The sequence below is a fragment of the Lontra canadensis genome, unplaced genomic scaffold (assembly GCF_010015895.1).
Source record: "Lontra canadensis isolate GAN:19392208 unplaced genomic scaffold, GSC_riverotter_1.0 scaffold43, whole genome shotgun sequence".
Taxonomy (NCBI): Eukaryota; Metazoa; Chordata; class Mammalia; order Carnivora; family Mustelidae; genus Lontra; species Lontra canadensis.
Genome location: NW_022631037.1, coordinates 14520916 through 14592147, shown reverse-complemented (window position 1 = coordinate 14592147; position 71232 = coordinate 14520916). Strand labels below are relative to the sequence as shown.

At 40.1% G+C, this 71232-nt stretch overlaps 4 protein-coding genes and 1 long non-coding RNA gene across 6 annotated transcripts; 4 read left to right on the top strand and 1 right to left on the bottom strand.

The window, feature by feature from the left end:
* Nucleotides 1-6352: 6352 nt before the first annotated feature.
* Nucleotides 6353-14000, top strand: KRT28 (keratin 28). The gene is made up of 8 exons (XM_032871597.1): nucleotides 6353-6823; nucleotides 7280-7362; nucleotides 7860-8016; nucleotides 8981-9142; nucleotides 9227-9352; nucleotides 12290-12507; nucleotides 13522-13577; nucleotides 13858-14000. The coding sequence occupies exons 1-8, from the start codon at nucleotides 6374-6376 to the stop codon at nucleotides 13998-14000; spliced, it is 1395 nt and encodes a 464-aa protein (XP_032727488.1). The 5' UTR covers nucleotides 6353-6373.
* A 6797-nt stretch (nucleotides 14001-20797) lies between these two features.
* Nucleotides 20798-29414, bottom strand: LOC116875831. Its single transcript, XR_004384277.1, has 3 exons — nucleotides 29341-29414; nucleotides 27178-27242; nucleotides 20798-20950 (listed from the first exon to the last, which is right to left on the bottom strand). It is a non-coding gene; the product is annotated as an uncharacterized LOC116875831 (long non-coding RNA).
* LOC116875824 (keratin, type I cytoskeletal 27) lies at nucleotides 28275-33676 on the top strand. The gene is made up of 8 exons (XM_032871591.1): nucleotides 28275-29490; nucleotides 29957-30039; nucleotides 30406-30562; nucleotides 30811-30972; nucleotides 31065-31190; nucleotides 32577-32794; nucleotides 33208-33257; nucleotides 33373-33676. Exons 1-8 carry the CDS (start codon nucleotides 29077-29079, stop codon nucleotides 33513-33515), a joined length of 1353 nt encoding a protein of 450 aa, XP_032727482.1. The 5' UTR covers nucleotides 28275-29076; the 3' UTR covers nucleotides 33516-33676.
* Nucleotides 33677-42039: 8363 nt separating this feature from the next.
* KRT26 (keratin 26) lies at nucleotides 42040-47549 on the top strand. Its single transcript, XM_032871590.1, has 8 exons — nucleotides 42040-42468; nucleotides 43299-43381; nucleotides 43779-43935; nucleotides 44290-44451; nucleotides 44537-44662; nucleotides 45026-45243; nucleotides 46700-46767; nucleotides 47356-47549. Exons 1-8 carry the CDS (start codon nucleotides 42040-42042, stop codon nucleotides 47505-47507), a joined length of 1395 nt encoding a protein of 464 aa, XP_032727481.1. The 3' UTR covers nucleotides 47508-47549.
* Nucleotides 47550-52429: 4880 nt separating this feature from the next.
* Nucleotides 52430-59824, top strand: KRT25 (keratin 25). Of its 2 annotated transcripts, XM_032871593.1 has the most exons (9): nucleotides 52430-52858; nucleotides 53619-53701; nucleotides 54388-54544; nucleotides 56714-56875; nucleotides 56961-57086; nucleotides 57439-57656; nucleotides 58095-58102; nucleotides 58517-58567; nucleotides 59570-59824. In XM_032871593.1, the coding sequence occupies exons 1-9, from the start codon at nucleotides 52430-52432 to the stop codon at nucleotides 59677-59679; spliced, it is 1344 nt and encodes a 447-aa protein (XP_032727484.1). In that variant the 3' UTR covers nucleotides 59680-59824. The 2 variants fall into 2 exon arrangements, with proteins under 2 accessions (XP_032727484.1, XP_032727483.1); XM_032871592.1 differs by lacking the exon at nucleotides 58095-58102 and having other exon boundaries at nucleotides 58500-58567.
* The last annotated feature ends 11408 nt before the right edge of the window (nucleotides 59825-71232 follow it).

Below are 71232 nucleotides of genomic sequence, written 5' to 3'. Positions count from 1 at the left end.
AATATTACCATAGTTTAGAAACTGTCCACTGTAGTTGGCATGTCTTTTTATGTGGGTACCAGCCTCCCTTCTTGGGAGCCAGTCTCCTAAGCTTACCTGTTGAAGTCCCAACATGTCGCACTGTAAAACCCTAAAACAGATGTTGCTGGGTAAGGACTCTGAGCTGCCACTGTGTATATACTCACTGCCGTTGAGAAACACTACCTTTTAAAATACCTAACAAAGTTAGCCAAGTCCTAGGATTTAAAGTAGTATTAATAATCTGAGATGGCCTTTCTCCTTATTCTGAAAAAATAAGTGTTTCCATACTCAATGACACAAATATAAATATGTTACCATGAGATAGTTGTGTTTATTATTAAGCTTTGTCTCTTCCACCCATTTCTACCACCACCACCTGCCTAACCTCCCACCCCAAGCCAGGATCTCAGCTGGTCAGAGTTCTTCATCTGGTTGGCTGGTATACTAAACCTTCATTCCTGAAAGGTCTAAATCATGGTAGTCCTGTCATCTTACCTGTTCAGTCTTCCAATACCTTCTTAAACAGTTACTTATATTACATTTTCACTGATAAAGAACTATTTTTTTAATATTAAACTATTGCAGTAATCATTTCACTGAATAGGTAAGTCATTGTGCTACACACCTTAAACAGTATGATATATCAATTATATCTCAATAAAACTGAAAAACATTTTAAAATAGAACTTTCTGAACTGAACTCAAACTATAGTTTAATAAAGATAGTCTGTCTAAACAAGTTTGATTTTAACAAGGATGTTGGTATTTATAGTTTAAAAAATTACTGTTAACTATACAGATCACTCTTCTTACTACATGGATTTATCATGTAGCTATTTTAAAAATCCTGTACACATTCTTAGAAATTCTGAAGTTACAGAATCCTGCTATTTAAGCAGGACAGTGTCCGGTGAGACTAGCAGAGCAAATTTGGGCACTCACGTGGAATCCTACTAAACAGCAAAATCTTGTCTCTCCAGAAGGATTTGTGTCATGCTCCTTAAAGCTTTCCACCATGAGTCTGATGTCTGTGATGGCTCAATTTTGCTAGGATATGGTGAGGTAACTTAGTTATGGTCAGGTTTATAAGGGAAGTAGCTTGAGTAAGGTTAACTAAATAAGGTCCACCCAGTGGACCTACCTTCCAACCGGAGAGTGAAAATTAGGGAAAGAGGTCATCTGTAGCTTTAAGCATGCCGAAATTTCAAAGTCAACGGTTCCTGTTCTTCATATCCTGGCACTGGCATTTACAAATCATGTAATATTTGGACAAGTTACTTCAACCCTTCTGAGTCTCAGTTTTCTTATCTATACAATAGGGACAATAGCTCCTTCATTTGAGATTATCATGGGAATAAAATTAGTTAATGCCTATAAAACCCTTAAAAAATGCCCACTGTGGAGTAGACACTGAAGAAACAGTATGCTATTTTACACAGCCAAGAAAACCATCAACAAAATGAAAAGGTAACCTACCGAATGGAGATCTTTGCAAATGGCATATCCCATGGGGGTTAATGTCCAAAATACATAAAGAACTTACACAACTCAAAACACAAAACAAAAAATCCAACTAAAAGTGAGAAGACATGAATAGACAGTTCTCCAAGGAAGACATACAAATGGCCAACAGTCACATGAGAAGATGCTCAACATTATTAATTATCAAGGAAATACAAATCAAAACCATAGTGAGATACCACTTTCTACTCATCAGAATGGCTAGAATGAAGAGGAGGAGAAATAATCAGTGTTGGCAAGGGTGTAGTGAAAAAAGAACCCTTGTGTACTGTTTGTAGGAATGTACCTTAGTATAATCACTGTGGAAAATAGTATGGGGTTTCCTCAAAAAATAAAAAATAGGAAAACCATATGATCTGGTAATTCTACTGGAATATTACTCAGCCATAAAAAAGGATACACTATCTTGCCATTGCAACAATATTCAAGGACCTAGAGGGTATTATGCTAAGTGAAGTCAGACAGAAATACAAATACCATATGATTTAACTTATATGAGTAATCTAAGAAACAAAAAACAGAAACAGACCCATAAATACAGAGAACAAACTGATGGTTGCCATAGGGGAGGGCGGTAGGGGGATGTGTATACTGAGTGAAGGGGACTAGGAGGTACAGTCTTCCAGTTACAGAATGAGTAAATCACATGGATGAGCATAAGATACAGCACAGAGAGTATAGTCTATGTTATTGTAATGGCATTGCATGGTGATAGATAGTAGCTACACTTGGGAGCACAGCATAAGTATTGAGTTGTCAAATCGCTACATTGTATACTTGAAACTAATGTGATATTGTATATCAATTATATTTTCATTGAAAAACAAAAAATACATTTTGAAAAATATTTTCAAAAGATTATCAAAAAAACTGAAAAAGTCCTGAAATTTGGTAACTGCTATAAATTTTGAATTCTATTTCTTCAGTGTATTTGCTTTTATTCTTTATTTATATAAGAAAGGGTATATAAACAGCCTTCATAATGTGTGCTCCTGGTATGTATTAAATAAGTCCAAATAAATGAGGATTTTATAAAGCAAAACAAAAACAAAAAAAAATAGTATTCTGTTCATCCCCAGAGAAATATGTTTATTGGCTAAATAATCTAGCTTCTCCAAAGATGCACATGCACATCACAATAGGTTGTTAGAATAGTTGATCATTACCATGGTCTGCCGTGGGTTAGAGATCAAGGTCCAGTTGCCATCCTGAGGCTGCGAAACAAAACTCAGACAGTAGAAATAGTGGCGAGAGTGTGTCACAAAGGATTAGGATGAATGTAGTCCTGTGAACCTGAGGACCAATAAAACAGAGCAAGAGATGAAGGCAAGTAGGAAGGACCAGATGATTATCCCAAAGGTTTGAGAGAGTTGACCATCCCTAAAAGCTACACCTGTGGTCACCCTGATCACAAGGCAAATGACCCATGCTGCATCTTTGAGTGACAAAGAGAAACAAGTTATCACAACAAAAATAAATCCAGTCTGGAAACCAGGTATGAAGGACATTTTCTTTAAGGATACTTTTTGAACTAGGTGTCCCACAGAAAGTCATGCTAAAGGAGGAAGGACTCTTGAGTTGTCACATTGCTTTTCAGTGTCTCTAAATAAAAACAAACATCATCTCACACCCCCAGGCTAAATAAGGGACCTTCGCAGCCTAGTAACAGTCAGAAAGGAAATTATCCTGAATTAGTACAAATATTAGACATTACCTAGGGGAAGAATTTGAGTAGTGCTTTGAAAATAATCTTGTCCTTCAGGATTTTAGCGAAGAAAAAAAAAATCACATACTCAAGCTTCTAACTAATCTTTCCTACTCTGAATAAGTTACCTCAGAAGAAATGCTTGAAAAGCATGAATAAACAGGTTCACAGGCTAGCTGAGCCATGACAAAGCCATGACAATGACCTTTTTGGAAGAGGAACTCTTATTCAAGTTTTGATCTATAGAGCCTCTGGAAGGTTTTCTAAAGAAAGAAATTTGAAGGGAAGACTAGAAAACAAAATGGTACCAAAATGCATCTCAGTAGATAGAAAACAGTTGTAAAGATAAAAGCAAGTGGGGTATGGCTAATAAACACATAAAAAGATGCTCAACATCACTGATCATGAGGGCAATGCAAATCAAAAACTACCATGACATACCACCTCACACTGATTAGGAAAGCTACCATCAATAATAATAATAATAATAATAATAGAAAACAGCAAGTTTTGGAAAGGTTGTGGAGAAACTGGAATCTTTGTGCCCTCTTGGTGGAAATAAATGGTACAGATGCTGCAGAAACCAGTATGATGATTCCTCAGAAAATTAAAAACGAAAGTCCCATATGATCTAGCAGTTTCACTCCTGTGTCTAAAGCCAAAAGAACTGATACTAAGGTCTTAAAGTGCTATTTGTATGTGCCATGTTCACAGCAACTTTATCCACAGTAAATCTTGGAAGGCGTTTGTTTTCTTCCCCTCTGTATGTCCCACTACTAATACAGTGCCCTGTGCATAGTAGACGGTCACTAAATACTTCTTGAATGAACAAAAAAATGAATGAATGACACCTGATAGGCAGCATAACTGTAGCCCAAAGTTTCATTTTGCTATTAACTAGAAATTCAGAAAAGAATTTTGTAAGAAATATGTTAATGTTTTTCATTAAAAAGAGATTTTGGCACCATTGGAGTTACTATTCTATCTGACTTTAAGATAACTGTCTTTGACGAAAGGACCACCACACTGAATCCCAAGGCCCATTCTAGTGTGACTCACTCAGCTTCATGCTGTGCATCCCTGAAAAGTCCTTGTCCTCCATTTTCTCACCATTCAATCAGAAGAAGGAAATAGCTCTTCCTGATTCCCAGATTCTTTGTGAGATTCAAATGAGATAATGCACAAGAAATCCCTCTGGAAGCTGTAAAGCACCATATAAGCACAAGGAAATCTTGTCTTTATACTCCTCATGCTCTGGAACTTTGAGAAGGTCAATGTTGGGGTTGCTTCTTACCAGGGGTTTTTTTCATTCCCAGCTGAGGGCTTGTTAGGACCCAGGCTGAAGTGGCAATTCAGCCCAAGCCACACCCATTTGCAGGTGAGCGCTGCCCCCTGGTGGAAATAAAAGGACAGGGACAATTGTGGTAAACAGTGTGGGATCACCAGGGAGGATGCTGACGGGAGGGGGGGGGGGGCATATCATTTCAACTTAAGTTTAAAAAAAAAAAAGCTTGTTTCCCTTTTTTGTTCAAAAATGTTCTTTGGAATTTTTTTTTTACATATGCAGGATGCATACACACTCCACCAATAACTCAGATAATTAATATTTACAATGAATCAGGCACTGAAGAGATTTATAATTCTTCTTACATTTTAACATTCTAAATTGTTAACATTTCAATTTCAATAATTCAGTAACTTAAGAAAATAATTTCACAATTAAGATAACATGTTAAGACTATGAGGGCAATATATAAAATGGGTATTTGTATGGGCATGGATCATTTAGAGAAATTATTTGTATTTAAAATACACCCATGATGCCCGAATCTCTAGGCTATCTAGAACATATGCTGTTTCCACCTGGGATGTTCCTGGTGACTCTGGACAAATCTTAACATTTATGGGTCTCAGTGGCCTCATGACCGAGGGGCTGAATTAGGTAATGTCTAAGGCCCTTTGCTGCTCTAAAAAAAAATCCCACAACTTGGCCCAGAAAATGTATTTAAAGGCCAGGCCGATGACAGCCATAACGCCAGCTGCCCAGGCTTCAGAATGCTTACGGGAGCCCAGTTCCGGGAGACCCCTTACTGTCCTGGAAGCAAAACAATTTTATACCTGTCTTCTCCACAGAACCTAGAACCAGTCACACCCAACCAAAGCCCTCCTATCCCTCTTTTCCCCATCCTCTCCACCTTCTTCACCCCCATCTTCCTGGCCATTACCTCACGAGGAGCCTTCTCAGATCACTTCTGGCTCATCTCTCCCATTTCTCAGCGGGACCCCCTTCCCCTTCCACACACACACACCCAGTCATTCCAAACTCTTTGACACTGAAGGCTAAACATGACCCAGCTTCTGCCTGATCCTGACCATACATTTCTTAAAGACTGGACCCAGATCTTTTTCATCTTTGCATTTATTTACCATCATGCCTTCATTTTTGCATTTAGTTTTGAACACCAGACATAGTAGCCATACATGTTCAATAAAGGAATCAGTTAATACTTATGTTATTGTTCAAGTTAATACGTAGATGTCATAATCATGGTAAGACCAGAGAAGTTATCAGTATCGTATTTTTTAAATAACACAATTTTTTTTCTTTTGCTATGGTAGGATAAAATATGGGTTTCTTTAGTTACTATTTCTTTATATACCTCTCTGTTAATAAAGACCCTGCTGGAGCTAGCTGACGGTACCCTATTGCAATCTTACTTAACTTTTAAAACTTTATAACATCTGGTGCCAGATAATGATGGTATATTCCTACAGCTTAGATGAAAGTAAAGGATTACTCATCCAAAATTAGAAGTTAAAATAATGAACTTAATACAGAATGAACCCTGTTATATTTAAGATAACAAATATCCCGAAGCAACAGCCAGGGATTTTAAACATCAATTTACAAAAAAAAAAAAAAAAAAAAAAAAAAAAAAACTAATTATACATAATTTCATGCTAATCAGAATGATGCCATTTTTCTTCTGGCATGCATAACTCAAATAGAAACACCCCAATAATTGTGTATAAAAGCCCAAAGAAACCATCAGCTCATGATATCCTGTTCTTCTTTGAACTTCCAGCAATCTTGTTACAGACAAGGTGAACACTGCTCATTCTGTCATGTCTCTCCGATTTTCTAGTGGGTCCAGGCATATTCGCTTATGGTCTGGAACTGGATCTATGAGACCACCCAGTGGAGGCTCAGGCTTTGTGGGCAGCAATGCATGTGGCAGCTCTGTTGCTGGAAGTGGATTTTCCTGTGCCTTGGGAGGGGGCCTGGGCAGTGTTCCTGGGGGGCACCATGCTAGTGGTGTCCTTGGAAACGCCACTTGTTCTGGCTTTGCTGGAAGTGAAGGGGGACTTCTGTCTGGAAACGAGAAGGTGACCATGCAGAATCTTAATGACCGCTTGGCATCCTACCTGGATAATGTGCGAGCTCTGGAGGAGGCAAATGCTGAACTAGAGAGGAAAATCAAGGGTTGGTATGATAAATACGGACCAGGATCTTGCCGTGGACTTGATCATGACTATAGTAGATACCACCTAATCATCGAGGATCTTAAGAATAAGGTGAGAAATCACAAATCTGAAAATACTGAAAACACTGAAAGTATTTAAAACTAAGAACTACCTAGCAAAAGATATAGAACATAAACAACATAAACAGGAAATGCTTCATAACTGTTATCTGTCATTTATGTTCCTATTTATTTATTATTTTCACAAATCATTCTTCCTGTTAGTCAAAAATAAGTACTTTAATGCGTGAATTTCAAGCAGCTTGAATGTTACTAGTTTTGAAATATATACATTGATAAGAAAGTGTTGCATTCTAAAAGTTATGTGAGTAGGTGAGAAATAACCACATTTGTCATTTTTAAAAATGAAAATTTTAAATATTTCAGTTGTCACTTAAGGAAATAAGATTTTTTTATGCAAAAGTGAATCGTGTCACATGTTTCATTTCCTGAGATAAATTCTAAGAACGGGCTTATTTGTTGTGTCCTCCCTTTTGGTTTCTTCTAGATTATCTCTTCCACTACTGCTAACGCTAATGTAATTCTGCATATTGACAATGCCAGACTGGCTGCTGATGACTTCCGGCTAAAGTAAGTGATAGAAAACAATCACTCTCTAGAAAAACTTTCCTGTCAATTTTAATATGCTAAATAAAATTTCAATTTCACCCCGAGTAGAATAAACCATAAAAGATTAAAGGAAGTAACGCATGTTATAACAATGCCCTATGACACAAGGCATGTTCTTACTATACTCATAATTTATATATATATTACATTTTGGGGACAAAATATCACTTCATTTCTACGCCTGCCTGGAAGAATGCCAAGCACTAAGATAAAATTCTAAAATGGCATATTTTTATTTAATAGGGATCTGCTATCAGAATTTGTGTCACTAAATAACGGTCAATTTCCTTGCAGAGCACTGGGTAAAGGAGTGGAGGAAGGCGTTCCTTGTATGCTTTTATAACATTCGGAGTCCCAATTCATTTTCTAATGCACCGCTTAAAGCGACCGAGGTTTTACTTCTCTCCCCTCTTGAGGTTGTCTAACTTGGGCTGAAATTCACTTAATGCCCCGCCAAGGTACGAAAATGAGCTCGCCCTTCACCAAAACACGGAGGCGGACATCAACGGGCTGCGGCGAGTCTTGGACGAACTCACGCTCTGCAGAACCGACCAGGAGCTGCAGTACGAGTCCCTGAGCGAAGAGATGAGGTACCTCAAGAAGAACCATGAAGAGGTAGGAGAAGCTGAACCACTAATGAAATCGCGATTCTGGACATTTTTAATACTTGGGGGGGGGAGGTGTCATTAACTTACAGTAGTATTTCGTGCTCGTCATAATAATTTAAACAATGCCAAGGCATACAAAGAAAGAATTTTCTCTCTCCCGCTCTCTGCCCTTCTAACCTCATCCCCCAAGGTTATAAGTATTAACCATTTGATCGGCACCCTCCCATTTTTTTTAGCCTGATAGAACAATCTAATGTTTTAAAAATGGTGCATTGCGGGGCGCCAGGGTGGCTCAGTGGGTTAAAGCCTCTGCCTTCCGCTCAGGTCACGATCTCAGGGTCCTTGGATCGAGCCCTGCATCGGGCTCTCTGCTCAGTGGGGAGCCTTCTTCCTCCTCTCTCTCTGCCTGCCTCTCTGCCTACTTGTGATCTCACTCTCTCTGTCAAATAAATAAATAAAATCTTTAAAAAATAAATAAATAAAAATGGCGCATTGCTTTGGCATTGATACACCCACCCGTCCTTGTTTGCACTGTATTATTTCTGTCATTCGTAAAAGGCCATCCTGCCATCCACCTTCCCACAAAAGACCTGACTAGGAAAAGATGTCACTGTTTTCTCCACTTAATGAGACTGGCTTTACTTGAATGCGGAACGCTGTACAGTAATAAACCCCTTACTTGACAACGTTATACCACGCAGCTTCAAAGCCCTTAGAGGGGGGAAAAAATGACTATCTCCAAAATAGTCTCCTAAACAATGGATGAAAATGTTTGGGAAACACCCCGTGACCGGTTAGAAAAGCCTAAAAGGAGAGAATTATGGGGGAGGGAAAGGCCAGGAAACATGAAAAGAGAAAGAGGGGGAGGGAAGAGTCGCAGGGCAGAGGGCTGGAAAGGCAGGAGCGTGGAAGAGCAGTTGCGCGCCCTGACCATACACTGCCCCTCGAGTCCCGCTCACGTGTCCCTGCAGGAAATGAAGGCACTGCAGTGCGCGGCCGGCGGGAACGTGAACGTGGAGATGAACGCGGTGCCCGGGGTGGACCTCACGGTCCTGCTGAACAACATGCGGGCCGAGTACGAAGCCCTGGCGGAGCAGAACCGCAGGGACGCGGAGGCCTGGTTCCACGAGAAGGTGAGGCGCGCGCCCAGCCCCGCCTCCCCCGAGCCCGCCGGCTGGGGTGCAGGCCCGCTCACCCCTCCGCACCCCGCCTTGCAGAGCGCCACCCTGCAGCAGCAGATCTCCGACCACGCGGGCGCGGCCACCTCGGCCAGGAACGAGCTGACCGACATGAAGCGCAGCTTGCAGACCCTGGAGATCGAGCTGCAGTCCCTCCTGGCAATGGTAGGCGAGAGCGCGGGTCAGCCTGCATTTTGTGACTCTCCTTTTCCCTGTTAGAGCTTCACCTCCAAATACTTAGAGCAGAAGAGAGCAAGGCAGACAGACACTGAGATCCTGGGAAAGAGAGACGGACAGAGAGCGTGTCTTTTTTCCTGAGGTCACTGAGGATTTCCTTCCTGGCCTCCACTCAGTGTCCCTTGTCCCTTCTTCAGCCTGCAGAACAAGCAGCAGGGGTATTACCCCGCCTGAAAATTGTCAGGACACCGTCAGGCAGCCACACGAGGCAGACCTAGGGTCACCAGCATCTCCTAGGATTGATGAAGGCCAATTCATGCCACATGGTCCTTTCCATCAGACAGAGGAAAGGAGGGTACCTATCTGAATCCCTATGAGTTCCTGTCAGCCCCTTCCTCCCCACCCACCTCCCAGAGCTGGGCACCCAGCCAGCTTGGCACCTATTGCCAACTATTTCAGAGGTTACCATGGAGACAATCCAGGACTAAAAATGGCTTCCCTTCTGGGATATGAGCTAGCAGCACCCAAAAAGCTTGATTTTGAGAATTACCGCAAATACCAGTGGCCCAATGGTTCCCATCCCCATCAGGGGTTTCTTGCTCCCTGAGTACACGAAGTTGTGACCCAAAGAAAAGAGCCATTATGATACAAGTAGGTGCAGCAAGCAGAGAAGGTAAGGAAGACTCAGAACTACATGAATACCGTTTTGATTCAGTCCCCCTAAAAAGATACAGTGCTCTCTTACCATATAATGTTTAGATTAGAGATTGTTTTGACCACTGACTAACCCCCACCTTAACAAGGGTGCCCCTCTCGTCCTGACCCTCGTCACCACTGCTGGCTGGTAACCCAAGCCTTCCCCTGCCCCTCTGGGCTCCTGGAACCCTGCCTCTCTCCCTGCTTCCCTGCAACTAGAACCCCAAGGACCCTTGCCTGCTGCTGTTATTCCTGAGCACAGATCTGCCCTTGCGTTTCTGAGCTACGCGAAAGGAAATAAATTCTTGAGTTCCCAGATTAAAAGGGAAGCATATTCACATAGGAGATGATGTTAGAAAGTAGTTCATTCTGTGCAGCTGGGAGTACCATAGTTTGGATTCAGGAGATGAGCCACACAAAAAGCCCATGTTAGACAACATAACTGAATTCTAGAAAACTGGTGGCATAGAACCTAACTGCCATGCTTGAGATTCTTTTGTCATAGATGGATTCTAACCAGAATCTTCTCTGGTTTAGTACACAAATCGCGTGTAATATAAACTTTTCCTGTGCTTCTTGTAGTATGCAAACTTGCAAGTTCATCCTGTCCTCCTTCCTTATCTACAAGCTAACCTTACAGTGAAAGGCTGTAGAGATAGGAATGCCGTGCCCTCTGATTAAGAAGAGCATTTGCAGACTTAAAAAGGAATACCAGGGGCATCTGGGTGGCTCAGTCAGTTAAGCATCCAACTCTTGATTTCAGCTCAGGTCATGATTTCAGGGTTGAGACAGCCCCTCATCAGGCTCTGTGCTGGGCGGGGAGCCTGCTTGAGAGTCTCTCTCTCTCTCTCCCTCTCCCTTTACCCCTCAACCCCTTAAAAAAAAAAAAAGAATAAAATGAATACCATATGAGGATACATCATCAGGAAAATTAAAGTTTTGGACAGCAGAGCACACACCTCACTGATGTCTTTCCAGTTGGGGCCTCCTCCTCCCCGTTACCGTCCTGTTCACCTTCCACTCTTTTGCCCTGGAGAGCCCAGCACCACCCATGTAATGCCCAAACTGGCCTATTTATTAAGTCAGTGGTTCTTAGCCCCATCAAACACCATGTCCACCTGTTATGATGAATATTTTATAACTCCCTCTTTATCCTAGAATGAAGTCAATAGATGATGTATTTAGTAATACAAAAAATTTTAAAAACCATTATAATGCCATAAGTGCAATAAAAAGGAAAACTAAAACTAAAAAAATAAACATCATCAAAAAAATTTATTTTTAAATAAAAAAATACTTAATATGTAAACACTTGGGCCCAACGACCTCAGAACATGTAATGAGAGAGATCGAGGTTTACCCTTCCCTTGATAAATAAATTTTTATTTTAAATAAGGTAAGATCAGGAGTGGCTCCACACAAGAACAGGAAACTGAAAGAGTGTGAATGGGGGTGGACACTTGGATAATTACTAATATCAAGAGAAGTAATAACCACCCAGAGGTATTCATCTATAATAAGGGGAGAGGAAAATTACTTTAATTGAAGCAGACATCACATGATGAGACAGATGACAGGCTGTGCAAGGAGAAATGAGGAGGTATAATATTCATAAGAGTAGTATGGAAATAATGACCTGTACTGTGCTGTGAAACACATCTCTTGTGTTGAAAGCCCACCCCTGTTAAGGCATTCATTCTATCTCAAGTACTTCATAAAAGACCTTTGAATAACAGCACGCAAATCCAGGACAGAGCAGAAAAACAAACGGCAGCACGCAAGGCCTTGGAGCAGTGGTGGGGTAGGTCTCTGGAGACAGGAGCAGAATAAGATTGAAAAACAAAAACCAACCCAAAAATAAATACATAACTTCAATATATAAAATTTCCAATATGATTTCTTATTGCACTATCCCCCAAAGAGAGTTTTAAGACATGTAGGTTGATCATGATAGGAAATATTACCTAAATACCATGGAAGTCCGTTGGAAGACTCAAAAGTCTCATGGGAAAGGGTCATTTATGCCATATCAGGTCCTCCAACATGCCAGACCCCCTCCCAGGGAAATGCCTGCGACTTCCCCTTCCTCTGCACCTCCCATGTGGTTGTGATGAGCCCCAGAGATTTCCAAAACTCACCTAGGAAACAGGGCTGCTGTTTGCCGAGAAGCTCTGGCCTGCATAGTCCTCAAAGTGGCTTCATCCTTGCTGCGACATCCCCTGTCCTCAGAAACACTCCCTGGAGTGCTCCCTGACCGAGACGGAAGGCAACTACTGTGCGCAGCTCGCCCAGATCCAGGCTCAGATCGGGGCCCTGGAGGAGCAGCTGCATCAGGTCAGAACCGAGATGGAGGGCCAGAAGCTGGAGTATGAACAGCTCCTCGACCTCAAGGTCCACCTGGAAAAGGAGATTGAGACCTACTGCCGCCTGATTGATGGAGATGGGAAGTGAGTAACACCATTTGAAAATCCAGTATTTTACTGAATAGGTTGTTACCTAGTTTAAACCACAACCATGGACTGTCCCTCCATGTTCCATGCCTCCAAGCCTTTTGTTCTAAATTCCCACTCCAGAGACATGTGTCCACCTCTTCCCTCTGTGGTCAGCCCTGCCATATTTTCTACATCACAGCCCCTTCTTCATCTGCCTCGGATGACCCCAGTTGTCCCCCCAGAACACGCCATTCTGTATCCATGTTAATCATTGTAGGTTTCAAGATTACCCCCCACCAGGCTTTACCCATCTTTCACTCTGTACCTAATATAATTGCTGCTCTGAAATAAATGCACTCTATACAACCCCCCAGGATCTGTATGCTCCCCCAGAAGCATGAAACTCTTGATCTCAGGGTTGTGAGTTCGAAACCCACAGGGGTGTAGAGATTACTTAAATAAACAAAACACTTTAAAAAAAAAAAAAAAAGGAGGTGCCCCTGGGTGGCTCAGTCAGTTAAACATCCAACTCTTGATTTTGGCTCAGGTCCTGCTCTCAGGCTTGTGAGATTCACCCCTACATTTAGCTCCCCACTGGACAAGAAGCCTGCTTAAGATTCTCTCCTGCTCCCTCTGCCTCTCCCCCACCTCTCTCTGTCTCTAAAAAAGTATTATTTTCATTTAAAAAGTATATATTCATACATGTGTATATAGACTATATTATATATGTATATGAATATGTATATATATTCTCCTTAGGTTATAAATCCTTGGGTTTAAAAAAAAACAAATCAAATGAAAACAAAGTTATGTTATATTCTCTCTTTAGAAGACATTTAATTATTTTCTCCTCCTATACCCCCAAATTTTAATATTTTCCTTTACAGAAAACTAAGATCTGTTTTTGGCGTACAAAGTTTCCTTGAGTTCATGTCCATCTTTTGACTCAATGAATATTTCTTAAGTAGTAATCTGAAATATTAAAGAATAAACTGGTTTTTTGTTTTTGTTTTTGTTTTTGTTTTGCAGCTCATGCTCCAAATCAAAGGGCTTTGGATCAGGAGCCTCAGGGAATTCACCTAAAGGTAATAAAATCTAGTTCTGTTTCTACTGCAAGTACTTTCCCATTAATGACAATCATATACCGTGACAACGATAATGCTCTGTATTATTTTAAGTAATTTTAATTCAAATGCTTTGAACTTAAAGTATTATTTTAAGTGGATGAAATTATCCCAAACTATTATGATAAATCTGTACATGCTCTAACCAAAGTGTACATAATATATCACGACCAGCACTGGAATTCTTCCTCATGTAATCTTTTAGCTGGAATATGTGTATTCACAGGTGTTTTGTTTCTAGAATTATCCAAAACCACACTGGTAAAGACAGTGGTTGAAGAGATAGATCAACGTGGTAAAGTTCTTTCATCAAGAGTTCACTCCATTGAAGAAAAGACATCTAAAATGACCAATGGTAAAACAGAGCAAAAAGTTCCATTCTAGACAGCATTGAGAGAAGAACAATCTGGGAAAAAAGGATCCTGTACAACTGCATTATTCTAAATAACAAAGAGAAGAAAAACAAAACAAAACAAAAAAATAAACATTTCTACCCTTACCGATAAGTTACTTAGCAAAAATACCTGTTTTCTTAGTTAACTTTTATAGATTCTTGGGTGTTTGTTTTCAAATAAATAAAAAAGTGGATGTGTACTCATTTCCATTTACCTATAACTAATAAGCAATTATTTGAGGGTTTTTTTCTACATCTCATTCACGGGCATACATGCATGGAATCTATTTTTATTGCCTTTCACTCAAGTTTTAAATAATAGTCAGTAGCACATGGCATTTAAGTATTAATATTCACGAGGTAATTAACTAACTCACCATTTTGCACGGGCAAATAATCTGGGGAAAAAATCAGAAATTCTCCTATGATTAAAAAATCCCATCACTAGATGGCGCATTCCTGGTATTTTTTTTACCAATGAGTTTATCAAATTCTTCCAGAGATCTGGATACTTCCCAGGATACTGTTCCCCATACAATCAGGATTAACTCTGGAAAGATCCACAGCAATGAGCCTCATGTGAATGACTTTTTTTTCCTAGAGCAAACTTTCTGTTGAGCCCCAGACAGCAACTAGTTCAGGCTTAGCAGGCCATAATGTCTCTATTTCAACTAGTTGGCTAAGACATTTATCACAGAAAACAGCCCTAGACATAGGTAAATGAATGAGCATGACCATGTCCCAATAAAACTTTATTTATGGACACTGAAACTCAGACTGCAACTAAGTTTGATGTATTATGAACTATGATTCTGATTTTTCCCCAACCATTTATAAATGTGAAAAACATTCTTAGGTCATGAGCTGTGCAAAAACAGGTAACAGACCAGATTCAGCCCACCAACACCTGGTCTAGAATTTAAAATCTCATGAGGTTGATGATCACAGTTATTGTGTCTTTCTATGTTTCTGGATCAAAATGTAGGGTAAGGAGTCCTAACAAATGTTAAATTCCCTAAAAGGAGAGCAGCTCTCCTATTTCTGTAGTATGTGGCCTGATTCTGAGAAGCTCTAGAGAAGGTGGGACTTCTACCCAAAAATGCAACAGCCACACGGGAGTTAAAGAAGTGACAAAGGATGGGATGTTTACCAAATCTTGAGTCAAAAGGCATCAGATGAAGCAAATACTAAAAACTCATGGGAAAATAATCTCCCAAATATGCAGTGTACAGGGCAGCTGTGTAATTTGCTGGGCTAAGTGCAGGATGAAATGTGGAGTCCCTCGTTAAAAAATCAGAGGGATAAGGTGTCATTAAAGGCACTAAAATATAAAGTTTTTTCCTTTCTTCTGCAGTCATGAACTCTACTTGTCATGATTTTTAAATTTGCCATTTAATGTCATTCTAAAGTAAATTAAAATTAAAATGTACACTTATTGGCATAAATTTTGCCATTCTTTTTTATATTGGGAAATACCCATTTAAAATTCAAATATAAGGACATTTAACTTGTACACAGAATCACCAAAATAACACAAGCCATATTTTGTAGCGGATATATGTGAAGGGAACGAAAAATTCTTCCTCGACTCTTCAAGGTCTTCCACCTAGACTAAGAATTAATCTACATGTGTCAGATTAACAGGAGAAAAAAACAAAGTCTTATCACATGTGCACAGAGACCCAATAATGAATTTGAGACCCAAAGACATGACCCAGGCAGGCAGTTTTTATACTTTTTAGACAAAGAGAAAATTAAATCTGTAAGCAATTGACAGGAGAAAGAAAACAGCTTTGGGAGCTTCAGTTAGTAAGGAATTCTAAATGGAATTCAGGCTGTGGTGGTAAATCACTAAAAAGTAACAAGAGTTTTTTATACAACCTTCTTGGCTCTAATTTTTCCATCTTCGGTAATAAGGACATCTCTTTACCTCTTAGTATAGAGTATGTTTTACATGGGAGATTTATTTCCTGCTTTCAGGGGGACAGAGGAGGTCTGAGTGTCCTTATATAAGCTATCCCTTAAGTAGCTTTTATTTAAAATAGTCAATATGCCAGGAGCACCTGGGTGGTTCAGTCAGTTAAGCACCTGCCTTCAGCTCAGGTCATGATCCCAGAGTCCTAGAATTGAGCCCCACATCAGTCTCCCTGCTTAGCAGGGAGACTGTTTCTCCCCTCTGACCCTCCCCTGTCTTGTGGTCTCTCTCTCTCTCACTCACTTTTTCTCAAATAAATTAAATCTTTAAAAAAAACTAAAATAAAATAAAATAGTACACCAAAGTGGCATATTTTGAGGCACCCTGCCTTTGGTTGGCCCCTACACAAACATCTGTATTTTGTTCTTTTACCAAAACAGTGGACACACTGCACCAAACCAACTCAACAGGTTTTCTTTCACTCCTTTATCTGCTCACATTCTGCCAACACTGTCCACCATTGACATACTGATGATAAAAAAGACAGGAAAAGATGGTGTGGGTTGCCCTATTCTTCTACATCACTGTTTTCAGCCTAAGTAGTTGGCTCATATAGGAATATAAGAGTATGTGATAAGGTTCCTTGGTAGTTCCTGTTCCTTAGAACACCACTGCCTTCTTTCTGCATCTGAAACAAATCCATTTGAGTGGAAAAACTCTCAGGGTTGTCGGAAACCCTACTTACTCAGTCGCAGACATACTTAACCTTAAACTTGCTTTCAGTTTCAGCAAACTCCACAGGATGGATGCATCAGAAGGCTGTGCAACTCGGCATTGCTTATGCTACAGGCTGCTGAGGCAGGAAGGAAAAACTGCAGACCAGTATTATTAAGAATACCAAGATGGCATCAGAAGAGCATTAAACCAAGTGTGTGGTCCTCCTGAACAGGAAACCTTGTGTCATGCACAGGTTTCACACTGATGAAGCCAGCCCTGCTGATCAGGTATGCTCAGAACACATTGACTTTAAATAAAAACACTTCTTGGTGATCAGTGTTTCATTGTGTGATACTGTGATTTGTAATAAGAAATATGTTTTTGTCCCATTTCTGGCACAGAGCTCCTAAAACCCTTGGAACTTCCAAGATGTCCAGAGCTAGCAAGGTTCTTTTGTGATGTTAATGAGGTGACTTTTGGAAAGCCTATAAAGAAACTAAAGACGGAGGGATGGCTATCAGTTGAGCCAACCCTGTGAGTAGAGGGTTAGAACTTTCAGTCCCACCCCCAACCCTACCTCCTGGGAGGGGAGAGGGGTGTGGAGTTTGAGTTCAATCACTAAAGGCCAATGATTTCATCAACCAGACCAATGTAACAAAGCTTCCATAAAAACCCAAGAGGACGGGGTTTGCTGGGCTTCCAAATTGATGAACATGTGGAGATTTGGGGACAATGGTACACCTGGAGAGGGCACAGAAGCTCCACACCCTTTCCCCATACCATGTCCTATGCATCTCTTTCATATGACTGTTCCTTTGGTAATAAACCAGTGATCTAGTGAATAAAATGTCTCTCTGAGTTCTGTGAACCACTCTAGCAAATTAATCAAACCAAGGAGGGGAGGGGATTGGCAGAAAGCCTTTGACCCAACAGCCAGTGGGTTTAGAAGCACAAATGACAACCTAGACTTGAGACGAGGGTCTGAACCAGTTGGAGGCAGAGTGAGCAGTCTAACAGGACTGAATCCTTTGCCTATCTCCAGGTAGAAAATGTCAGAATTGAGTGTGGGAGAATTGTTGCTGGTGTCTAAGAACTGTTCCCTCACCCTGGAATTGAAATCAGAGTTGTACTCCTGCAGTAGAATGGGGAGCACACATTGTACTTTGTGGTAAGGTTGCTTTAATGTTACAAGATCAGAAAGAAAAGCAACTATCTCTAAGTCATCATTTTGTTGAAAAAAAAAAAAAAAGGAAAGAAAGAAACTACAAGCCTATAATGAAGTCATATGTCCGCCACAACAGCAAACCAAGACTTAACTAGATTCAACCTTTTCTAGGAATGTGACCTTTTAACAGTCAATCTGAAAAGTCCTGATCATTACTGGTGAGGTCATCTGCATGATAGAAACAACAACAACAAAAAACCCAACAAAAAACCCCCCTGCTCTCCTCTTTCCCCCAAAAAGAAGAAGTAACAATCCTTTAGTTTTTTTTTTCTGTTGCTAAAAACCTCTTGCTTTTCTGTTGTTGAATTTTGTTTTTTAACAATTTTTTGCCAAGGAAACAAACCAGAATTCCCTGTGTATCTATTTAGCTAAGGAACAGATGTAAAATTAAATTCTGGGTGTGTTTCCTTTACATTCTGTTGAGTTCATAGGATCAAAGCAAATACCCCATCCTCAGAACTTAGTCTTAAATCTGTTCTCCCTTTCAAGGAGAGTTATGAATTCACCATGGCCTTTAGACCTATGATTTTCCGTTGCTCTGCAGAATTCTAGGGCTCCTGAGTTCTTCAGGAGTTCTTTTAATAATTACATGATTTTCGTGTGGAGATTCCTCAAGAAATTAAAAATAGAGCTTCCCTATGACACTGCAATTGCACTACTGGGTATTTACCCCAAAGATACAGATGTAGTGAAAAGAAGGGCTATCTGTACCCCAATGTTTATAGCAGCATGGCCACGGTCGCCAAACTGTGGAAAGAACCAAGATGCCCTTCAACGGACGAATGGATAAGGAAGATGTGGTCCATATACACTATGGAGTATTATGCCTCCATCAGAAAGGATGAATACCCAACTTTTGTAGCAACATGGACGGGACTGGAAGAGATTATGCTGAGTGAAATAAGTCAAGCAGAGAGAGTCAATTATCATATGGTTTCACTTATTTGTGGAGCATAACAAATAGCATGGAGGACATGGGGAGTTAGGAGAAGGCATTTGGGGGAAATTGGAAGGGGAGGTGAACAATGAGAGACTATGGACTCTGAAAAACAATCTGAAGGATTTGAAGAGGTGGGGGGGTGGGAGGTTGGGGGAACCAGGTGGTGGGTATTAAAGAGGGCACGGATTGCATGGAGCACTGGGTGTGGTGCAAAAACAATAAATACTGTTATGCTGAAAAGAAATTTAAAAAAAATTACATGTTTTTCTCCAATCCTTGAAGGGTACTTTTTGCTGTGGTAAGCTTCTAAGCAATCGGTTGCCATCTAAAGGAGGACTTCAGATACCATGCTGGCGAGGTTGTTAAAGCAGAAATCACAAACTCATATCCCTTCTTCTAACAGCCAAGGTCTGCGAATGCTCATTACAAGAGTGAATTACCATTTGTTGTTGGGTATTGCAAATGGGTTGCTGTTTCTCTTTCCCTTTTAATATGTTTTGTCATCACACAGAATTTTATAATACGTTATAATATATATAGATCAATTTCCATCATAGATTCAGAGTTTTACATCTGCTGAGAAAGGTCTTTGCCATTCCAACAAGATAGGTAAAATTGCCCATATTTTTCTTTTAGTACTTTCGAGATGATCAGAGGACTTTTGTCATATGACATTTTATGCATGTAGTATAACCATCCTCATTTCCTATGTATCACTCCTTGGATTAGTAAAATGTTATTTAATATACTACTGAATTGTATTGGCTAACATTTAACTGAAGAGTGTATATTTCCAGAATACGTCTTTTCTCTGGGAACTGATTTCCCCTAAACTTCTCATTGCCTGTATTTGGATCTTATTCAGTATAATGATTTTGTTTGCTTTTATATCTAATCCTTTCCTAGTAAATTCTGTCTTCTCATTTCGAAGTGTCCTAATTATGGCTTGTGTTGACTGTTTTTTCAACCACCATTTTTTAATGCATTTGAGATCACTTTGAAGTGGTACATTGTATCTTAATCTGTTTTGTGGACATGTCTTTCTGGGATACTCTCCTTTTCTATAGAGATGTAATTCAGCTCCTACTTTTTTTGTTTTTATGTGCTGACGTTTTGTGGGATTTTACCTCAATCCTTTTCTTCTGCTCATTTTTATAGGCATTTCACGTTCCTTAACCTCTAGTATGAGTATAGTTCCATACAGCTTTTCTAACTGCACATAGATAGATACCTTTTCTCATTTTTCATCTAGAGTTCAAAAATATATTGGCTTGATTTCAAACTTCTTGTCTCTTTTTCTCTCCTCCAATGTATCCAGACCTTCTCTTCCCTACATCTCTACCGACCCTCTTCTGATCAGTTTCAATTCTTCTTCCGGGGGTTTCTTCTCATGGTAAGGCACTCTCCTGGAAAGGAAACACAGCTGATCCGTTTCAAGAATTCACAACGTCTAGACTGTTTCCGTCTGAGCTCATGCGAGACTCTTTTCACTCACCTACTTCTGAATGGGCAAAACTCTCCCAGTTTTGTAGGCAGATAGGGTTACAGGTCCCCAGAAAAGGAAAGTCGAGTCATAGCTTTCTTAACATAAGAGAAGTCATTTTAGCCCCCAGCCACTCTGTGCCAGCACTCCTTGCCCAAGCACACTTCCTAGGATACACTGAATCAAAAAATGTGAAAATCCCAGTAGTTAAGGATTTTAAAGGAATAACGGGAATGTAGAAACTAAGTCTGTACCAGGCCAGGAAATAGCCTAACCATATCAGAGACAACAAATTAATGATAATACTTCCAGGACTGTTTGAAAAATAAAGATTGACCTAATACATATCCTTGAGTCATTTTTTACAGGATTTAAACCCTTTTGAGCACTCAAACACCAGACTCACTGGAACAGCGAATTGGTGATGCTGACCTCCTCCCCACCCCATGACTTCAGTCAACTAGAACCTGTCCAATTAGGATGATTTTGTCCCAACTCTTTACTGAATTCTCCCTTGCCAAGCCCCACATGAATACACATGTACCTTAAAACTTCCCTAATTTTGTTGTTTGGGAATATCCATGGTGTTCTCCTGGCTTGTTGCAAGTAATTAACCCTTTCTTTTCCTCTTCTTTGGCTTGATTTTGTCTTGGCTCCCACCTACCAAGAGGCAAACCCAGTTTCAGGTTATAGTTTCTACCTGTTCTTCTCCAATGCACCTGCAGTCCTTTTCAGTTGGCTTTCCATAATTCTCCAATAATCAGACCCTTCAAATACCTCTGGATTCCCTCTTCTTCCCACAAAAGTCTAGTGGCTAATGGTAATTTGTTCTACCAGCTTACATTTTGGGTTTCATGGTAATACCTTGTCAGCTAGATTTGTAACAAAAGTTGTATACAGGGGCACCTGGATGGCTCAGTGGGTTAAAGCCTCTGCCTTTGGCTCAGGTCATGATCTCAGGGTCCTGGGATCGAGCCCAGCATCTGACTCTCTGCTCAGCAGGAAGCCTGCTTCTTCCTCTCTCTCTGCCTGCTTCTTCCTCTCTCTCTGCCTGCTTCTCTGCCTAGTTGTGATCTCTGTCTCTCAAATAAATAAATAAAATCTTTTTTAAAAACGTTGTATATAGGTCTCTGGTTTTGTGATATAATTGTTCTGTGTGATTTCTTTGTGAGGATTCAAAAATTCTGCAACCATTGCCATGATTTCTTAGAATCCATACCTTATTCTTGAAAGACAGCTTTGCTTGGCGCTCAGTTTTAACGTGGTAAATATTTTTCTTAATATTTTGTAGAGGGGCATCTGGGTGGTGCCAATCAGTTAGGTGTCCAACTCTTGGTTTCAGCTCAGGTTGTGGTATCATGGGATATAAGATCCAGCCCTGCATCAGGCTCAGGTCTCAGCACAGAGTTGGGTTGAGTTTCTCTCTCCCTCTTCTCCTCCTACCCCCTCTCTAAAATAAATAAATAAATCTTTAAAAAAAATATATTTTGTAGCGATCATTCCAGTAACACTATTGTTGCTAGTGGAAGCTGCTGACAGTCTAATTATGGTTCCTCTGTAGATGATCTCTATTTTCTCTGGCTGCTTTAAGGTCTTCTACCTTGTCTTTGGTATTCTTCCACATCACTACAATGTGACTAGAAGTAGACTCTTAAATTCACTTTGCCTCTTGAATTGGAGGACTGTTTCTAATCTATTCCAGAAAATTCTTACCTTCTGCCCCATTCTAGAAAATTCTTACCTTCTACCCCATTAGTATTGTCTCTAGGGATACTCCAGTGAAAAGTATTTCAGAGTTTCTCTCCAAACTCCCTCTCTCTTCCTCTCTCTCGTTCCCCCCTTCCTTCCTCCCTCCTTCCAACTCATTCTCTTCCATCTAGAACAATAAACTTTTATTTTTCGTACAATTTACTTATTTCCTCCTTAGTTGTGTCTTATCTGTTGCTTAATCCCCAGTTAAAATTCCTTTTTTTTTTAAGATTTTATTTATTTATTTGAAAGAGAGAGACACAGCAAGAGCAGAAGCAGGGGGAGTGGGAGAGGGAAAGCAGGCTTCCCCCAGAGTGGGGAGCCTGATGCGAGGCTTGATCCCAGGACTCTGGGATCATGATCTGAGCCAAAGGCAGACGCTTAATGACTGAGCCACCGAGGCATCCCCTCAGTTAAAATTCTTAATTTTAGTTATTGTATTTCCCATTTCTTTTTCTTATTCAAGTATAATTAACACACAGTGTTATGTTAGTTGCAGATGTACAATATAGTGATTTAACAGTTCCAAGATGCTCAGTGTTCATCTAGTTAAGTGCACACCTAATCCTCTTCATCCATTTCCTTTCCATTGCCATTTCTATTTGAAATTTACTGAGTCATTTTTAATAGTTATTCATTTGGAACACTTCCAGTTCTCTCTTTCACTTCTCTAAACACACACACACAAAAACCCACACTTTCTTTGCATACACTTTCTTGAGATCTCATTATCATTGTTCTTTGATGTTCTATTCTATAGACATAGTAATGTTGGCTCTTAGTCATACGTGTTTGTTTTCTCATATGTTTATTTTATTTTATTATGAGTGTAAATGTGCTTGTAATTTAACTTCGGGAGTCCTGTAGGGCCAGGAATGGGGTGATTTCTCCAGGGTACTACAAAGCATTACCAAACTGAAAACATTTTTCTAAAATTATTTTTAGGGGCACCTGCATGGTTCAGTGGGTTAAGCCTCTGCTTTCAGCTCAGGTCATGATCTCAGGGTCCTGGGATCGAGTCCTGCATCGGGCTCTCTGCTCAGTGGGAAGCCTGCTTCCCCCCCCCCTCTCTCTGCCTGCCTCTCTGCGTACTTGTGATCTCTGTCAAATAAATAAAATCTTTAAGAAATAAAAAAAAATTATTTTTAATTTACTTTTTATTTTTAAGTAAGCTCCACATTTAGTATGGAGCCCAACACAGGGCTTGAGCTCTTGAGATAAAAACCTGACCCGATAACAAGAGTTGGACGCTTAACCAACCAAGCCACCCAGACACCCAAACCTAAAAATGTCTTAAACGAATTCTTAGATTGGGGTTCTCAGATTAAGTGGGCATAAATTCAAACTGCTAGACTGTATCAGAGTAAGAGCATAATGATAAGTCATTATCAAATATCAATAATAGTCATAGTATTGAATTTTTACTCAGTACCACTGGCAACAGAATGACATGCTTGTTTCTGTGCTTTGCCAGCATGGAAATTTCTCTAACTTCATCCTTTCCACTGACAACATAGGCTTTGGGGTACATAGTTTTTTGGTTTTTTTTAAAGATTTTATTTATTTATTTGACAGACAGAGATCACAAGTAGGCAGAGAGGCAGGCAGAAAGAGAGGAGGAAGCAGGCTCCCTGCTGAGCAGAGAGCCCGATGCGGGGCTCGATCCCAGGACCCTAAGATCATGACCTGAGCTGAAGGCAGAGGCTTTAACCCACTGAGCCACCCAGGCACCCCAGGGGGGGTACATAGTTTTAAGTGGGGTCTCAAGTTTAGCTATGACACTTGGTAAGGTCCAAATCTTATCCCTCACCGGGTCTCTTAACCAGAAAAATCTGTTTCTGCTCTGAGCATATTTCTGGGACAGCTCAAACTTCTGTGTCTGCTCACCACTCGTGTTTTGACTCTATGTGTTTTCCTTTTTCTTTTTTTAATGACTTCCTTTATTTTCTTTTGAGCTTAGATATGAATTTAAAAGGCATTTTATAATAATTTATCCAGCATTAGGGTATTTCATCTAGTCTTATTTAACTGCGAGACATGGAGATACCACAGTGTCTATTCTTTTAAACTGCATTATGTATCAAGTTTATTTGTAAATTTTAAAATGAAACTTCTGATATGCATTTGGGATTTTTTTTCTCTTTGTTAGTTTTAAATAAATTTTTACTTTTTATCGAAGTAATGAATGCACGTTGTTTTAACAGTTAAATTGTGCTTAAAGTAAAAACAAGGGGCGCCTGGGTGACTCAGTCGTAACATGTTAATTAAGCATCTGCCTTTGGCTCAGGTCATGATCCCAGAGTCCTGTAATCTGGCTCCCTGCTCAGTGGGGAACCTGCTTCTCCCCTGCAACTCCCCCTGCTTGTGTTCCCTCTCTCGCGGTCTCCCTCTCTCTCTCTCTGTCAATTAAATAAATAAATAAAATATTAAATAAAATAAAAGTAAAAACAAAAAACGTGGTATCTTTTTCTCTCCCTTCTTCTACCTCAAGCTCTGCCCTCTATAGGCAACCATTTACAACTCTTCTAGCTCTTCCTTGTCATCTTTATCTCTAGATTTTTATATAATATGCTTCATTCAATATTTCTTGATTTACCAGTTTTACATATTATATATTGTGTTCTTTAAAGAAAGTTGAGAGTTTTGCCTTTACCACCTTTCTCCTCTTCCTAACATAGCTCTACCACAATATTTGGCTAAACCAGTGTTCAGTCTTCTCACCAGTATGACTAAGTGGATATTGTTCATCATTATGCTGGCAGTATATGCCATGTTTTCTTGTACAGCTTTTTGTTCTTCAAAATATTTTTCTAATATTTTTATTAACTTAGTTTCCTGTATACCTTAATCTCTCATGCCTCTTTCTTACATGAACAAAACCATTTTCAAACAAACAAAATCCATCATTTCCATCTATCCCCACCTATTTTCATCCATCTTTTTCATCTTTCATCTAGACATCCAATTCAAGAATCCTCTCTTCTTATTGGTTTTTCTAACTTGCTACCAGCTATCTTTAGGGTCATGCATTCGGTGCACTTGTACTGGGACCCCATTTCTCAGATTCTGAGCTTTCTCTTTTCTTGTTCACTTTTCTTTCTAGTGGTTTCCTGACAAAATGTGTGAAGGAGATCAATGTTTTGAGAACTTTCATGTCTGAAAATATTTTTCTCCCTCACTCATGACTAATTGTTGTAGTAGAGAATTTGGGGTTGGACATCATTTTCAAGGAGAATTTTGAAGGCGTTCTTCACTGGAATCATGGATTCCAGGGTTGTTGGGAAGTTCAGAGCCATCTGATTTCCCCATCACTGGATGGGTGTTGTCTCTTCTTCTGACACTTTGTGTTCTCTTTTTCTCCACGGTTCTCTGAAATAAACTGAACATGTGCTCTGCTGTGATTCTTTTTCATTTATTACTCATAGTTCTTGGTGGTCTCTTCAATTTAGAAGCTCAGTCATTTAGTTCTGAGTAGTGTTATAAAATATACTTATAAAATAATTTCTTCATCATTTCCCCTTTCTCTCTGAAAGATTTACTTAAGGTTGTTCTTCTTGAATTAAGCCTCTAATTTTCTAATCCTTTCTTTTATCTGTCTTTTTGACCTTTGCTCAACTGCTAGGGGGTTTTTTTTTAAAGCTTATTTTCCAATGCATCTATTGAAGTTATTTTGGAAATTATTTTGGGAGTTATTTTTTTCATTCTGAGAGCCCATTCTTGTGCTCTGCTGTTTAATTTTAATGATACTCTATTCATGCTTCAAATATGTAGTATATTTGTTACTTCTAAGGGCATTAATGATAGGTAGTTTCGTTTTTTGTTTGTTTTTTTTTTTAAGTTTTCTTCAGCTTCCTCGATTGTCTGTTTGTCAAGTGCCATTTTTTGCTTCTTTCTTCAAGTCTTTGTCTTTCATGCTGGAATGTTTTTTCAGTGTATGGTGATTTTTAAAATTCTGCTCATCTGTAAGAGTAAGGTCCTAAATATTTGGAGGCAATGTGTGTATTTCACTCCAGGGTGGATGGGTAGTAAGCATTCTCTTATGGGAAACACTCAAAGTATCTGCAGGTCTTTTCTCTAGAACTCTTTGGCTACCCCAGAGAAGGACCCAACAATCACAGATGGATACCTAATTTGTAGGGCCTAGTGTAAAATGAAAGTATCGGGTCCCTTGTCCAAAAGTCAGGAAAAGGTTCAGTTAGAGGTACTAACACATAAATTTCTTTCTTTAAAATATCTTATTACTGGGCACCTGGGTGGCTCAGTCGTTAAAGCCTCTGCCTTCAGCTCAGGACATGATCCCAAGGTTCTAGGATCGAGCCCCACACTGGGCTCCCTGCTCAGCAGGAAGCCTGCTTCTGCCTCCCCCACTCCCCCTGCTTGTAGTCCCTCTCTCACTGTCTCTCTCTCTCTCTGTGTGTCAAATAAATAAATAAATAAATTTTTTAAAAAAATATTTTATTACTTAAAACATGCAGTAGAGTGGGGTTACCTGGTTGGCTCAGACAGTAGAACATGTGACTCTTGATCTCAGGGTTAAGAGTTCAGGCCCCACACTGGGCATGTAGCCTACTTACAAAAAAAAATCCTTGTTGGGTGCCTGGGTGGCTCTGTTGGTTAAGCCACTGCCTTTGGCTCGGCTCAGGTCATGATCCTGGAATCCCAGGATCTAGTCCTGCATCAGGCTCCCAGCTCCGCAGAGAGTCTGCTTCTCCCTCTGACTTTCTCTCCTCTCACGCTCTCTCTCTCAAATAAATAAATAAAATCTTTAAAAAAAAACATGTAGTAGAGGTAGTAGTAATATATAATAATATAATCTTACAAATTGCTAAAAATAACATTTTTCATGTCATGATTTTATGCAATACAATAAATTCTAATGCTTTATTAATATGATTTCTTGATCAACAGATTTTTCTGGCTTGCTTTTCTGCAGATTCACTTATTAGGTCATGAAAATTTATATTTTTAGCAATTTCATTTTTAATCTGTATGATTGAGAGTGATGTCCATTGTTCTTGGCAAGTGCAAGATCTCAAATAGTCTCAACTGGAAAGAACAACAAGAGCAAAGACCAAAAGGAGGGAGGGGAGCAGAATAGTAAAGTGAAAGAATGCACAAATCAGGTAGGTATGACCTACCTCAAGAAGAAACTTACACATCAGGCGAAGGAGCTTTATCAAGCTTATAGTCCATTGATTTTAAACTGTAGGAAAGTGGGAAAAGGAAAGAAATATTTACTGACTACATATTATCGACAAGCATAATTGCTTTACAAATGTAACTACCATTTAATAGCTTCACAAAACACAAGTCATGTATCCGTCCTAGAAACGGAGGCTCAGCAAGAAGGAACTCTGCATTGGTCACACAGCCGGAAAGTTGCAGAACTAGGATATGAATGATGATATATTTGATCGAAGAACTCACATTCTTTCAATGACATGAATGGTTGTGTATTATTACAGGAATGGTATCTTAACTTACTGCTCTGCCTACTGACCAGGGTGGAAAGGAAAAAGACTTGAACCAAAAATCCAATCATTGAGCTAAAAAAAATGATAGTGAGAAAAAAAATAGAAAAGAGAAAAATGTTTCAAAAGGCACTGCAGAAGTAGATTCAGTTGGACCTAGTGACTTGCTAGATGTAGGCCTGTAGAAGATGATAGAAATTAAAGATTTCTTAGCAATCATGAGTGTGACTCAGGGTAATTTCACCAATAGGTAGTGAAAAAAGATAGAAAAGTTCAAAGTTTGATGACAAGGTAATTGAGTGTTGAGTTAGAAATCATCCAGCAGAAATGTCTGGTGGGCATAGTGAGGTGTAGGTCTAGAATGGGACACAGGCCAGTGTTAAAGATGTATATTTAGAAACCATTCACTTACAGTCAAAGTGACAAGAAGGGATGACAGCACCAAAGAATAATGTGTAGAAAACAAGAGTGCCAGGCACAAAACTATAAGGAATGACAAGATATAAAGCACAGATACACCAAATGGAAGAAAGAAGAAGAACAAGCAGAAATATTCCAATAGAAGTATTTTCAGAGGGCATTTGTTCAGAATTCAGTAAGCCTGGGGTGGTCAGTATCAAATGTGTCCAAGAGGGTGTAGGAGAATAAACATAAGAAACAATGACTGGACTGGATGTGAGATAATTAGCAATCTGAGGTTATTTTCAGTAAAGTAGGGGACCAAAATTCAGGAGTGAGTAGGAGGGGAAGTATGGAGGAAGTAAATGCAGAAAGTCTTTCTAGAAATAATGAAAGGGAAGAAATATAAAAATACAAGAAATCTAGAAATAGAAAGGGAACATACAGGCCATAGTCTGGTCCCTTCGTTTTACAGATAAGAAAGCTGGACCCAGAGAAATTAGCTAATACCTTTATACCTTAGACAGAAAACCAGTAAAGATGAAATGGTAATTCCGGAGGGATAAGGATCAAGGAAGAGTTTCTGTCTCCAAAGAAGAGTCCATTTAAATCCTCATTTCTCATTTAAGACCTGGCCTCCTTCCTCTGGTACCATGAGACTTGGTCTTGAAATTATTTTCAAAGAAAGACCATATTATCCACTGAAACCCGTGACTGTGATGGCTCACTTGCTAAAGAAAATGTAATGTCATTGGTTTGAGCAAGGAAAGAGAAATCTGTCTAGACGCTTTTTTATTCTTATAGGAATTCTGTAGTCTTGAAACCTGGAAGACAGGAAGGATTGCTCATACTAAATTTGAAATGCATCACTATAATAATCTTGATAATACTCCTCCCTGTCCCATTTTGGAGATAACAAATAACCCCAAGGTAACTATCCACCTACAGAAATGGACACAGTAGGGTAAAGGCATTCATTAAAAAAAAAAAAAATCACCCAATTATGAATAATTCATGATGAGCTGGCAAACACCAGTTTGCTATGGGTAGCTAGGTTCGTCGAGGAACACCCTGATAATGTGTATATAAAGACAAACTCAACTGTTCGAACCGGACATTTGCCATCAGAGCTTCACTCCAGGAACAAGCTCTGCGGGTCTGGACATCATGTCTATGCGCTTTTCTTCTGCATCCAGACGGCTTGGCTCCAGCGGGGGAGCAGGTTTTGGGGCTGGAAATGCATGTGGTGTGCCGGGCATTGGAAGTGGCTTCTCTTGCGCTTTTGGGGGCAGCTCATCTGCAGGAGGCTATGGCGGGGTGTTGGGTGGAGGAAGTGCTTCTTGCGCTGCCTTCACCGGAAATGAACACGGCCTCCTGTCGGGCAACGAGAAGGTGACCATGCAGAACCTGAACGACCGCCTGGCCTCCTACCTGGAAAATGTGCGAGCACTAGAGGAGGCCAACGCTGACCTGGAGCAGAAGATCAAGGGCTGGTACGAGAAATTCGGGCCTGGTTCTTGCCGTGGTCTTGATCATGATTACAGTAGATACTTCCCAATAATTGATGACCTTAGGAACCAGGTAAGAAGCCCAATGTTGTGAGGGTTAATAACGCTAAGAATATTTAGCCACACAAGCACACACGAATGTGTGAGCTCTCTCACACACAGCAGGGCTTTGCTCTCAGCTTCTGATTTTCCATAACTCATTATGAATATTAAAAATAATTTCCATTCAAATTGTAATCTTTGAACATAGCTCACCTATACCTGCTACGAGGTATGCATATTTATGCTTTTCGTAATATGAAACTATTAAAAACCGCCCACCATCTCTTGCTATATTACTATAACTTTTTCCATAGAAAGTGTTTCTTTATGGTAGAGGGGGGTGGTGAAGGGTGAAAGAGGCCATATTTAGTTTCCCATTTGCAAAAGAATCATCTTATTGGAGACAGAATGCCAGAAGATTCCTATAATTTCATAGGTGACCTTCTTTCAAGGAAATGTGACATTTCCTAACTCCTAACTAACTTTCCATCTATCAGATCATTTCTGCAACTACCAGCAATGCCAATGTTATCCTGCAAAATGATAATGCAAGACTAACAGCTGATGACTTCAGGCTAAAGTAAGTAGAGCTGAAGAGAAACCAAAGAAGTTCTCTCAACATTTCCGCCTTAAAGCTAAGCTATTGGGGGTCACCTCAATAGTTTAAACTTGTTTTGAACTAAATGCACATAAGAATGACCAGCTGAATGATCTGTTTTATTTGGGAAATTTAGGAATCGATACAAATGAATATTGAGATCCTATGAAAGAGAATTTTGAGTGTTCCCATTCTCTTACTTCAAAGAAATGCTTACTGCATTATGGGCAGTCTAGCTGAAGTTTTAAGTATATTTTAACAGTTTGACCTTGAATCATGGTTGGCGTTTTATGATGACCTAAGAAGTGATGGGACTAAGGTGATAACAACTGTCAAATATCTTCTAAGGTTTGAAAATGAACAGGCCCTTCACCAGAGCGTTGATGCGGATGTCAGCGGTTTGCGCAGGGTCCTGGACGAGCTGACTCTGTGCAGAACCGACCTAGAGATCCAGCTGGAAACCCTGAGCGAGGAGCTGGCTTACCTCAAGAAGAATCATGAGGAGGTAGGTCTCTGTCTTCCCCGATTCCACGATCCGCCTTGCTCCCAAAATTTAAAAATGAATTTCAGATGACCAGTACAACAATGTCGGACATCAGTATTCCAGAAGGAACTCGTCACTTTCTCTGTGTGGCTGATTGTTTGAAATGTTTCTATCCTCCCGCCTCCAAAGAAACGAAGTTTCTCACTTGTGCATCCTGTCGGTCTGGTTCCTTTGAAAATATTCAGCTCCAAACTGGTCAAATTTTTCAGGAAATGAAGGCGCTGCAGTGCGCGGCCGGCGGGAACGTGAACGTGGAGATGAACGCGGCGCCTGGGGTGGACCTCACGGTCCTGCTGAACAACATGCGGGCGGAGTACGAAGCCCTGGCCGAGCAGAACCGCAGGGACGCGGAGGCCTGGTTCAATGAGAAGGTAGAACCCCGGCAGTGCGCGCTTGTGTGGCCCTGGGCGCTGATGCAAGACCGGCAATACCCTAACCACCCCCTACCTCCCCAACCTTTCAGAGCGCCTCCCTGCAGCAGCAGATCTCCGACGACGCTGGTGCCACCACCTCTGCTCGGAATGAGCTGACCGAGATGAAACGTACTCTTCAAACCCTGGAGATCGAACTCCAGTCCCTCTTGGCAATGGTCAGTAAACAGTACCAAAAAAAGATTGATTTCAGAAGTGGGGAAGAAATGTAAAGAGCGTCTCTTCCACGTGATATTACTTATTTTCGTTTTTCTCCGTTAATTCGCGGGCTTGACATAATCCACGTTTGCATTTTGAGCAGCAGAATCCTCTTGGCCTGAAAAGTAGACCTAGGTGCTCATAATTAGGAAACATTGGAAATGAGCAAGGACAATTACTTTGAGGTACTTGAAAAACAAAATAGTTTTTACCCTGAATCTTCTCTCCCAAGTCCAAAGATAAAAAAAAAAAAAAAACCAACTCTCGGTGGAGTGCAAAAATTCGTTGGCATCCCTCCTATCTTCATCTGGCATTCCTTTGGGCCACTTAATTAAGAACACAAGTTCCTTTTTAAGTGGCATAAACAAGAAGCAAAGTAGAGGCATTCATGTCGCCTATAAAGCTAAACGCCCTTGATAATAATAGTAACATTTTCATTAAGGGTTTGCCCAGCACTTTCTCCCACTTGAGTCCATAATAACCCTAGGGCTTAGGCAGGGCAGACTTTGTAAGTCCTGTCATTATTTCCAAAAGAACCATCTGAGATTCAAAGAAGTTAAGCAGTTTTCCCAGAGTCCTACAGTTGAATTCAAAGGAACCTGAGCTTCTCTCCAAACTTCCTAACTCCCACGTCTATACTTTTCCCACTATGGCTAGTAAACAAACCTTCAGAGTTTATCCACAAAAGAAGGTATGAATGTATATAAAATTAGGACTTGGCATAAAAATTCTTGCAGCTGAAAGAGGAAGACACTTACATCTTCATTCCATCTAAAAGTACAGCAAGCATCCCTCTTGAGGAGAAACCCTTTATAAACACTTTGGATTTACAAACGATTTTAAGCTTAGAAAGGTCTTTCTTTTCTTTGGGTCATTCTACTTCAGCAGTGTTTATCCAGTTCACCATGGGGCTGTTAATTATTAAAAGTTAATTATTAATGTTAATTATTAATTACTAATCACATGATTAGAAACAAAGTAGCAAATTGTAGGGGGACTTTTATTCCTGGGAAATGTGGCAAATTGTACCAGACTCTAGAAGCAGAGGTGGGGCAGAGAGACCTTTAGACTGTGCCCTATGAAGAAACAAGTTTATCTTTGCTAACACTCCTGGACATATGAGTGACATCCACCAACTGTGTCATTCTCAAACAGAAAAACAGCATGACACCTAATAAAGGCAACAATTAATATTGAACAAGGGGGACCCTTTGGGGTAAATATGGTAAAAATTTGTAAATAAAAAAATTGTAAGATATCTCTTTTAAATATCTCTTAAGTGCTCTGCCTTATTCTAAAACAACACTGTGATATTTTCTACTAAACTATATCTTACTGATCCATAGAAACACTCCCTGGAGTGCTCCCTGACTGAGACGGAAGGCAACTACTGTGCGCAGCTCGCCCAGATCCAGGCTCAGATCGGGGCCCTGGAGGAGCAGCTGCACCAGGTCAGAACTGAGACGGAGGGCCAGAAGCTGGAGTACGAGCAGCTCCTCGACATCAAGGTCCACCTGGAAAAGGAAATTGAGACCTACTGCCGCCTGATTGATGGAGAGGATGGGTAAATACAGCTTCTATTGAGAAAACACTTTATACTTTAAGGTTATTAAAGATTTTTTGAAATCAAGTACAATGTATGACCCACATCATGTATAACCAAACCCCTTCTAGTGTTCTTTCAGAATCCAGAGATCTCCTATCTTAAATATTTGTTTTCCAGTTTCCCTGGCAAAATAGAGTGAAATAGGGGTGCCTGGGTGGCTCAGTGGGTTAAAGTCTCTGCCTTCGGCTTGGGTCATGATCTTAGGGTCCTGGGATCGAGCCCCGCATCAGGCTCCCTGCTCAGTGGGGAACCTGTTTCTTCCTCTTCTCTCTGCCTGCCTCTCTGCCTGCTTGTGATCTCTGTCAATAAATAAATAAACCTTTAAAAAAATGGAGTGAAATAATTAATGCAAGATCTCTATATTTTTACAGCTCTTGTGTTAAATCAAAAGGCTACGGAGGACCAGGAAATCAGATAAAAGGTAAACAAAAGTTGTGTTTAGCATTGAAAATGCATTTGTGTAACTTTCAAATGATGAGTTAGTTATCTCCTCTTGGTCGATCTGATAAATTCTGACAATTCATGTGTCATTTTAGAGTCCTCTAAAACCACCATGGTGAAAACAATTGTTGAAGAAATAGATCCTCGTGGCAAAGTTCTCTCCTCCAGAGTTCACACTGTGGAAGAGAAATCCACCAAAGCCAACAACGTGAAGAATGAACAGAGGGTGCCTTCCTGAACTCCAGAAGAAGAGCCCCTAAATTGAAATACCAAACTGAAGCTAGGTTCCTGAATAAAAGCTCCCTTAGTTTTTTGCTTTTCTTCCGATGAATTAAGACAAGCTATTTGTCAAATGGTAACATTTCTTTGGCTTTCTCTATGGTGGCATGTCAATAAAAGTTCTTCCTGTTGCAAGTCATCTTTACTGGTTCTGGTCAATCTTGGCATTTTAAACATATCCATAAGGGGAGCCGAATCTGATTTTTAGCTTCTTTTGTTTAATTCAGTGGCCTTCACAAGTTAGGAGTAAGTTTAATAGGTAAACTGGTTGGAGTCTTTTTCACTTCTCTGTAAAATTTTCAGTCTTCCTCCTGCCTTCTATAAACACTGGTCAAGCACACTTGCTGAGTGCTGCGGTGAGAATAAGACAGTCTGTAAAATCTAACCCCTGAATGCAACATGCTCATAGACATGGAAATAAGAAATTTAAGAATCAAAAACATCTTAAAAATAAAAAAAAATATAAATGGTGATATTTGAAGGTAGAAGGGAAGAGAGAAAGATGGGGAACTAGATAGGGCAAGGGGGGAATTCTACAATGTTAGGCCACAAAACACATCTTAACAAACTGAAGAATACTGAAATCACAAGTATCTTTTCTGGCCTCAAAAGTATGAAACTAGAAACCAGTAAGTAACAGGAGGAAAACTGGAAAATTCAAAAATATATAGAAATTAACTAACACACTCCTGAACAATGAATGGGTCAAAGAAGAAACCAAAGGAAAAATTAAAAAAAAAAAATCTTGAGACAAATGAAAAAGAAAATACAACAAAACTTATGGGATGAAGCAAGAGCAGTACTAAGAGGGAACTACATAGTGATAATCATATATTAAGAAAGAAGAAAGCTCACAAATAATCTAAATTTACATATCAAGGAACTAGAAAGGGGGAAAATTAAGCCAAAAGTCAGCAGAAGGAAAGAATAAAGATTACAAGAGAAATAAATGAAATAAAGACTAGAAAAGAAATAGATAAGATCAACAAAACTGAGAGCTGGGTTTTTTGAAAAGATAAAATTGACAAATCTTTAGCTGGACCAACCAGAGGGAGAGAGAAGGGACTCAAATAAAAATTATATGTGAAAAAGGAGACATTAAAAGTAATGTCAGAAATAGAAAGGATTGTAAGAGAATACTGAAACATTTATATTCCAACAAATTGGATAATCTAAAAGAGATAAATTCCAAGAAACATGCAACCTGCCAGACTAAATCATGAAAAACAGAAAATCTAAACAGATCAAAGATGAGTGAGGAGATTGCATCAGTCATCAAAAACACTTTCAACAAAGCAAAGCCTAGGACCAGGTTGTTTCACTGGTGAATTCTACTACTTACAGAAGAATTAATGCCAATCCTTCTCACGCTCTTCCAAAAAATAAGAGAAGAAACACTTCCAAACTCATTTTATAAGGCCAGCATTACTCTTCTATCAAAGCCAGACAAAGATGCTACAAGACAGGTAAATTACAGGTCAATATCCCTGATGAATATGATGGAAAAATCTTCAACAAAACTGGAGCAAAACAAACTCAACAATCCCTGGGATGCAAGAATGATTCAACACATACAAATCAATAAATGTGATATACCACAGTAACAGACAGAAGGGTAAAAATCATATGGTCATCTCAATAGATACAGAAAAAGCATTTGACAAAATTCGACACCTTTTCGGGATAAATACGCCCAGCAAATTAGGTATAGAAGGGGGCACCTGGGTGGCTCATTTGGTTAAGTGGCTGCCTTCAGCTCAGGTCATGATCCCCGGGTCCGGGATCGAGCCCCACATCGGGCTCCCTAGTCAGAGGAAAGCCTGCTTCTCCCTCTCCCTCTGCCTGCTGCTCTGCCTACTTGTGCTCTCTCTCCATCTCTCTAATAAATAAATAAAATCTTTACAAGAAAAAAAAATTAGGTATAGAAGGAATGTAACTCAACATAAAAGGCCATTTATGACAATACCACAGTTAATATCATACTCAGTGGTGAAAAACTGACAGCTTTTTCTCTATGCCAGGAATAAGACAGGGATGTCCACTCACCACTTTTATTCAATACTGGAATTCCTAGCCAGAGCACTTACGCAAGAAAAAGAAATAAAAGGCACCCAAATTGGAAGAGAAGAAGTAAAATTGTCTCTGTTTGCAGATAACATGCTCTTGTATACAGAAAACCCTAAAAACTTCACTCAAAAACTGTTAGAACTAATAAATAAATTCAGCAAAGTTGCAGGATACAAGATCAACATAAAAATCAGTTACATTTTTATACACTTACAATAAGTTATCCAAAAAGAAAATTAAGAAAACAATCCCATTTATAATAGCATGAAAAAAAAATAAAATACTTAGGAATAAACTTAACTAAGGACATGACAGACTTGTACGCTGAAAATTACAAAACAGTAATGAAAGAAATTAAAGCAGATACAAATAAATCAAAAGACATCCCATGTTCATGAATCAGAGGTTTAATAATGTTTAAAAGGCCACACTACCAAAGCAAGCTACAGATTTAATGCAATCCCTGTCAAAATACCAATAACATTTTTATCATAAATAGAAAAAACAATCCTAAAATTCATATAGATACAAAAAAGGCCTTAATAGCTAAAGCAATTTTGAGAAAGCATAAATCACACTTTCTGATTTCAAAATACATTATAAAGCTACAGTAAATAAAACAGCATGGAAGACATAAAAATGTGAAGAAATTAGAACCCTCGTGCACTATTGGTAGGAACACAAACTGGCATGACCACTATGAAAAACAGTATGGCAGCTCCTAAAAAAATTGAAAATAGAATTACCATGTTCCAGCAATTCCACTTCCTGGTATATACCCAAAAGAATTGAAAGCAGGATCTTGAAAATGTATTTGTACACCCATGTTCAGAGCAGCATCATTCACAACTAAAATGTAGACACAACCCAAGTGATCATCAACAATGAATGAATACGCAAAATGTGGTGTAGGCATACAATGGTATATTATTCATCCTTTAAAAGGAAGGAAATTCTGACACATGCTACTACATGGATGAAACTTTGAAGTCACTATATTAAGTAAAAGAAGCCAGTCACAAAAAAGGTGAATGGTCTATGATTCCACTTATATAAGGTACCTGGAGTTGACCAGTTCAGAAAGAGAAGTAGTAGAATGGTGATTGCTGGGGAGAAGAGAATGGGGAGTTATTTAATGAGCGTGTTTAAGGTTTACAAGATGAAAACAGTATGGAGATGCATGTTGGTTGTACAACATTATGAACGTATTATGAATAATACCACTGAATTGTACACTTAAAAATAGATAAGGTAATAATTTTATGTTCTGTGTATTTTATCACAGTAAAAAGAATAGAGTGAAATAAGTCAAGCAGAGAGAGTCAATTATCATATGGTTTCACTTATTTGTGGAACATAACAAATAACATGGAGGATATGGGGAGATGGAGAGGAGAAGGGAGTTGAGGGAAATTGGAAGGGGAGATGAACCATGAGAGACTATGGACTCTGAAAAACAATCTGAGGATTTTGAAGGGGCGGGGGGTGGGAGGTTGGAGGAACCAGGTGGTGGGTATTAGAGAGGGCACGGATTGCATGGAGCACTGGGTGTGGTGCAAAAACAATGAATACTGTTATGCTGAAAAGAAATAAAAAATTTTAAAAAAAATAGCCAGAAATAAATCCACCTATCTACAGTCAGCTTGCCTTCGACAAAGGGACCAAGGATATGAACAAGGAGAGGACAGTCTCTTCAAGAAATGGTGCTGGGAAAACTGAATATCCACATGTAAAAAGGGCCCCAGGTGAAATTGGGCCCCCATGACACACTATACACAAAAATCAACTTAGAATGGATTAAAGACCCAAACATGATACTCAAAATAGTACAGCTCCTCAAAGAAGACATGAAAGATGAGATCAGATGTATTCAGGGTGGTATAGCCATAGACAAAGGGGAAAGCTCCTTGACATTGGTCTTGGCAGTGATTTCTTGGATGTGACACCAAAGTAAGAGCAACAAAACCAAAGTATATACAGGACTTTTAATATAACTTCCAGAGGAGAATAAATAATCATGATACCCAGCACTTTGAACTCCAATCTAACCATCATTTTAATTCTCAGAACAACCCTATGAGATAGATACTATTATCATCCCTTTTTTATACCTAAGGAAACTGAGGCAGAGAGCAGTTGAGTAACTACCCCAAGGTCACACAGCTAATAACTGGAGTTGCTGGAATGCTAACCCAGCCGGTCTGGCTCATAGTCTGTACTTGACTCCAACATAATACCATGCTATTGAGAACCTCATGATCCCACCTTCCTTCTAGCAAGAGAAGTGAGGGGAAAAACTAAGCGTATTCTGAACTCCAATCAAGCTAAGATTAAGCCATTATCAGTCAGGGACCCCGCAAGGTGGCTTTGGATATTATCTGATTTCATTCCTCAGGTCCACCGTCCCCTTCAGTGCAGAGTGGGAGTGTCAAAACCAGGGAAGCCATTTTGTGGAAAGAATTAGCACCCCAGATTCTTATTCTCAGAAAAACTCGGTATCTCGTGATAAAACAAACCTCATTCATGTCTGAGAAAAATATCATTTCAACTTGGATATCAGAAATGTAAAATGTAAATTTTAAACAACAGCAAGAAGATATTGAAAGACCTAACTGTGAGATAGGAATCCATCAAAATCCTAGAGGAGAACACAGGGAGCAACCTCTGTGACCTCAACCGCAACAACTTCTGGATAGACACATCTCCAAAGGCAAGGGAAACAAAAGCAAAAATGAACTATTGGGACTTCAACAACATATAAAGCTTTTTGCACAGCAAGGGAAACAACCAACAAAATTAAAAAGCAACCTATGGAATGGGAGAAGATATTTACAAATGACATATTGGGTAAAGGGTTAATATCCAAAATCTGTAAAGAACTCATCACACTTAACAGCCAAAGAACAAATAATCCAAACAAGAAATGGGCAGAAGGCATGGAACAGATGAGAAAGAAGATACGCAAATGGCCAAAAAGCACATGGAAAAATGCTCAACATCACTATCAGGGAAATACAAATCAAAACCACAATGAGCTACCACCTCACACCAGTCAGAATGGATAAAATTAACAAGTCAGGAAATGAAAGAAGTTGGCGAAGATGCAGAGAAAGGGAAACCCTCTTACACTGGTGGGAATGCAAGCTGGTGCAGCCACTCTGGAAAACAGTATGAAGGTTTCTCAAAAAATTAAAAATACTGCTACCTTATGACCCAGCAATTGCACTACTAGGTGTTTATCCAAAGGATACAAAAACAGTGATTCAAGGCACACGTATCACAATGTTTATAGCAGCAATGTCCACAATAGCCAAAATATGGAAAGAACCCAGATGTTCTTCGACAGACAATAAAAAAGATGTGGTATTTATATACAATGGTATATTACTCAAGCATCAAAAAGAATGAAATTTTACCATTTACAATGACAAGAATGGAACTACTAAGCAAAATAAGTTGGTCAGAGGAAGACAAATACCATAAATTTCACTTATATGTGGAATTTAAGAAACAGATGAACAAAGGGAAGGGAAAGGAAAATCAAATATGACTAAAACAGAGAGGGAGACAAACCATAAGAGATTCTTAACTCTAGGAAACAACTAAAGGTTGCTGGAGGGGAAGTGACTGAGGACATGGGGTAACTGTGTGATGGGGAGTAAAGTGGACATTTGATGTAATGACCACTGAGTATTATATGCCACTGATGAATCACTAAATTCTACCCCTGAAACTAATAATACAGTATAGGTTAACTAAACTGAATATATTTTTTCTAAAGATTTCATTTATTAATTTAACAGACAGAGATCACAAGTAGGCAGAGAGGCAGGCAGAGAGAGAAAGGAGGAAGCAGGTTCCCTGCTGAGCAGGGAGAGCCTGATGTGGGGCTGGATCCCAGGACCCTGGGATTATGACCTGAGCCGAAAGCAGAGGTTTTAACCCACTGAGCCACCCAGGCACCCCAACTAAATTGAATTTAAATTAAAATTTTTTTAAGAAGGTATTGAAGCATGTTTGAATCTAAACACAAAATTTATTGGGGGGAAATTAGCCTATTACTGTTAGAATAAGATAGTATGAGGAGTGTCTTTATCCTGAGGTGAGCAAACATTTATACCACATAACTCACAGTTTACCTCAATTATTTCTGAGGACCTAGAATATGCACGTTGTATAATGAATGTTCTAATACCTAATAGAGTTTCAAGAAAGTATAATGATGTGTGGCTAAATATGTGTTTCTTACTATGAAGAAAATAGCCACTCTCAAGGAAGAAATGTATGGATAGAGATATATGGATAGAATTAATTGTCTATCTCCCACTTCTGAAAAGAACTAACGTATACCTAAACTTCTGTGGCAAGTATTAGCGTAGAGGAAATCTATGAGTAAGAAAAGTCAAGAGATCTGCCTTGATGAGTAAACAGATGACAGTGTTTTTGGAAGGAGCTAACCACCACTCATTCCAGTCCTCCCTGGATATAAAAATGCTTTGTGATCTGTTTTGTCCCTTAGCCTCACAGCCAACTCATCCCCAAAATGTTTCTAATAATATATACTTAACCTGTTTCCCAAAAGATTACAAGTTAATTAGTATTTATAAAATATCTGGAGATAAATAGATTATGTTAATAATACTTTGCAGCCTCATAATACCTTTTATCCAAGAGACTCAAGACTTAATAAACTATTACACTGCCCCCATACTCTGTTTTTCTTGTTTCATTCATGGGAAGTTTGGACAAAAGATTAAAATTATGACCAGGTCACAACAAAATCAATAGTGAGCCTCTGAATACAAGCTACTTCTCTTATCACACATTATTCTAAACCTGAATTACAGTTTTATATTAATTATCTTAAGATATTTCAGTAAAAAAAAAAAATCCTGGCGTTCTGGCCCACCAAATATTACCTATCTTTTAGGAGCAGTAACGTTGGGTGTTTTCCAAAGTATGGGATACACACAGCATTGAAAAATCTCATTTAGCAAAAATGACCGTTTTGAATCATTCAGAAAAAATTACCGTTTTGACACAATCTAAACCCATAATCAGTAACCGATCAATTTGTGCCATTACAAGTCATAGAAACCTGACCCTGTCTGACATGTTCACTCTATTATAATAATTTAAATAATTAACATTTACAAAATGTTTGTACCCTTCAGACTGCTTTATAGTCATTAATTATTGAGACTGTTCAGCATTGAGTGTTATTATTTTCACTTGCCCAGCAGGGAAATGAAGCACAACCAAGTGGGATAACTTCCCACAGGCATCAAGGAAAGAAAATGAAGAGGCTGGTTACCTGTTAACAACTAATCTAGCATCTTGAGTACTGTAATTATCGGTTTTCTAGGTAGGGATGAACATATATGTCTCCTTTATATATCTTACTCCTTAATTATCAATAGTAAGTTCAGTTCTCCAAATAATTCCTAATGCCATAAATACATAAATTTAAACTAAAAAAAAAAAAGAACAATATTTTTGAGGTAAAGAAATGAACAGTGTGGAGACTCAGAAGTTTGTTGAAAGGATATTTTGCTCCTGGACTAAATCAAGAAATCTCAATAGAAATAATTTTCTGTTCCTGACACATATTCATTAATTTTAGTTAAGCTGATAAGCAAAATATTGCAGGACTTCTGTTACTTTCCATTTTCAACTTAAGAAATCAATTTAAAAATTCCCACTACCAATAGATCACTATATTATTTTTTTAAAGATTTTATTTATTCACTTGAGAGATAGAGAGAGACTGAGAGAGCACAGTATGGGGAGAAGCAGAGGGAGAAGGAGAAGCAGGCTCCCCCCTTGAGCTGGGAGCCTGATGTGGAGCTCGATCCCAAGACCTGGAGATCATGACCTGAGCTGAAGGCAGACGCTTAACCATCTGAGCCACCCAGGCACCCCAACACATCACTGTATTTTGAGTGTATCTGATATTAATAAGAAAGGAAATGCCCAGTAAAGCATGCATAATAGAAATACTCCATAAACATTTGCAGGACAAAAGCAGTGGATATTTCTCATGTAAATTATTAATTATTTATTGTTTTTTGGGTGAGGGGGACTAGACTTTCTTCCAGAAGTCAAAAAAAGATGTATGTTTACTCATATTTAATTTTGACCTTTGAAACTATGATTTACTATTACTCGACCAGGCACCTTTTCATAGACCAAGATACCTTTGGGGCACCTATCCACCTACGGACTGGACACTATTAAAAATCACCCAATTGTGAAAAACAACAATTAGGGAGCGAGTAATATTTTATTACAGATCGAAAGTCAAGACTGAAATGACCTACTGAGTCCTATAAAAGGCCAACGGAGATCACCTCTACGGACGGTGTGCTTTTGCTTCTCTCCTCACTGAGAAAGGGTGGCTCTGGGGTACTCTCATCATGTCTTTTCAACTTTCTAGTGCATCGAGGCGAGTCTGCTCACGAGCTAGCCCGGGGCGGCTGTCTGGTGGAGGTCCAGGCTTCGGGGCTGGAAATGTTTACCGTGGATCTGGAGCAGGAAGCAGCTTTTCTTGTACTCTTGGGAGCATTTCTTCTGGAGGAGGTTTCTGTAATGGTGGTGGGGGTGTCTGTGCTGGTTTTCTTGGAAATGAACATGGCCTGCTTTCTGGGAACGAGAAGGTGACCATGCAGAACCTCAATGACCGCCTGGCATGCTACCTAGACCAGGTGCGAGCTCTGGAAGAGGCCAACGTGGACCTGGAACAGAAAATCAAGGCCTGGTATGAGAAATACGGGCCTGGTTCTTGCCGGGGACTAGACCATGACTACACGAGATATTTCTCGGTCATTGAGGACCTTAAAAGGCAGGTAAGAAATATGGATTTGCCTACTTTTACTATGGAAATTTGGGTGTACGTAACCTAAAAAAGAAAAAATATAAAATGTGCTTAAAATTTTGACATGATGTAGAATTTGCTCAGTCTCCATTTCCAGGGCTTAAAGCAGTGTCTGGCCCACCCACCAAAAAACAATTGGGGCATTAAAGGCAAATAGTTTCAAAACAGATACAATTGGCTTGCTGATCATGTATTTAGCTCATATATATATTTTAAAGATTTTAAAAGAGAGGGAGAAGCAGGCTCCCTGTAGAGCAGAGAGTCTGATGCAGGGCTCGATTCCATGACCCTGGGATCATGGCCTGAGTCGAAGGTAGAGCCTTTAACCCACTGAGCCACCCAGGGGCCCCTAGCTCATATATTTTGATCAAGAATAATAAAAGTATCTGTGATTGTAAAAGCTTACACTTTGACTCAAGCTCTGGACGTTTGCTGTCTGAAGGGAAAAAAAAAAAGTCCAGATTCTTTTCATGTAGAAAAAGTGATACTAAAGTAGATACTTGATGGGTTGAGAAGATAAGAATCATACTGAAGGCATGCCTGGGTGGCTCAGTGGGTTAAGTTTTGCCTTCGGCTCAGGACATGATCTCAGGGTCCTGGGATCAAGCCCCACATCGGGCTCTCTGCTCAGCAGGGAGCCTGCTCCCCACCCTACCGCCTGCCTCTCTGCCTACTTGTGATCTCTCTCTCTGTCAAATAAATTAATAAAATCTTAAAAGAAAAAAAAAAGAATCACACTGAAATCTGGACTCTCCCTTGACTTTCAGCACCTAAATGTTTTGCACAATCTACCCTATTTAGATTATTTCTGCGACCACCTGTAACTCCAGCATTGCTCTACAAAATGACAATGCCAGACTGACTGCTGATGACTTCAGGCTGAAGTAGGTGAAAATAATGTAATTAACTATAATAAAGGTAAATACTACGGTTGGAGTAAAAAACAGTCCTTTTGCTGTAAAAAGCAACATGTTTTTATGAAGTCAGACTAAATCACTGAAGAAATTAAATGTGCCCTTATAAGAAGAGCTATCATAAATTTTAAACTACATTTTGATTCAACTATGAAGCACATTGGATGATGAAAATTCTGAAGGAACAACTCCTCCAAAATAATCGTCCTAAATCAGTAGGTATTCCAAAGGGGGTCCTCTCTTTGCCAAAGCATTAAGCTTTAGAAGGCTGGACAGATATCCCATCTTTTCTTACCAGATGTCAGAGGAAGTTATGCTTTGCACCTGCCCACAGTCACAAGTCTCAAGCATTTTATTAACCTTTCAGGTATGAAAATGAACTTGCTCTCCACCAGAGCGTAGAGGCCGACATCAATGGTCTTCACAGGGTCATGGACGAGCTGACCCTTTGTACAGCCGACCTGGAGATACAGTTTGAAACACTCAGTGAGGAACTGGCATTCCTCAAAAAAAATCACGAGGAGGTAAGGGACCCTGCAGCGTAGCTTTGGATAGTACCTGATTTCGTTCCTCAGGCCCACTGTCCACTTCAGAGCAGAGTGGGAAGATCAGTCAAAACTCAGCCTTGGGATGCCTGGGTGGCTCAGTCGGTTAAGCTGCTGCCTTCGGCTCAGGTCATGATCCCAGAATCCTGGGATCGAGTCCCACATGGGGCTCCTTGCTCGGCAAGGAGCCTCCTTCTCTCCGCCTCTGCCTGTTTGTGCGCGCTCTCTCATTCTCTCTCTCTCTCTCTCTGACAAATAAATAAATAAATAAAATCTTTAAAAAACAACGACAACCACCTCAGCCTTGAGGGTTCATACTGATCCCTTTTCTAGGAAATGAAAGTCCTGCAGTGCGCGGCAGGCGGGGATGTGAACGTAGAGGTGAACGCAGCTCCCGGCGTGGACCTAACTGTCCTGTTGAACAACATGCGGTCCGAGTACGAGGACTTGGCCGAGCAGAACCGCAGGGACGTGGAGGCTTGGTTTAACGAGAAGGTACGTCTGCAGCAAATCCCACACCAAGGGCTTGGTCAGTAGACCACCGAGCCGGTCGCTAAACCTTCTGATGATTACATGGCAGAGTGCGTCGCTGCAGCAGCAGATTTCTGATGATGCAGGAGCGGCCACCACAGCCAGAAACGAGCTGACAGAGCTGAAACGCAGTCTGCAGACCTTGGAAATAGAACTTCAGTCCATCGTGGCCATGGTTCGTAGGAGTCACCACTGATTGGAATGCGTGTGTATGTGTGTATAAGTAAATGCACATCTAATCTATGTAATACAACGAATTACATAGAACTGAAAGTATAAAATGTGGTAAATAAGAAGAACACTGTCCATAGACGTTCCTTCTGACTCGCCAATCCCAATACTTAAAAATCAAACGTTTCTCAATGGAGACAAAAATGGTGGTTTGGTTTTGTTTTTAAAGAAACCTGGCTTACGCGGATTTTCAACCGAAAAGATTTAGACCTTGTGCAAATGCTTCTTTCCACCTTGAGCATGTTTCGAACGTGAACATGCTGTTTTATCTATTACTCACGCAAGCCTTGCTTTATTCTCCCTTCAGAAACATTCCTATGAATGCTCTCTGGCCGAGACGGAAGGCAATTACTGCCTCCAGCTCCAGCAAATCCAGGACCAGATTGGGGCAATGGAGGAAGAACTCCAACAGATCCGCACGGAAACAGAAGGCCAGAAGCTGGAGTATGAACAGCTTCTAGATATCAAAATATTTTTAGAGAAAGAAATAGAAACGTACTGCAAATTAATAGATGGGGAAGAAAGGTAAATATTTAAAAAAAAAATCATCTCTCATCAATTAGGTTTTCTCGGTAGCCACATGTACCAATATCCTATGCTAGAATTTCCTACTCTCAGGATCATATTCATCTGTGGTCTTGGGAATTTATTATTGTATCCCTGTGAAATGAAAACAGGCAGCCAAATCAAATGTCCAAGTATGTGAAGTGTGTGTATCTATAATAACATAGAGGACATTTAAATACCAAATGTTAAATAATTCCTGTACGCCAGGGGGAGAAATCACTTTCTGTGATTTAATGTTGAAGCACATGTCCTGTAACAACACACTGTTTTGCTGGCACTTCACTCGTGACCACGCATGCACCCTGCATTGGGTGGGTGATGACATTTTCATCTGAAAGATGAACAATGGTGGTTTCCTTGGGGAAGTCACCATGGCCTGTTAGCCAAGAGCAATAGCCCTGGAATTGTAAACCTGAGCGCAGATCACACCACTGGGTGATTTCGTACGCATGGTTTAACCTCTTTAAATCCCGTTTTTCTGGTTGGTAAGATTGTGAGAACACCGAAACCACACTGTTTACCTGGGACCATCGTGTGTCACTATGGAGGTGGAGTGCTCATGAGAGTGCCTTGTACACAGAAGGTACTCGGTAATCAGTGGCGGTTACCGATGCTTGCCGATGGTCACACCCCGAGTCCGCACCATCTCATGCATCTTCCAAGGCTACTGTCAGCCCTCTACAACCAAGTCTCATAGGAACTCAACTGTGATGTTCCCTCCTTTGAACAAAACGCTCATTACAGTCCTCATTAATCCCTTCTTTCACTGTACCTTTCGTGCTGTGTTCCAGCTAAATTCTTTTTTTTTTAAGATTGTATTTATTTATTTGACAGACAGAGATCACAAGCAGGCAGAGAGGCAGGCAGAGAGAGAGGAAGGGGGAAGCAAGCTCCCTGCTGAGCAGAGAGCCCGATGCGATGCGGGGCTTGATCCCAGGATGCTGGAATCATGACATGACCTGAAGGCAGGGGCTTTACCCCACTGAGCCACCCAGGTGCCCCTTGCGTTCCAGCTAAATTCTAACATGCATGCTTTATTTTCAATGGCATAAACTGCTTGTATCATCATTCTATATTTTCTACAGCACCTAGCTCAGCACCTTCTGCACTGTGGCACCCTGAACTTGTTCATTGGCCAGGTGATTGACTACAAGGTCAGAAACTGGAGTCCCCAGATAACAAGACAAAAGAGATGATAGCTGGTCACAAGGGAATTTCTGATCCTAAATACTCATTTAATCTCTCCCTTTACCACACTGAGGTCACGAAAGGCTTACTTATATATCTCTTAAGCATATCAGGAATTTCATCTTGTGGAAACTAGAACTCCAAAACTTTTATTCCCAGCTCATAGTTATTCTGAGCTTCCTCATGAAAGGGAAAACAATGCAACAATTTACTCTTCTTTTCACAGAAAAGGCAAGCCCGTGTGTCCCAGATCCAAAGGACGTGGGCCCATACATTCTGAAAATCAAGTCCAAGGTACAGAAGGTTTTATGGCTTGGCATAAATCTTTTCAACTTGAGCAATTTATTAAATAAGTCACTTATTTGTAAACTAAGTCAAATTGTTCTAAGGTTAATTCTAGTGAATGAAGGAATCAGGGGCCATGATGGCAGCTTCTTAATGTGTTTTATACTCCTGTAGAATAGACGTGGTCAAATTATGAAATTTCTGAAGTGGGGACTCAATCCCCAAACATTTTTCTTACCTAAAACTCATTATTCTCCCAATTCCAATGCTTTGGTGAAGGAGCTACTATATTTTAAGCCACAAAAATAGGGCAAGTTGGCATTTAAAAGAGGACAAAACTTCCTGCTCCAGGCCAATACTGCCTGGTACTTAGATTGTTTTAATCTATGTTTTATTTACACATTCAAACACCTATTGTTCTAAAAATAATGGTAAGTATAAGATAGTCCTGGGCCTTGCTAGGCATAGTCTTCAAACACAAGTTTTGTATCTCAGGTTATTGCAAACATTATTTCTTAGAAGCCTACCGTAAAGTACGTAACAGTACTTTCCAGCCTGTTAAGAATGAGCACTAAATTTGCATTTATTTTATTTTAGACTCAAAAGAAGAAATTCTTGTCAAAACAGTGGTTGAGGAACTAGATCAACTTGGTAATGTCCTTTCACTGAGGGTCCATTCAGTTGAAGAAAAATCCTCGAAAATAAGCAACATTACAATGGAGCAACGAATACCTTCTAAAGCACCATAGTGAGAAAAGAAGTTATTATTTAAAAAAGAAGAAGAAGACTGCCTTTGCAAAATCCCATTGGCCAAATAACCCAAGGAAATCATTCATGTCCGCTCTTAAAAATGCAAGGGCAAGAATTTGTTTTCCTCTCTTCTCTTTCTCATGTTCTTTCCATGTAATCCTTTTCAGGAGTAGGAAAAATCTTGCTCTATCTGTTTTGTTTCTATTTCAGGGACTTTTTGGTCATTCATTAAAAATTTTCTGTTGCAAATTATTTCTGATGAATCTGGTGCTTTTGATCTACAGTTGATCCCAATGTGACAGTACTAAGGATAGCTCCTAAAATAAAGTGCCTCACACAGTTACATTTACTTCAATTCATGATAAGTTGGAAGGAGTACCAGACCTCATCTCTGGTCCCAAATCTGTCCCCAGTCAACCACGTAAATGACTAGATCTCCTTGGGTTTGGGTTTCTGTGGATGGAAAGAGTATCCCCATTGATCCCTAGGATTTATTCACTCTTATAATGGTGAGCCTGCATGGGTGATCAGTTAATGTGAGTTTGTTGAATCTGAATCTGCATAGCTATCTTTCCATTTTGCAGTACCTTCTTCTCTCTACCCCTACCACAGTGGGGAAAGCCTGTTGGTTCAGAAAGGTGGAAGAATCCTCAACAACAACAACAATAGCAATACATGTTCAAGGAACTGACCAACCCCATAGAATCCAGGAGAGAGTCAGGACTTAGAAGAACCAAGTCTGGTGATGAACCAGGCTAAGGGATAAAGCTGAGGGGCAGGGTGATTGACAGGTGAATTTACCATGACACTAACGATGCATAAGCTTCAGGTCCCTCATTAGAACAGGAAGGGCCCTTGCATTTTTTTTTTTTTTTGCATAGCCATTTTTGCAAAACTAAGATAATTTTGGCACCACTGGTTAAGTTCGCTTTCTCTTTCCACTCCAATTTCTCCTCCATCACTCTTTCCTTCGTGTCTGGGGGTGATCTATCACATCTAATATGGGGTGACCATACAATTTATTATCGAAATATAACATTTGAGGGAGAGTAAAGGATGCTATTAACCAGACATATTGGCAGACATAAACTGACCTATTGTAGGCATATGGATATAAAGTCACCCTAAGTCAAGAGGATTTGAGATGAATGTAGTGGGATATTTAATGAGGTTCTCAGCATTTCCATGGGAAGCTTCTAGGAATATTCTTACTGTCCACTGTGCCCATCAGTATCACACCATAAAGGTACAGGGCTGCAAGTTGTGATATGAACAAATCTTATAACACACAGCACCAGAAATAAATATGTAGATAATAGAAGAGATATAAGGTATGAAATGTGTCCAGAAGCTAGTCTATGGAACATCTTTTAAGTCATCAAATATGTAAAATTGTGGAGAATTCATTTTCACTAATGCCTACAAAAGACAAAAATCTCCTCCTGTCAGGAATAAATGGGTAATGCAATATATTTATTATTTTTAGTACCACTTTATGCTCTTTATACACAAGAATTTTTTAATCAATTTTATTTTTGTACAATTCCTATAAAAAATCTTGACATATGAAACTTGCATTCTCCTGGGAGTAAGCACAAGGCATATTGCTCATTTTAATGCCCTTTATAGAACAGCTACCCCAGAGAAACTATGTGGACAAGCTGATTCATCTTGTGGAGGTCAGCCAACCTCCCTCTTCACCACTTCAGTGCTTGCACAATGAGCCCATTGTCAAAGTGGCCATTGTGACAGATATGAAGTCTATACTTTAGACTCCGTCTCTCTAAGGCTGGTCAAACCACTGACCTGTCATTGGCAGATATAGGAACTGAGCCCTTGAGATGGTACCGTTTTTTTAGAAGGAAAACTGACCACATGCTCTCAGGATAACGCTACTGAATCCCTTTATCCTGGAGGGATAAAGTAACAGAAGTAACAGTTATTTCATTCAAATACAGGTTTGCCTTTCAGTTCCTATAGTGCCTCTGCCAGCACTACTATCTGAGGACCAAACATCAAATAAGCTTCAGGCCCTCAGAACAGGCACTGCATCTACCTCCTAGCAATTGGTTTAAAGTCAGAATCGAGAAAGCAAACCCTTTCTGGCTTCCAGAAGGATAAAACAATTGGAGTAAGGCAATATCTGAAGAGATAAAAAGCTGAAATTTTTCCAGAACGGATGAAAGACACCAGTGCACAGATTAAGGAAGTCCTACACATCAAAATAAAATGAAATGCACATGGACCAGATCATACTAAAGCTGAAGACAAGATAAAAAGATCCACATATAGATAAATCATGGTGAAACCACAAAACAACGAAGATAATAGAATATCTTTAAAATCAGACAAATGCGGGGGGGAAATTATTACCTTCAAATGAGTGTCAACAAGAATGAACGCCAACTTCTCAACAGCAGCAATGGAATCCAAAGGACAGTAGAAGGATATCTTCAATGTGCTGGGAGAAATCCTAAATGGCCAATAAATGTATGAAAATGTTCAACCTCACTAGCAATCAGAGAAATAGAAATTGAAACCACAGGAGATACCATTACACAACTCCCAGCTTGGCAAAACTTTTAAAATATTTGGCACAATTTACCCATTCTACTATTGAATTGCTTCAAGTTTGGGACTAGTATGAATAATATTACTATAAACATTCTGTACATGTCACCTACTACATGTGCACGAGTTTCTCTAGAACACAACCCACATATATGCTATCTACAAAAGATTCATTTCAAACATAAATACAGGTAGATTTCATTTTTTGTGTGTGTTTTATTTTAAGATTTATTTATTTATTTATTTATTTGTCGGTGGGGGGTGGGGAGAGAGAGAGAGAGCACAAGCAGGCAGAGTGGCAGGCAGAGGCAGAGAGAGAAGCAGGATCCCCGCTGAGAAAGGAGCCCAAAGTGGGACTCAATCCCAGGACCCTGGTATGATCTGAGCTGAAGGCAGCCACTTAACTGACTGAGCCACCCAGGCACTCCTAGATTTCATTTTTTAAATGAAATTTGATTCTATATCAAAGAACTTTAAAAAAGAATACTTAAAAATTATTCCAAAGTGCCAAAGCCTTAAATGTGAAATACAAAATGATTAAACGTTTAGAAAACAATATAGGAAGATATGTGTATGATCTCAAGAATTAGTCATTTCTCAAATAAAAGAAACACAGTCTAAAAATAAAAAGAGTGATAAAGTCAACCTGTTTAACAATGAAATGATAATGGGTTGATACCCAGAATATATAACAAACTCCTACAACTCAACAACAAAAAAACAAACATGATTCTAAAAATGGGCAGAGGACTTGAATGAACATTTCTCCAGGTAAGATACTCCAGTGGCCAACAAGCACATGAAAAGATGCTCAACATCACACATCATTAAGGAAATGCAAATCAAAACCACCAAGGGATACCACCTGCTGTGCATCAGGATGGCCACTATCAAGAAAAGAAATAAAAAGAAAAGAACAAATGTTGGTGATGTTGTGGAGAAACTAGAATCCTTGTGCACTATTGATGGGGACATAAAACAGTGCAGCTACTATAGAAAGCAGTATGCTGGTTCCTCAAAAAATTAAAAACAGAATCACCATATGATCTGTTCATCCCACCCTGGTGTATATTTCCATGAGAACTGAAAGCAGGGACTCAGATATTTGTACTCCCGTGTTTGTAGTAACATTATTCACAACAGCCAAAAAGCAATACAACCCTAATGTCCATTGACTGATGAGTGGGTAAACCAAAAATGGTATACACGTGCAATGGAACATCAGTTAGTCTTAGAAAAAAAAGAAATTCTGACTCATGCTACAACGTGGTTGAACCTTGAAGACATTGCGCTCAATAAAATAAGCCAGTCACCAAAAGACAAATAATGTATGAATCCATTTATCCCAAGTGCCCAGAACTGTAACTGGCACATAATAGGTGTTTAATAAATACTTGTTAAGTGAATGAACAAATGAACGTCACACCCATAACAAATATTCAAGGAAATTTTGTCCACAAGCCAATTTCCAGATGTCTCAGAAACTTCCAAAATTTTCAGGGTTTTCAATGAATATCTGGGAACCCACACCCAATAAATAATTAATCTACTGATGACTTTCACCTAAGCTGATGAAACAGATGAACTATTTCCTTCCAGGTTTGCTTCAGATTTTGCAGGGTCAGGAAATATGTTAATGTCCTTCGGAAGTCCCACAACACATAACAGCAATTAGGGGTGTGTTCCTAATTGCCAAAATGGATAAGAGAAGACAACTATCCCCAAACATAAGCAAGTGTCAACAGAAGATGATGGCATGTCAGCCAAAATGGAAGTTAACTTCCCATTAGGACAGTGCCAAGAGGAGGTGGAAACCAGGGATTGAAGGACCATATGGGGCAGGGGGTGGGGGGGACTTAACCATTACAGGTCTGTTCTCTACTTCCGTGGAAAAGAACTGTGAAAATAAAAGTAGAAAAAGTCTCAAAAACGTCCATATCTATTAGCATAATAGCCCAAAACCATGACGCCAGGTTTTTATTGTGTGGTGGACTGATGAGTTTTATCTTCTGAGGATGGAAGTCAAGAATGACTCACCTGCAATTTAAGAAGGCAGTAAGGAAACTGACATCGCTCCACCCAGACCCATTTCTCAGATAACCACCAACCTGAGGGCAACTGCCCTCCTACAGAAAGCAGCCCAGCTAAGTTAGTTACTAATTAGGAAAAATCATCCAATTATGCTAACTTGCTGAGGCTGGCAAGCCATGTTTTACTCTATGTAGGCAGAATTTCATCCAGAACACACTTGAGAATTGTCTATAAAAAGGCAAACAAAATAGTTGAGACGAGGAGGCACTCTGCTCTGACTCTGTCCAAGACAGCTGTGCAACGCGCCTGCCCTGATACCATGTCTCTTCGGCTTTCCAGTGGGTCCCGGAGGGCCTGTCCCCGGGCTACTGCGGGATCGCTCAGGCTCTCCGGCGGGGGGACCGGCTTTGGAGCTGGCAACGCTTGCAGCATGCCTGGGATTGGAAATGGTTTCTCGTGCGCCTTCGGGGGCAGCTCATCAGGAGGAAATGCAGGGGGAAGCAATCTCTGCGCGGGCTTTACGCTGAATGAGGGGGGCCTCCTGTCAGGCAACGAGAAGGTGACCATGCAGAACCTCAACGACCGGCTGGCCTCCTACCTGGAGAATGTGCGAGCTCTGGAGGAGGCCAACGCCGACCTGGAGCAGAAGATCAAGGGCTGGTATGAGAAATTCGGGCCTGGTTCTTGCCGTGGTCTTGATCACGACTATAGTAGATATTTCCCGATAATTGATGATCTGAAAAATCAGGTAAGAAGCTATACTTCACGATCGTGTTTACATAGTTTTATTTCTGAAGGTTCTTTTCCTTTCTTTACTGAATACTAAAAACATTGATCATCCCTATATGTAATTTCTTTTTTTTTTTTTTAAGAATTTTATTTATTTATTTGAGAGAGAGTGATGGGGCACGAGCAGGGTGAGGGGCAAAGGGACAGGGAGAAGCAGACTCTTCTCTGAGCAGAGAGTCCCACTCGGGGTTCGATCCCAGGACCCCAGGATCACAACCTAAGCTGAACACTAATGCTTAAATGATCTGAGCCATCCAGGCGCCCACCCCATGTGTAATTTCTTAAAGGGAATTTCAATTTGACATTGGAAATAAGCATTAAGCAGATTCAGTTGGTGAATCTCATGATAACTAGTCATTATCTAGGAACTAGTAAACTATCTAGTAGCTATATTAATTTTTATTATTCTGACTCTGTAATCTTTTTTTTTAAGATTTTATTTATTTATTTGACAGAGAGAGATCACAAGTAGGCAGAAAGGCAGGCAGAGAGAGGAGGAAGCAGGCTCCCGGCTGAGCAGAGAGCCTGATGCGGGGCTTGATCCCAGGACCCTGGGATCATGACCCGAGCCTAAGGCAGAGGCTTTAACCCACTGAGCCACCCAGGTGCCCCTTCCGACTCTGTAATCTTAAAAACAAAACAAAACAAAACAAAACAAAACTTATTTTTTTATTGGTTGTGCTAAATTGCCTTTTAACTGTCAAACTCCCCATTTCCAGATCATTGCTTCCACCACCAGCAACGCTCATGCTGTTCTGCAGATCGATAATGCCAGGCTGACAGCAGATGATTTCAGACTCAAGTAAGTCGACTCAGAGAGTGAAAAAGATACATGGGAATTAACACAAAGCCTTAGATTGAATTTATTTTTTGAGCCCTCCATTAAATATGACAAACTCTTATTCCAACCCTGGTAAAACACTTAGATTTAAAATAAACAGAATGTAAAAATGAAATGAAATGAAATAAATGCTACTTTTAAAAAATATTTTGGGGGACGCCTGAGTGGCTCAGTGGGTTAAAGCCTCTGCCTTCGCCTCAGGTCATGGTCCCAGTGTCCTGGGATCGAGCCCCACATCCGGCTCTCTGCTCAGCAGGAGAACCTGCCTCCTCCCCTCTCTCTCTGCCTGCTTCTCTGCCTACTTGTGATCTCTCTCTGTCAAATAAATAAATAAAATCTTAAAAAAAAATATTTTGGCTCTAAGACATAAAGTACAAACTGCAATAAAAGCAGTGTCCAACCCCCTCGTTCATTTTCTGCCAAAGAAATGCCTCAAATTAAAGAAAGGAATTATTCTAAAAAAAATATAAAATAAAATAAAATAAAATAAAAAAATAAAGGAATTATTCTTATGCAGTAGAATTTGAAAATGTCTCTGGTGGCCAAATCTGCCATTTCGAAATTCCAGAATTCTGGCTCTTGATCATTGCTTGGTGACTATTTCTTTCACCATGTGCCATACTGGAAAATCATTCATATTCCTTAAGGTATGAAAATGAGCTGGCTCTTCACCAGAGTGTGGAGAGTGATGTCAACGGGCTACGCAGAGTTCTGGATGAAATCACCTTGTGCAGAACGGACCTGGAGATTCAATATGAGACCCTCAGTGAGGAGATGACTTACCTGAAGAAGAACCATAAGGAGGTAAGAACTGCTCATGTGCATTTTGCTATCCCTCTGCAGACACCATCCATCTGGTGGAAGACAATGGGTTTGACTTCTTAGATAAGAAATTGGTACTAGACACCTACTGTCAGAGGGGCAATGAGGCATGAGTTGTCTTGAGAAATGGCAAAGTATTTGCAAAGATTCAACCTTGCTCTCTCATCAGGTTTCCCATGGGAAAACAAGAAAAAAAGAATCCTATTTTCAGATCAATCAGGTTTACAAGAGTAGTATTTGGCTAGATAATTATAGCTAAGTTAAAATGGGACAGTTAAGAGATTACATCTCATTACATAAAATAAATATACTTACCGTAAGGACATCCTAAGAAAACGAGATCTAAATTCCTATATGATAGTGACAGATTCAAAACAGTTAAACATTTACTTTGTAACATACATTAAATATATACACTTAATATTAATGCATATTCTTAATAGGTGTGTCTATAAAAATAGTGAGACTGAAAATAAATTGTTACATCAAAATCTTTTCTTCCAAATAAAGAATATACTTCAAAGCAGTCACTGTTGGAAGCTAGATCCTAAAATCGGATCCTACAGCCACTATGCCAGACACATCTTTGGAATTGCTTTTAGAACCACTGTTTTCGGGGGGGGGGAATCTTTATTCTTTAAAAATGAACTTGATCTTTTTTCTTGGAAAATGAACTTGATCTTTTTAAACAGCTGAAAGGCTTCTACAGTCAAGCCAAATACTTAAAGCAGGAGACCAGGCTAAAAATACCACTTGATTAGTCATGAGCCTGTCTTATAAAAATAACTTCTCAAAGAACATTTCTATGGTTCAAGCATGGATATAGCCCATGGTAATTAATTAATAAAGTTTTGATAAATTGAACGCCACTAATTTTTTTTTAATGCCTCACTTACAGGCAAACCCACATGTATCTCTTTTATGTTTTTCTGCTTGAACTGAGGAAGTGAAGTCCTCTGAAGTAAAAACCACATCTGACAGTAGAGCAGATCTGGGGCTACAGGGAGGAAAGAATGCTAGAATCCCTCGAGGGACTTGGGGCAGGAAGGAAAGAAAACCTCATTATTGATAGTCATAAAGACCAATGCAAACCCAGGACGTGGGTGGGGAGGAGAATTTTCTGCAGTAGAGACAGAAGCCGACTGGTAGGATTTCAGTGCACACAGTGTTAGCAGTGAGGTCTGCCAACCACAGTCTGAGAGAACCACCTCACACCATCCCAGCAGCACACCCTGCAGATAGAACCGTGTGTGGACTTGGACTGCAAGACCGATTCCAACTTCTACGGTGATGACAATGATCATAATAACTAGCATTTATTTAGCATTTATACACCAGGTATATTGTTGGTCATGTTACTAACAGTTCCTTCACCCATTTCAACCACCCAGAGAAGAGTTTTTATCCTTAACTTTCAGATAACCATTTTGAGATTCAAAGAAGTTAAGCAACTTTCTCAAGTTCACCCAACCACTCTGAGGCAGAACCAGAATTCACTTAGAGCTGTGCCTGACACCAACTGTCCCTGTGTCAGGGTCACAGGTTCTTAAACAGCTAGGAATCCTATAGAGGATAGTGTCCTTCCTTTATTACTGGTAAATAAACAAATATATTAGTATAAATAAATATATACACATAAGTATTTATTATTATTACTCATAATAATAATAAGTATTATTTCAGTTGTTCAGAACAACTCAGACTCAGCCCCCCACCCCTGTTCATGCTGTGTTCAGGCTCTAGCTGAGCCAAGAACACATCAAAGCTGCTTGCTAAGCAGATTCGAAGACCAGTCCACCAAGGGGGAGACATTTCGGCTGTAAATGGCTAGAATAAGAGAGGGTGGATAATTCATTTTAAATATCTTAAGGATTTTCATTCAGAAAGGGAATTAAGACTTTCTGTGCAACAGAACTAAAACCAGTGAATTGAGATCATAAAAACGGGATTTGAGTTCGCCACATGGGAGAGCTCTGCAGCAACTGAAAAGCTCTCATGATGAAGCAGGCTGCTTCATGAGATGGGAAATATAAGAAGCAGAGGAGGGTCACTGCACATCTGGGGCTGAACTCTAAGAACCCTTTCAAAGCTGAGCCTTTGACTTTCTATGAGATCCCTACACACCTGAGCTGCACACTTCTCTGCCTCTAGGAAATGCAGGTCCTGCAGTGCGCGGCTGGTGGGAACGTGAACGTGGAGATGAACGCGGCGCCCGGGGTGGACCTCACGGTCCTGCTGAACAACATGCGGGCGGAGTATGAAGCCCTGGCGGAGCAGAACCGCAGGGACGCGGAGGCTTGGTTCAACGAGAAGGTGAGTCCTGTCCAGAAAATTGACCCCTCTGCATCTTAGGGATGGTCACAAAACTAAGACTTCCTCCTCATGCCTACCTCTTCAGAGTGCTTCGCTGCAACAGCAGATCTCTGAGGACGTTGGGGCCACGACCTCAGCCCGGAACGAACTGACCGAAATGAAGCGTAATCTACAAACATTGGAAATTGAACTTCAATCTCTCTTAGCCACGGTATGAAGAGGACGATTTCTTACCATCTCCCAGAGTATCGTTTTAAATGTGTGCCAGTTGGTTTTAAAGCCCTTTACCCTGGTGAGAATATATCCACAGGTATATTTACGCAATTAACCTAGAACATAAGAACAGAACAGCTAAAACAGCAACATTAATGTCTCTGGCTTATTCCACCCAAAAGAGAGATGTGCTCCTTTTTAAGAACGCTATAGAGCCTTCTTCACCATGTGTCCATGGGAAATCGAACACAGTTGGAGACAAAACTAACAAGAGAAGAAAGTCACCTATCGGAGCAAATTTCTGTGTATCTCGGGTTCTGCATCTCTGGTTCATTCTTGTTTCCTGACAGAAACACTCCCTGGAGTGCTCCCTGACCGAGACGGAAGGCAACTACTGTGCGCAGCTCGCCCAGATCCAGGCTCAGATCGGGGCCCTGGAGGAGCAGCTGCACCAGGTCAGAACCGAGACGGAGGGCCAGAAGCTGGAGTACGAGCAGCTCCTCGACATCAAGGTCCACCTGGAAAAGGAGATCGAGACCTACTGCCTCCTCATCGGTGGAGAGGATGGGTAGGTGGAATAATCTACAGGAAAGATGTCCTGAGGTCCCTGAATCTCAGGAAAGGGAGAAAAGCTTAGATCCCTGGAAAGTGAGCATAAACTGACATGACTGCATTCATTATCATGAATGCTAAACATGAAACATAATACATGACCACCGAGATACAAATTAACATCTTACAAAACCAAAATGGGACAAGCACTATGTTCAAGGTATGACAATTAAAATTATCACCTCTTGGGACACCTGGGTGGCTCAGTGGGTTAAACGTCTGCCCTCAGCTCAGGGCATGATCCCAGCATCCTGGGATCAAGCCCTGCATCAGGATCCTTGCTCAGTGGGAGGCCTGCTTCTCCCTCTGCCTGTTGCTCCCCCTGCTTATCCTCTCTCTTTCTCTCTCTTTAAAAAATTTTTAAAAATCACCCCTTGATGCTAAAGCAGAATAGTTCCAGCTGTGTAACCCACTGCAACTGTTCTCACCAAAGAGCTAAAGAAAATGCAAAGTGCATCCAGAATTGAAAAGGTTCTCTCTGGGGGGTTCTGAGTGGCTCAGTTGGTTACGCGTCCAGCTATTGATGTCAGCTCAGGTCGTGATCTCAGGGTCATGGGATCAAGCCCCACATGGGGCTCTGTGCTGAGTGTGGAGCCTGCTTGAGATTCTCTCTCCCTCTCCCCCCTCCCCCAATCCATGCACTTGTACTCTCTCTAAAATAAATAAATACAATCTTTAAAAAGAAGAAAGAAAGAAAGGAAGGAAGAAAGGAAGAAGGAAAGAAAGGAAGAAGGAAGGAGGGAAGGGGTTCTCTCTAAATCATTCTCTTTTGTGAGTTTCCCACAATATGTGTTCACAGGGCTTGCAAGTCTGGAGGTTACAAGTCTAAAGATTATGGATCTGGAAACATGGGAAATCAAGTCAGAGGTAATTAAAATGAAATTCTGTTTTTATGCTGAACTATTTCATCTGCAATGTCCAGCTTGGTTGTTTTTATATTCCCAGGGCTTAGTAAGAATAGATAACAATAAAGATTTATAGTATACATATCAGCATGTGCTCGATGTCTAACTTCGGTGATATGTGCTAATTCTAAACAAAGTAATATGTCACCAGGCTTTTAGCGAACCAAGAAATCAAAATTCACCAAAAATTCATCTATTTGTGCTTACTGCCTAGTCCTTCCTATTAAAAATACTGTTATTCCTTTAATTGATATAATTATCAATTATATCTGTCTTTTATTTTTTCAATTTTTTCATTGTGGTAAAATATACAGAACATAAACTTTACTGTCATAGGCACCAAGGTGGCTCAGTTGTTAAGCATCTGCCTTTGGCTCAGGTCCTGATCCTGGAGTCCTGGGATCAAGTCCTGTGTTGGGCTCTCTGCTCAGCAGGGAGTCTGCTTCTCCCTCTGACCCTCACCCCATTGTGGGCTCTCTCCCTCTCAAATAACTTTACTGTCTTAACCATTTTCAGGGGACAGTTCAGTGGCATTAAGTACATTCATATTGTGGTGAAACCAGCAACACCATCCATCTCTAGAACTCTTTTCATCTTGCTTTTTAACTAGTAAACAATAGCTCCCCATTCCTTCCTCCTCCTAGCCCCTGGCAAACACCATTCTACTTCTCTCTATATACATTTGACTACTCCTGGTCCCTAGTAGAAGTAGACTCACAAAGCATTTGTCTTTTTTCTGATAACTTCTCTCACTGAGCATCATGTCTTCAAGATTCATCCATGTGTAGCATGTGTCAGAATATCATTCCTTTTGAAGGCTGAATAATATTCCATTGAATTATATGCCATATTTGATCTATTCATTCTTTGGTGGACACTTGGGCTGCTTCCACATTTTAGCTAACAGGATCTTATTCATCTTTTTTCAACTCTCTAAAATCTCCTTTTAAATTTTAATTCTTAGATCTGGCCAAAGCCATAGTGGTTAAGAAAGTTCTTGAGGAAGTGGACCAACGCAGCAAAATACTTACCACCAGGCTCCACTCCCTGGAAGAGAAATCTCAAAACAATTAATTTATGACACAAGAGAGAGCACGTGCCAAATACTCTCTAAGAAGAGAGAGCATTATGTCTGGAAAAGTGAGCAAGCCTAAGAAAAAATGCCTGTCCTGTTTTCTTTCTGTTACTGAAATATAAGCGTTATGTGGGCAATCAATAGAGGTATTGCCCCCATTCATCCGACAGAATGTCACATGCAAATTTGATGAGTCATTTGATTGCCCTACAGAAAATGTTGTCAGTCCTTTGTATTCAATAAACCTTCTTCCTTTAGCAAGTTACCACTGGTGGTCTTGTCTTATCTTCAAACTGCTCATGTCTGTGGTACAGATGTATGAACACCTAACAACATTTAATTTATATGAACATTTTTACAGAAAGTTGACATGCTTCCACCTAGATTTTCATGAGGCTTTCCCAATAACTCAAAATAAGATAAACTCAAAAGGAATAAAAATATTTCCAATTAAATCTCCAGTCTGCCTTGCTGTGATATAATAACAAGCCTCTTCTCTTTCATAATAGCTACAATGTATACAATTCAGGTTCATCTGTAAAATAATAGGGTTACTTCTCTCCAGTGGTTATGGTAAAGATTAAACAAGTAAATTATTGGATATGCTCTTAAGGACCAAGCATTCAATAAATGCTAACTCAGTTTTTCATATTCAATACTTATAATGATGAATTTTCAAATCTCATTTCCTTTTTGAATATGTATTTAAACAACATTTCAAGTAAAGCGAGGTTAAGCAAAAGTTCTGGTTTAGAGTTCTATTAATGGAATTATTCACTTGTATTACAATGTATGCTTGATGCTTACAACTCTCTTGACCAATGGATTCATCTCTAGTAAAAGGACATAAACCAGATGAACTGAAAACATGATTTTCTCAGATCAAATATTGTCCCTAGATACTCTGTTGACTTCTCAGTCCTTTATGGATGGATTGTCCATATTATAATCCATCCATGAAAATTTGATTTCAGGCTTCATCTGAAAATTAAGCAGAAAAGACACTGGGATTCTTCAAAGTCACTAGAATTATCCTTGAATTACTTTTATTATTTTCTTCTAATGAATCTTAGCCAGAGGCCACTACAGTCAAAATGCCTAATAGTATCCTCCATCAGATTATATGAAACAAAACATTATAGTCTAAGAAAAAATTCCACTTAGAAAAAATATCTCGTAATTACCTAACTGCTGAAGGAACTTATACCATCTTTCCCACCTATCATCAAATCGTACCTCATTAAAGTGATGCTGACAAATTTAAATTCTGACAACAACGGTATACATTTGTCAAAATCTATAGCTCCATACCCATAAAAAGGTGAATTTTAAAATTTCTGTCAATTACACCTACTGGGAGCTGTTTGTTCATCTCAGGAGATCCAGTTCTGTACATCTCTTCCCAACTCCCCACCTAGTGATGTCACATTGGTAGCTTGAATTCAGCCATGGAGAACATATTTACACCAGAGAAATCACCTAACACTACAAATCAGGACTTCTTCCTCCGGGGAAGGTTGGTTATTAAATATTTACCAGCACACCACTGGTTGCTCCTCAATAAAAAATGACTTAAAAAAAAAAACCCACAATGTTCTACTGAGCATGGATCCCAAAATGGGGATCGATCTCACAACCCTGAGATCACAACCTGAGCCAAAATCAAAAGTCAGAAGTTTAACCGACTGAGCCACGCAGGCACCCCAATACAAAGATTAATGTTTCAATATGTGACCTCTATGAGCTGGCCCTGCTTATCCTTCCACTCTTATCTTACACTCTGACCCTCAACCTCAGTTCTAACCATATTGTCCTTTATTTTATCCCTTAAATACAAGTTCATCCTGCCTCAGAGCCTTTGTACTAACTGTTCCCTCTGCCTGAAATGCACTCCCCCCCCATTCTCCCTATGCCTGGTTCCTTTTTATCACTCCCATCAAAAGAGCTGCTTCTCACCACTCTAGCCAAAGTCTCTAATATATAGCCCTGTCTTATCTCTTTGAGAACATTTATCACCATACAAATTATCTTGTTTGCTGTTCTTTCCTCTGAACTAGAATGTGAGCTCGATAATGACAGGGATGTCATCCATTTTGTTCAAGATCATATTTCTAGCACCTAGAACAGTACTTAGTATGTGGTAGGTACACATTAAATATTTGCTGAATGAGTGCATTTTTTAAAATTTATTTATTATTTAAGAGAGAGTGCATGCAAGAGAGCAAAAGCTGGGGGAGGGGCAGAGAGAGAGAGAGAAGCAGATTCCCCACTGAGCATGGAGCCTGACATGGGGCTCAGGCCCAGGACCCAGAGATCATGACCTGAGCTAAAATCAGGCACTTAACTGACTGAGCCACCATTTAAATGAATGAATGCATTTAAAACCAGAGGTAATTTTTTCTTTAAGTAAACATTTTCATTTAACATACACAGAAAAAAAATGCAAGATCATAGGCATACTGCTCAACAAATTTTATTAAATGTACAAACCCATGTAACCACTGTCTGGATCAGGAAATGAAAAATTAGGCCCCTATAACCACCCTTTCCTGCCTTGTCCCAGACACTGTCCATAGTCCCCTCCCCAAAGATAACCACTCTCCTGATTTCTCATGCTACAGGTCAGTGTCACCTGTCATAGGACTTCATATCCATGTAATAATGCAGTATTTACTCCTTTGTGCCTGGCTTTGTTCACTCAATAATATTTTTGAGATTCATTCATGTTGTTGCAATAGCTAAAGTTTGTTTATTTTCAGTGTTGTGTAGTATTTCATTTTATAAATAAACTGCTGCTCTGCATTAGCACTCTGCATTAGCAGTGGAACTCTGCTGTTCATGGGCACTTGTGTCCAGTTTTAGCCTGTGATGAGTGATGTAGTGGTAAGACATTTGTATGTATTTCTTTTGCTGAAAAGCCAGGAGGAATATTTTTAGATCAGAAACATATATCAGACTAAAGTCGGTTATTGAAACTATAAAAGGTCACATCTGTGATAAGTTCAGGTGTTTCCTCCTTAACTCATCTGGCAGCTTTCAAAGGGAGGAGAGCTTATAAGACACATTTTTTACCATCTCCAACAGCTGCAAAGCTCATACCTTGTACCAGCTTGGTGCCCAAGATGTGTTCCAGCGGTGAGTTTTTGTAGAGTGACCACCTTTGCCTCAAAGAGGGGACTCAGCCCCCTGAGAATGGGGGCATAGTATGTCCACTAGAAGGACCAAGGCCATTCACTCCTATGTTCTCCAGGGTGATGGGCCTAGGATGTCTTGCCAGAGCCAGGCTCCCATTCGAGATGAAATACCAGGTATCTGCATCAAGGACAGAGAATTAATAAGCTTTGGTGAAAGAAAATTCATATTAAAGGGATAAGGAAGAGAGCTGGGAGTGTAAATGCGGCATGGTTTGGTTTGCATACGAAAGACATTATCCCAGCTGAGTACTCTGCTACCTCTAAGAGTTGGCCAGCCCTGGGTCAGCAAGCTGTTTAAGATGTCAAAACATCCGGGCACCTGGGTGGCTCAGTTGGTTAAGCATCTGCCTTTGGCTCAGGTCATGATTCCGGGGTCCTGGGATGGTGAAGGTGTGGCCCGATTGAAAAGACTCCTACTCATCCTTCTGGGAGAAGCCCTTCTCCAAACACCACTCCGTGGCACTTAGATCCATATCCTTGCTCTGTGTTATAATTGCCTATTTCCCATTTAACTCATGATTTGGCCGACTGTAAGGAAGGTCTTGAGAGCAGGAGCTATTTAAGTCATCCCTGAATCCTTAGCACCTAGCACAGGACCAAACTCAAGAGCTGAATGAATGAATAACATGACTCAGGCCTGTACCAAAACAATTCGAATTTGCATCTAAGGCCTAAAAGGAATTTAAATAATTAGTCGCTGGTATTGTTAACTGCCAAAATAATCTCGGATCATTTCTACCTGTACCACTCTTAACATAATACATAACCAAAAGGCGTCTATGAAAATGAATTTGGTTTTTGTGCAAGAGAATCAGATCATCAGTTTGGGGGATGGAGGTTGTACAAGAGTTTTCCTGAGATAATTTAAGCAGAACATGTGCCCATGACCTGTATTGTAACAAGATACTGTCCTATAATAACATAGAATGATGATCGCCCAGGTAATGTAATAAAGCAGTGATCCTTGACTCTGTTCAGTGTATGTCCACTTTGGAATAAGCATGAAAACAACATGCCAGCCCCAGGGAAGTTCTGATATGCACACTTTTCCCCCACTCCCCATTAAGACTGTTATTAGGAAATGTTGCCTGTAGGGCTTCTGCAGGCTATGCCCTGCACCAGGGGTCCAGCCCACGCACCACGACCCAAGCTGCTTGCCCAAGAGAGGAGGCACATTTTCTAGGTTGTACAAATTTACCAGGAGTAGAGTAGTGATGGTGCATGTCATGAAAATACCCAAATATTTCATATGACTTAAGTAGCCACTGCCCAGAGACCTCCCCCCGACCTCAACTGCCTTCAACTATGGCCCCAGTTCTTTCTCCATGAGTCACTCCCCACCACCCAGTGACTAAGCATGTGATGGCCGCAGAGGCCTCTAGGACCCCACTCCAGACTTGCTCCAGACTCGGTACTCATCAGTGCCCATGCAATAATGATTGTTAAGTATTTTAAATAGCACACCTGGTTTTAGCCCTTTTCCTTTGCCTGTTTCTTTGTTTCCTTGTGTACATCCATAGAAAAGCCCTCAGGAACCATTTATAGCCTCAGGAGTAGTCTGTTGTATCATATAAAACCATATTCCACAATTCTGGGTGGTCAGTTTCCGGGGCACAAAAAAGGGACCAGACCGAGAGCTCTGTGACAACTCAGACCGGAGCTGAGTGGTCCTGGCAGGTCAGAGCAGCCTGGCTTATACCTTCTCCTTCTATTCATGTCATCCAACGAACATATCAAACTAAAGACACACACAGGCTCTAACTTGCTTGTTTGAGAAGGCAGCATCAAAGCACAGTAAAAGGGTCAGGCCCTGAACTGCCTGAATGCAAAATAATTTCTACCTATTTCTAGCTGTGTGGGGCTTTTTAAAGATATTTATTTGTTCATTTATTTATTTGAGAGAGAGAGAGAGAGCACAAGCATGGGGAGCAGCAGGCAGAGGGAGGAGCAGGCTTCCTGCTGAGCAGGGAGCCGGATGCTAGACCCAATCCCAGGACCCTGGGATCATGACCTGAGTCAAAGGCAGATGCTTAACTGACTGAGCCACCCAGGCATCCCCCCAGCTGTGTGTTTTTGACAAAGTTATCTAACTGCCCTATCCCTCCATTTCCTTACCTGTAAAATGGTGATAATAATGATAACAATTCCTTCAGAGGGTTGTTACAAGGAGTAAATATTCAATTTATATAGGTTGAAAGTGGTTCATATTAAGCCCTCAATAAATGTGGCTAGTATAATGAAGAAATAAAGATATAAAAATGAAATTCATGATATCCAAGAACTTTAATGACATAGGAAAACATAGAGATGATCAAGTCCACGTTTCCCCCAAAGGCTTCAGAGTCCCCAACGGGATTCCGAGTCACCCACAGTACTCAGAATGAGAGAGAGAATGATTATCAGTCCTTTCAAAGGTGAACAGTAATTCTCCCTACTTTTCAATAAGACAATGAATTTAATAAATCGGCCAACTAAAACAAAAGCATTCAGGAAAAAAATGACCTAATTGCAATGAGTGCATTGGCAAAATGGCAAGTCTGTAAAGAAAACACAGGGCACAGCTCCCGATCCTATCCTTTGTGAGGCTCATGCCTGCAGGGACACGGCACCCAGCGGGGCCAAGATGTTCCTGTTCAGGTGGGAGGTACAACCTGGCACGGTGGGTAACATGCTAGAACACATGTCTCAGGCAAGAAGCAGCTGAAAGCTCTCCAGAAAGGAAAAAAGAACATCACTGCCTTAGTTCATTAGAGCTCTCTCGCTGCCTGACATAAAAGGGGGCTTATTTATACACAGCACTGAGAAAACATAGCTATAGACTTGTAATTGTTCAGGAGATTTAATAACTTTGAAACATAAAAATATATATATAGGTATCAGAGAGTCTCCTTAACACTTACACACTAATTTTTCTAATTCTTTAACCCCTACCTCTGAAACTACATACAGACCTTATCCACCATAATTCAATGCTCTGCATTAGGCTGCACATAATCTCAAGTCTCAAGATGCTACAAGACTTGGAAGTTGTATGGGAAAATGAAAAAGGGAACAAACACCCTTTCCTCTCTTTCTGGAGCTCTGCTCTGTGTAGGTGTGTTGGGGGCCCCAAGGCAATCCTCAGGTTCAATGATTCCCCAGAAGAACTCACAGAACTCAGAAAAGCTGCTATATTCATAGTTATGGGTTTTTTTATAGTGAACGGATACAGATTAAAATCCAGGTATAGAAGAGATGAAGCAGAGTAGAATCATATAAATTGGGACTTACTTCTCCCGGAAATGACTTGTGACAACATATTGTTTTTCCAATAAGAAAAACTCACAAAACCTTGATATCCAGTGTTTTTACTGGGGGGTCAGTTATGTTGCCGGGGGGACCCATGCGACACACCTTAGTTACTCAATTTCCAGCTCCTTCAGAGGCCACACTGATACAGGGTAGCCCAAGGACCGCCCCCCCAAAAAATCCCATTGTTAAATAAACTCTCCGGCATCTAGAAAGGCCTTCTAATCAGGCAGGATCTTCCAAGGCTTAGAGGTAATCTCTCAGAAGCTGGGTAAGAGCCAGTTCCTTTTTTGGAATGTGCAGGGTTTGGGCATCCTAAGCCTGCTGAGTTAACCCTTCACTGCCTGTGGGATCCCACAGCAGAGCCCCAAGACATTCCAGCATTCATCTCAGAGCAATCACTCCCTACAACGCTTACCCCTGACCTGCCAGGATGAATGAGCAGTCCACACTCAATACCTCCACGCCCCTTGGGATATCCAGCCTCTGCAGTCAAGTGTAGCTGATGGTAGAAGCCATCTTTTCTTTTCTTTTCATTTTTTTTTAAGATCTTATTTATTTATTTGAGAAAGAGAGAGTGAGAGAGAGCATGAGAGGGGAGAAGGTCAGAAGGAGAAGCAGACTCCCCATGGAGCTGGGAGCCCAACGAGGGACTCGATCCGGGAACTCCAGGATCATGACCTGAGCCAAAGGCAGTCACTCAACCAATTAAACCACCCAGGTGTCCCGAAGCCATCTTTTCTTAAAGTGAGTTCTAACTTAGAGACCTTCTTCCATATTTAACATCTGTCAGGTCCGCACTGACCTGCACTGGCATATAACCAACACCTTAGCCACAGAGAAGACATGCGACACATTCACAGAAGGCCCCTCGGTTCCCACATAAAGCAGAAGATGGAAATAATTACCCCAGGGCATGGACCTAAATCTCCACCAGGATCAGAGGGATTTAATAGTGTTTGGAAGCATTCACTGTATTAGAGGGACAGGGGTGTGTGTGTGTGTGTGTGTGTGTGAGAGAGAGAGAGAGAGAGAGAGAGAGAATACTTGAAACAAGGCAACCTTAATAAAAATTTACATACACTGAAACCATTTTCCAGGCCATTAAAGCAAAAACAGGAAATTCAGTCAATACAGATAATCATGTCTCAGACATATCAGAAAAAGAGCATTTTTTAACCTTTGCCACAGTTCAGTTTCTAGGTCTAGAAACCCAAAGAAAGAGAAGATGCAAATGGGTACTTACTTAACTCTGATATAAAAACTCATCCTCCAGACATAAAACTCACTCCTCCATTTCTCCTCACCTTGAATTATCAGTTTTTCTTAAAGCCTGGAAATAGAATTCAAGAAACAAACACTAGCATCTTAATTAATTGAATGGTGATTGTACATTATGTTTATAGATCACTTTAGGATTTTAATATCGCTACAAGATATTTTAATGTACAGATACAAGATACAAGATAACAAGAATTTGATCTTCATGAAACCCTAGAAGGTAAGAAACGTGATGCCCTTTTACAGACCAAGGGTCTGACTCAGAGGTGTTAACTTGTCTTGTCCTCGGTCTCACAGTAATTAAGGGGCAGTATGGGACTTGGACTCATGTCTCCAAACTGCCACTCCAATTCTTTCCACACCCAACACACTACCCTATGAATTTGGCAAGGATTTCAAAAACCTCAATCCCTTGAAACTTATTCCACAAAAGGTGATTTTATACAAAATGTCTTAAAATATATGGGGAGACACAGACGTTAACAGAAACTTTTCTTCAACATGGACCTAAGATGTTTCATTTTATGCCACCAATCAATACTAAATGAACAGAAAGTAAATTATATTCGTTTCATTAAGAAGAATTCACTAGGAGCACTTGGGTAGCTCAGCTGGTTAAGCTCCAGACTCTTGGTTTCTGTGCAGGTCATGATCTCAGGGTCATGAGATCCAGCCCCGGGGGTGACTCTGGGCTCACTGTGGAGTCTGTTTGAGATTCTCGCTCCCTCTCCCTCTGCCCCTCCCACCCTGCTCACTCTCAAATAAATAACTAAATCTTTTTAAAAAAGGAAAAGAATTCACTAAAGCAAAGACCGAATGCTTCTAGATTAATGATACAAGTGTGATTGTCCCCAAGTCACAGGAATATTGGTAGATTTCATGGGAAGCTTTGCTTAACTGTAACTTTCAGCAAACCTGTTTCACAGTAAATATCTCAAAGCTGACAGAATTAGGGTTAGTGATAAGAAAATATTGGTCATTAAAAGGTTTAAAATTGGGACGCCTGGGTGGCTCAGTTGGTTAAACAGCTGCCTTCGGCTCAGGTCATGATCCCAGGGTCCTGGAATCGAGTCCCGCATCAGGCTCCTTGCTCCATGGGGAGCCTGCTTCTCTCTCCGCCTCTGCCTGCCACTCTGCCTGCTTGTGTGCTCTCTCTCTCTCTCTCTCTCTCTGACAAATAAATAAAAAATCTTATTTTTAAAAAAAGGGTTTAAAATTTAAAAAAATAATAAAAATTAAAGGTTTAAAATTTTAATTTTAAAAAACTGCTTTAACACACCTCTTTCCCTCTCTCGGGTTCTTTTTTTCCCAAAGAAAGAAAACATTATAAAATATAAAATACCCAATGATCATTTTTAAATTGCTCCAAAGGGACAGAATTTAAGGTGGGAACACTGAATTTCACATTAAGGGATGCTAGAAATAAGGAGATTCGTGGTTTGTTTGTTTTTTTCCTCATAAACTTCATTCCCTTCAGGTGTGACCCCTTTCAGCCTAGGATGTCTTCGAGGTAAATTTATGTCAGGGACACACAGTGAAGGTGACAACCATGAGGAGAGCAGGTCGACAACGAACATTCGATATAATGAAACAAGTGTTGGGCAGAGTCAAGAGACCCAGGTTCCAACCCCGGAAATTCTACAGTTTGCACCAACAAATTGTATTACATAAAGGAAAACATAAATTTTTAAATCTTACTAAGTTTTTAATTTTAATCCCAGTGTAGTTAGCATACAGTGCTATATTAGTTTTCGGTGTATGATACAGTGATTCAACAGTTCCATATATGACGCAGTGCTCATCACAACAAATGCACTCCTAATCCCCTCAACCTATTTCCCCCATCTCCCACCCCATCCCCTCTGGTAACCCCCACTTTGTTCTCTATACTTATGAGTCTGTTTCTTGGTTTGTCTCTCTCTTTCTTTTTTTTTTTATTTGTTCATTTGTTTTGGGAAAACATAATTTTCAAGCTTCAGTTTCCTTCATTGTGGAATGTCCTGACTGCCTCTAACAACTCTGATAATTATTACTTAGATTTCATTGACATGTAAAAGTGTGGTTGAAAACTGCAAAAATTATGTGGAAATGCCAGTATGAATAGCAGGAGAGATTAGACAAGAAAATGATGTCTTATTTAAAGGAGCAAAAGGCCTTGAACATGATGAATCATTAGAACAAACTTTTGAGAAATGATACTTAGCACAGATTGGAGATAGTGGTGTAGGTGTAAGTATAGGTTTCCATGGTGATAAACACACCTACAGTTAAGGCAGGTGTCATGATAGAAAGACTGGAGGCTACAATGGTGGGCTTTTCCCATGTGAAAAGCATACCATCTGGAACCTCAGTTCCCAGGATATAGCATCAACAAGCTGCTGATTCAAAAATCAAAATCAATAGGGATTTGGTCCAGCCAAAGATTACAGCAAATATTATCCAGTAATTAAAGAATGGATGAGTCAAGCAAGAAACCCACACTCCTCAACCTTTCTCATAAGTATTTGTTTTATGGGACTTTTAAAATAAAAAATAATGCATTGCCACATATACATAATCTTGCTTTCTATTTATTTTTTCTATTTTTTAGGTAATTGGTCCTAGGGTTAAAATCCCAGGACTTTTTTTAAGGGGCACCTGGGTGGCTCAGTGGGTTAAGCCTCTGCCTTCAGCTCATGTCATGATCTCTGGGCTCCGAATCAGGCTTTCTGCTCAGCAGGGAGCCTGCTTCCCCTTCTCTCGCTCTGCCTGCCTCTCTGCCTCCTTGTGGTCTCCCTCTCTCTGTTAAATAAATAAGTAAAATCTTTTTTTAAAAAAACCCAGGACTTTTTTAAATGAACGAAGACATAATGGTTATTAATTACATTAATGTGTTGTTAAAAACAAAAGCAGTCTTCAATTCAAGAGGGCCTTGAATTGCGAAAGGTTTTTTAATACATGTTTCTATTTGACTAACACATTTCACATCTGCCATATGCCAAGTATTATTCCTGGTTCTTCACAACTATACCTTCTTTAGTCCTCACGTTAACTCTATGACATAGGAGCCATTGTCTTCATTTTACACATGTGCAAAACCATCGTACAGAGATTTAAGTAATTTTCTCAACATCCTACAGCTGGTACACAGCCAGATAGTGACTGGGGAGCTGGAAGTACAAAAAATGTGGCTCCAGGTTTCTTGAGGCAACACGCCATGCTGACCTTTTGGACCTTGAATACATTTTCCTATGGAAACAAGGTCATAAATAGTTATATAAAGTTCCACCATAGCCAATTTTAACCACATGTAGTTGAGCAGATATTCTGTAGATTGATAAACACAAAGCTCTGTTTCCCAGCCCAATATCTGTCAAAGAATAAGGGCTCAATAAAAATTTGTTGGATTTAATACAGAACAGATAACCCTACTTACGACATTAGTGCTCTAGGACACCTTGAAGGCTCAACAGCAGGAACACGATGTTCTCCTTTCCAGCATCTCCTACATCAGTCCCAACAGTTAGTGGTTAAAAGGAATTTTGGCGATTGGACATGATGGTGGGCGATTGGGCGACTGGACATGATGGAGATGGCACAGATGTTTGAACGCAGAGAACCAATGGGGTCATGGTTTTCGCAGGGGGCTGCAACACAACTGCAGCAGCAAAACTAGGAGACAATCAGTTTCTGTCACTGGGTAGCAGGATATGGCTACAAGTCTGTGACAGAAGGTAGAGTGAGCTTCTAGGACCAAGCTACATGGAAACAGGGTTTCTAACTAGGGCAATGATCTGTAAACAAGGGAAG

Bases quoted from the DNA above. Each gene is read 5' to 3' on its own strand.
- KRT28 (XM_032871597.1), top strand. From the start codon at position 6,374: ATGTCTCTCCGATTTTCTAGTGGGTCCAGGCATATTCGCTTATGGTCT. The intron at 6,824-7,279 runs GTGAGAAATCAC...GGTTTCTTCTAG, and splicing joins TCGAGGATCTTAAGAATAAG to ATTATCTCTTCCACTACTGC. The intron at 7,363-7,859 runs GTAAGTGATAGA...TGCCCCGCCAAG, and splicing joins GCTGATGACTTCCGGCTAAA to GTACGAAAATGAGCTCGCCC.
- LOC116875824 (XM_032871591.1), top strand. From the start codon at position 29,077: ATGTCTATGCGCTTTTCTTCTGCATCCAGACGGCTTGGCTCCAGCGGG. The intron at 30,563-30,810 runs GTAGGTCTCTGT...CAAATTTTTCAG, and splicing joins TCAAGAAGAATCATGAGGAG to GAAATGAAGGCGCTGCAGTG. The intron at 33,258-33,372 runs GTAAACAAAAGT...GTGTCATTTTAG, and splicing joins ACCAGGAAATCAGATAAAAG to AGTCCTCTAAAACCACCATG.
- KRT26 (XM_032871590.1), top strand. From the start codon at position 42,040: ATGTCTTTTCAACTTTCTAGTGCATCGAGGCGAGTCTGCTCACGAGCT. The intron at 44,452-44,536 runs GTACGTCTGCAG...ATTACATGGCAG, and splicing joins AGGCTTGGTTTAACGAGAAG to AGTGCGTCGCTGCAGCAGCA. The intron at 46,768-47,355 runs GTACAGAAGGTT...ATTTTATTTTAG, and splicing joins TTCTGAAAATCAAGTCCAAG to ACTCAAAAGAAGAAATTCTT.
- KRT25 (XM_032871592.1), top strand. From the start codon at position 52,430: ATGTCTCTTCGGCTTTCCAGTGGGTCCCGGAGGGCCTGTCCCCGGGCT. The intron at 54,545-56,713 runs GTAAGAACTGCT...CTCTGCCTCTAG, and splicing joins TGAAGAAGAACCATAAGGAG to GAAATGCAGGTCCTGCAGTG. The intron at 56,876-56,960 runs GTGAGTCCTGTC...CTACCTCTTCAG, and splicing joins AGGCTTGGTTCAACGAGAAG to AGTGCTTCGCTGCAACAGCA.